The 72,089-nt window shown below is 36.3% G+C and overlaps 1 pseudogene; it reads left to right on the top strand.

Moving 5' to 3' along the window:
* Nucleotides 12,357-47,411, top strand: LOC102190155 (annotated as a pseudogene).

The raw sequence follows: 72,089 nt of genomic DNA, 5'->3' as shown, positions 1-72,089 counted from the left end.
ATTAGAAAGTACCCTTCTGATCAGGATTAGTAGTTCAACATCCATGGAGTACCTAACCTGATAGGAGAAGGGTTATGGGTCAATTGTTAAGAACTTGGCCTCAGGCATAACATAAATTGAGTTCAAATACTGAGCACTGAAGAACCTTTTGAAAGATACATATTTCTGTAAATGTTTTCCTATCTGTAAAAACACAATCCTTCTTAGTATTTTGAGTATTAACAATGGTGATTAATATTAATTGAGGACTAATTGAATCTCAATTTCATTTTAATCGTGCGAAGTTGTCACTATTAGAGTTCTGCCAACAGAACACACTGGTCATTGCAAACACCCTCTTCCAATAACACAAGAGAAGACTCTACACATGGATATCAACAGGTGGTCATACCAAAATCAGATTGATTATATTTTTGCAGCGAAAGATGGAGAAGCTCTATATAGTCAGCAAAGAAAAAAAGACAGGGAACTGACTGTGGCTCAGATCATGAACTCCTCAATGCCAAATTCAGACGTAACTAAAAGAAAGCAGGGAAAACCACTAGACCATTCATGTATGGCTAAATCAAACCCTTACAATTAAACAGTGGAGGTGACAAATAGATTCAAGGGATTAGATCTGATAGACAGAGTGCTGGAAGAACTATGGATGAAGGTTCGTGACATTGTAAAAGAGGTAGTGATCAAGACCACACCAAGAAAAGGAAATGCAAAAAGGCAAAATGGTTGTCTAGGAAACAAAATGAGGAGGTCTTACAAATAGCTATGAAAAGAAGAGAAGTGAAAGGCAAAGGAGAAAAGGAAAGATATACCCATTTGAATGCAGAGTTCCAAAGAATAGCAAGGATAGATAAGAAAACCTTCCTCAGTGATCAGTGCAAAGAAATAGCGGATAACAATAGAATGGGAATGACTAGAGATCTCTTCAAAAAAGCACTGGGATGACCCAGAGGGATGGGATGGACAGGGAGGTGGAAGGGAGGTTCAGGATGGGGAACATATGTAAACCCATGGCTGATTCATGTCAATGTATGGCAAAAACCACTACAATATTGTAAAGTTATTAGCCTCCAATTAAAATAAATAAATTTAAAAAGTTAGAGATACCAACGGAAATTTTCATGCAAAGATGAGCACAATAATGGACAGAAATGGCATGGACCTAATAGAAGCAGAAGCAATTAAGAAGAGGTGGCAAGAACACACAGAAGAACTATACAAAAAAGATCTTTATGACCCAGATAATCACAATGGTGTGATCACTCACCTAGAGCCAGACATCCTGGAATGTGAAGTCAAGTGGTCCTTAGAAAGCATCACTATGGACAAAGTTAGTGGAGGTGATGGAATTCCAGTTGACGTACTTCAAATCCTAAAAGATGATGCTGTTAAAGTGCTGCACTCAATATGTCAGCAAATTTGGAAAACTCAGCAGTGGCCACAGGACTGGAAAAGGTCAGTTTTCATTCCAATCCCAAAGAAAGACAATGACAAAGAAATATCAGTAACCTCAGATATGCAGATGGCATCACCCTTATGGTAGAAAGTGAAGAAGCACTAAAGAGCCTCTTGATGAAAGTGAAAGAGGAGAGTGAAGAAGTTGGCTTTAAGCTCATCATTCAAAAAACTAAGATCATGGCATCTATTCCCATCACTTCATGGCAATAGATGGAGAAACAGTGGCAGACATTATTTTGGGGGGGCTCCAAAATCAATGCAGGTGGTGACTACAGCCATGAAATTAAAAGACGCTTGCTCCTTAGAAAAATAGTTATGACCAACTTAGACAGCATATTAAAAAGCAGAGACATTACATTGCCAACAAAGTCCATCTACTCAAAGCTATGTTTTTCCAGTAATCATGTACAGATTTCAAAGTTGGACCATAAAGAAAGCTGAGTGTTGAAGAATTAATGCTTTTGAACTGTGGTGTTGGAGAAGACGCTTGAGAGTCCCTTGGACAACAAGGAGATCCAACCAGTCCTTCCTAAAGGAAATCAATCCTGAATATTCATTTGAAGGACTGATGCTGAAGCTGAAACTCCAATCCTTTGACCACCAGATGCAAAGAACTGACTCAATTGGAAAGACCTGGTGCTGTGAAAGATTGAAGGCGGGAGGAGAAGGAGATGTCAGAGGATGAGATGGTGGGATGTCATCACCGCCTCAATAGACATGAGTTTGAGTAAACTCCGGGAGTTGGTGATGGACAGGGAGGCCCGGCCTGCTGCCGTCCATGGTGTCGCAGAGTCGGACATGACTGAGCAACTGAACTGAACTGTCGGCATTATTATTATTCTCATTTAGAGATGAGTAAGCTGAGGAATTTATACATTTAAAGCCATCTGTTTAAAGCTATGTAACTGCTAACAAATGAATGGGATGAGAACCCAGAGCATTTGCACATAACCCATTTTAAAAATTGAAGACATTTGTCTAGTAAGCATTTAAAGTAATATATTTTTTACTTAGAATTTGGGTTCCATTATAGCTCAGATGGTAATGAATCTGCCTGAGATGCAAAAGACCCAGGTTCAGTCCCTAGGTCAGGAATATCTCCTGGAGAAGGGAATGGGAACCCACTTCAGTATTCTTGTCTGGAGAATCCCATGGACAAAGGAGCCAGGCAGACTACAGTTCATGGGGTTACACAGAGTTGCACACAATTGAACATGCATGCATAATGCATATCTATTGTTCTTGTGTTACTCCAGTAACTGGTCTGTTTAAATTGACTAAACTCAGTAAGACAAAATACCAAGTGATCTTTCTTTCCTACTACTGTTTTCTGCTGAAGACTCTCTGCCCTGTAATAGGATATTGGGATAGAGGCACTTGGCCACTTTATAGACACTCCCTGCTCTGGCATCTGTGTCTCAAGAAGGCTGCCTATGACCAGATACAGCACATGACACCGTGCTGTGGCCAGAACTCTTTTAAGCCTTGTCTGGCAGACAGGCTGCATGAGACACTTTGGACTCGAATTCCTCCTCCCAGCACACTGAGAGTCTTCAAATCTTGCAGACATATTGTCAACACCACTTGAGATGCTCTGAGCTCAAATGATGTTTGCATTCAGTTGTGTCTCCAACAGTTTTAAAAGTCTACCATGAAGGAGTAAAACTCTCACTGTTTGCAGATGACATGATCCTCTACATACAAAACCCTAAAGACTCCACCAGAAAATTACTAGAGCTAATCAATGAATACAATAAAGTTGCAGGATATAAAATCAACACACAGAAATCCCTTGCATTCCTATACACTAATAATGAAAAAATTGAGAAATTAAGGAAACGATTCCATTCACCATTGCAATGCAAAGAATAAAATACTCAGGAATATATCTACCTAAAGAAACAAAAGATGTATATATAGAAAACTATAAAACACTGGTGAAAGAAATCAAAGAGGACACTAATAGATGGAGAAATATGCTGTGTTCATGGATTGGAAGAATCAATATAGTGAAAATGAATATACTACTCAAAGCAATCTATAGAATCAATGCAATCCCTATCAAGCTACCAACAGTATTTTTCACAGAGTTAGAACAAATAATTTCACAATTTGTATGGAAATACAAAAAACCTCGAATAGCCAAAGCAACCTTGAGAAAGAAGAATGGAACTGGAGGAATCAATCTGCTTGACTTCAGGCTCTGCTATGAAGCCACAGTCATCAAGACAGTATGATACTGGCACAAAGACAGAAATATAGATCTATGGAACAAAATAGAAAGCCCATAGATAAATCCATGCAACTATGGACACCTTATCTTTAACAAAGGAGGGAAGAATATACAATGGAGAAAAGATAATCTCTTTAACAAGTGGTGCTGGGAAAAGTGGTTAACCACTTGTAAAAGAATGACACTAGAACACTTGCTAACACCATACACAAAAATAAACTCAAAAGGGATTAAAGATCTAAATGTAAGACCAGAGGAGAACATAGGCAAAACACTCTCCAACATAAATCACAGCAGTATCCTCTATGACTCACCTCCCAGAATATTGGAAATAAAAGCAAAAATAAACAAGTGGGACCTAATTAAACTTAAAAGCTTCTGCACAACAAAGGAAACTATAAGCAAGGTGAAAAGACAGCCTTCAGAATGGGTGAAAATAATAGCAAATGAAACAACTGACAAATAATTAACCTAAAAAATATACAAGCAACTCCTGCAGCCCAATTCCAGAAAAATAAACGACCCAATCAAAAAATGGGCCAAAGAACTAAATAGACATTTCTCCAAAGAAGACATACAGATGGCTAACAAACACATGAAAAGATGCTCAACGTCACTCATTTTCAGAGAAATGCAAATCAAAACCACAATGAGGTACCATTTCATGCCAGTCAGAATGGCTGTATCAAAAAGTCTTCAAGCAATAAATGCTGGAGAGGGTGTGGAGAAAAGGGAACCCTCTTACACTGTTGGTGGGAATGCAAACTAGTACAGCCACTATGGAGAACAGTGCGGAGATTCCTTAAAAAATTGCAAATAGAACTGTCTTATGACCCAGCAATCCCACTGCTGGGCATACACACTGAGGAAACCAGAATTGAAAGAGACACATGTACCCCAATGTTCATCGCAGCACTGTTTATAACAACCAGGACATGGAAGCAACCTAGATGTCCATCAGCAGACGAATGGATAAGAAAGCTGTGGTACATATACACAATGGAGTATTACTCAGCCGTTAAAAAGAATACATTTGAATCAGTTCTAATGAGGTGGATCAAACTGGAGACTATTATATAGAGTGAATTAAGCCAGAAAGAAAAACACCAATACTGTATACTAATGCATATGCATGGAATTTAGAAAGATGGTAATGATAACCTTGTATGCAAGACAGCCAAAGAGACACAGATGTATAGAACAGTCTTTTGGACTCTGAGGTAGAGGGTGAGGGTTGGATGATTTGGGAGAATGGCATTGAAACATGTATATTATCATATGTGAAATGAATTGCTGGTCCAGTTTCAATGCATGATACAGGGTACTCAGAGCTGGTGGGATGACCCAGAGGGATGGGGTGGGGAGGGAGGTGGGAGAGGGGTTCTGGATGGGGAACACATATACATGCATGGTGGAGTCATGTCAATGTATGGCAAAAACCACTAAAATATTGTAAAGTAATTAGCCTCCAGTTAAAATAAATAAATTTATATTTTTAAAAAAATGTCTACCATGCAGAGAAGCATCTTTACTGAAACCACAGATACCAAATGAAAGCAAGAACTGGTATAGGGAGGTAGAGATAGATGTAGAGATGAGAGAGACATAGAGACATGGAACTCTGTCAAAAAGAAGCAAATCAAAATGAAGTTCTACAGGAAGCCATGAAGATTTCTCTAGGACTGTGCAACTTATAGCTGATAGATTCCATTATTACCCATACTCGGTCTCCAAGTCATTGGGTTTCAAAATATTCCAGTGGAAGATGGTAATAAAAAGGTTGAGTATCTGTTATCTTGTTTCCATCAGTTACTCACTTGTTAGTAGTTACTGCTCACAATGAGTCAACTTGAGCTTGAAAGCAAGTCTCAAACACACATAGTTCTTTCTTCCAATGGACATTCTAGCCTTTGCCCTAGTGATTTTTTATTTCAAATCTTTGAAACAGATGTCACAGGGGTCCTTGTTCCTAAGGCTCAACAATCTGGTGTCTGACCAGGTTGAAGTGTTGGCACAACAGCTTTAGTGAGCTCTTTGCTTACATTTTCTGAGATGATTTTTAAAAAATTTGTGTTTGGGTTGATAGGATATATATCATCAAATCTACATATACACTTAAAAGTAATGACATTCCTGTGGCTTGAAAATAGAAACAACTGATTCAGTTTTATTGGGTCATTATAATTTGTCACATGATGCAAAATATTATATCAAAGTATTTAATATGAAGATAATAAAGAAAAGAACAAAGCACAGTTCTCTAGGAATATAGTTTGTTGTTGCTGTTAGGGTGGAAGGAGTGGACCAGAATTTTGAAGTGGGAAAACAGCTGAGTTCCATTGCCCAGTGAAACTTCTACCAGCTTGTTTGCCTACATAGTCATGTCACAGTATTTGCAGACTCACTGGTTATACTTCAAGAACCACTTTTGGGATCCACAAGAATTATATGATACTTCCCTGTGCTTTGCCATGGGGCTTCCCAGGTGGCACAGTGGTAAAGAATCTGCCTGATAATGCAGAAGACACAAAGGATGCAGGTTTAATCCCCAGGTCAGGAAGATTCCTTGAAGAAGGAAATGGATACCCAGTCCAGTATTCTTCCCTGGGAAATCTTATTGACATAGAAGCCTAGTAGGGTACAGTTCATGAGATTGTAAAGAGTCAGACACGACTGAGCCCACACATGCTATTCTTTGCCAGAGTAGAAATTACAGTAAATCATCAAGAAAGCCTCCTTCAGATATTTATCTCTATCCTTATGTAATTTTTCCATGAATGAAAAGATACAGGGCAAAAGAATCTTTATTTTATAACCTTATTTTTAATTGTGGATGTTTAATTGTGGATTCTGAGAAAAGCATATTATTATTTATTTATTTAAAATATTTGTCAAATTTTGTCAAGTTTTTCTGCATCTACTGAGATTATCATATGACTTATTCCTTGATTTGTTGGTATAGTGTATCACATTGATTGAGTTGAAGGTTTTGAAAAATCCTTGCCTCACTAAGATAAATCCCACTTGATCATGGTATATGACCCTATAATGTATTGTTGGATTCTGTTTGCTATAATTTTGTTGAGGACGTTTGCATCTATACTCATCAATGATATTTTCCTGTACTTTGCATATTTGTGCTACCTTTGCCTGATATTGTTATCAGTGTGATGGTGGCTTCATAGAATAGGCTAGGGAGTGTTTCTTACTCAGCAATTTTTGGAACAGTTTCAGAAATATAGGATTAATTTTCAAAATATATAATGACTCATTCAACTAAATATAAAAACAGACAGCCCAAACAAAAATGGGCAGATCTAAATAGACATTTCTCCCAAAAAGACATACAGATGGCCAACTGGCACATGAAAAGATGCTCAACATTGCTAATAATCAGAAAAATGAAAATCAAAACTGCCATGAGGTAGAGTTATATTTAATGTTATTTAGCTTATTATTACAAAAAAACTGTGTTCTAGTTTATTTTCTCTATATCTGATTCAAACAGTTGCTTAAATATTTAATGAATTACTGCTATGTACTCTGTAGCAAAAAAAAAATCTGTCAATTTACATAATGCAATTTGTAATTTGCATTTGCATCCCTGAAAATTCAATGGCTATTAAAATTGTGCCAAAATGTCTTGTAATTACACATAAAATAGCATTTTATTATACTGGCCTGGAAGGTTCCCTGAGTAGTTGCCAGTTATTTAAATATTATGTGGGAACTACAACAAATCTTTGATTTGAAGAGAGTATCCATAGCTTTGGAAATTTTCTAGCTTCCCTGTACACAGATGACTAAACAAAGCAATGTCTCCCAAAAAATATCTATACAAATTTCTGAAGTGTGTGTTATAAGGCAGTTTTCTGCTGAGGTCCATTGTGCTGTAGAATATCTACTCCTTCTCTTCTGATCATGATGGTTGCTTATGTTCTGCAAACACATTTTACTAGAAAATATTCCTAATCAGAGCCTCAAGTCTGTCAGTTCATTTCCAGGTTTCACGATCAAAAAAAAAAGGAACTGCTTCTGGCGATATTAGATACCCCAGATAATCAGTGGTTTCTGAAGATCCCACTGAGTATAGGTTTTCACGTGTAATCTTTCCTTCTGCATGTGTTCAATTTACTCTAAATTTGAAATTTGGGGTTATTTCAAAATTTTAGGTAAAGTCAAATATAGGTTACTTTCAGGAGAAACTTTATTTTTGTAAATAATGTATAAGCTTTATTTACTTTCCCTGCATGCTCCCTCCATACACACACCAAGATCCTTCACCCCAGAAGTAACCTTAAAGTGCCTCTAATTTTCTGACACAGTGTAGATAAACTTGGCTCTTGTCAGAAACCAGTAGTATTGTAGGGTGCTGGGGTAGATTGAATTTACTACTATGTATTCCGAAGGAGATCAGCCCTGGGATTTCTTTGGAAGGAATGATGCTAAAGCTGAAACTCCAGTACTTTGGCCACCTCATGCAAAGAGTTGACTCATTGGAAAAGACTCTGAGGCTGGGAGGGATTGAGGGCAGGAGGAAAAGGGGACGACAGAGGATGAGATGGCTGGATGGCATCACCGACTTGATGGATGTGAGTCTGAGTGAACTCCGGGAGTTGGTGATGGACAGAGAGGCCTGGTGTGCTGTGATTCATGGGGTCACAAAGAATCGGACACGACTGAGCAACTGAACTGAACTGAACTGATGTACGCATATATAACTAAAAATTTGACACAAGAAGAATCTAGGATTGTATCAAAATTTCTCCAACTACTTGGCAGAACATTAACAGTTCTGTGCAATGTCTTCATCTTTTCAAAAGAAAATCAGAGCACTATGATTTAGTTTTGCTCTAAAATTTAGAATACATTTACAATTACACATACAGTGAATTTTTACACCACTGGAGATTCATATTCATAATTTAAGGGTTCTTAATAGTAACAACACATTTGAAATAAAACTTATTTTCATAAACTAGAAGATCATAAAGTACAATTTAGGTCATACACTATTAATATTTTACTTAACCTATAGAGGAAGATGTTTAGAGGTCAAATATGATTTCTAAAGAGAATTGACTCATCCCCAGCATATAACTTGTTAATAATGGAAATTAAAGGTTGTGATTTCCTGGAAGGAAGATTTCTTTTTTTTATTGCACAATTGAAAAGCAGAATTGATTTAATGTATCTTGTTTCCTCTTTGTGATTCTACTGTGAAAATAATATAATATACTGGTTCACAGGTATATATTCATGTAAGTACTTTCATTAAACAAAGTAATCTTCTAAATAAATGAGGTAATTGTATAACTACTGTATTCTGTTGGTAAACTACTTTACTGATTGTTAGTATGCTTGGTAAGGCTTTATTAAGACTGAGTAGATACATGGAACCAAATTTATTTATGCTCAGAATAACTTTGTTTTTTTTTTAAATCATTTCATATCTTAGCAAGTATTTGACTTACTTGAATGAATGTAGTATGTTAGATTTACATTTAATGCGTTTAAGGTGAAATAGTCAAATTAGTGGTTAAACACAATAATACACCTTAATAATTTCCTCAATTCAAGTGTCTTTAATTGATTTGTATGTTAAACATCCAATGTAAATATAATAATACAAAATAGTAAAGCTATTTACATAATTGCTGATTAAACTAAAATCCAGTTAAAATAATACATAAATAAAAAATTATTCCAATAATCCTGTAAATATGATAATTCCTGAAGTTACTTATTTTCCTAAAAACAATGCATCACACCTAAAAGGAATTCATGTTGTGACAATAGATACATGAAGAATTGCAAAAAGATAAAACGTTTTTCTTTTCTAATTTTTGCTTCCATTCATTTTATTTAGAAAGAACAAAATAACTCATCACTTGAGAGGGTGGTGTCTTTCACCTCAGTTCATTCACTCAATCATGTCCGACTCTTTGTGATCCCATGGACTGCAACACGCCAGGCTTCCCTGTCCATTACCACTCCAGGAGCTTGCTCAAACTCAGGTCCATCGAGTTGGTGATGTCATCCAACCATCTCATCCTCTTTCGTCCCCTTTTCCTCTTGCCTTCAAACTTCCCAGTATCAGGGTTTTTTCCAAAGTGTCAGTTTTTTGCATCACATGGCCAAAATATTGAAGTTTCAGCTTCAGCATCAGTCCTTCCAATGAATACTCAGGACTAATTTCCTTTAGAACTAACTGGTTTGATCTCCTTGCAATCCAAGGGACTCTCAAGAGTTTTCTCCAACACCACAGTTCAAAAGCACCAGTTCTTTGGTGCTCAGTTCAGGTCCAATTCTCACATCCATTCACGTCTACTGGAAAAACCATAGCTTTGAGTAGATGGACTTAATTGGCAAAGTAATGTCTCTGTTTTTTAACATGCTGTCTAGGTTTGTCATAGCTTTTCTTCCAAGGAAAGAAGCTTTTCTTCCATCTTTTAATTTCATGGCTGTAGCAACCATCTACATTGATTTTGGAGCCCCCCAAAATAAAGTCTGTAATAGTTTCCATTGTTTCCCCATCTATTTGCCATGAAGTGATGGGGCCGGATGCCATGATCTTAGTTTTCTGAATGTTGAGTTTTAAGCCAACTTCTTCACTATCCTCTTTCACTTCTATCAAGAGACTCTTTAGTTCTTCTTTGCTTTCTTCCATAAGGGTGGTGTCACATGGTGCCACCATAATTGCAGTCTCTCTCCTAGAGGGGTTTATTAATATTTTTTATAACACAATGGCTGAAAGTTCAAGATAATTTATATCTCAGCTCCTGCTGTGGAACCTGAACAAGTTATTTAAACTCTATGGGGTTCCACCCTTTATCCACACTGTCATTGATGCGGATTTTATCAGTGAATATCAAAAATATATCCACTGACACAATAACAGGCTTCTTGTGCTGAAGACATGAGAGGAATTACCAAATTTTGTTGAAATTACCAACAGGAAAAAAAAAATAGAAAAAAGGTGAAACACTGGCACTAAGAAGTTTGAAAGAAAGAAAGTTTGCTTATAGTATAAGGGATAAAGGAGAAAGGGATCATTTTTAGCCTTGGCTGGGAAGGTGTACTTAGGGCAGCTCAGAGACTTTGCCCATCTGTGCATGTCCAAGAATAACCGTGGAGACACTCCAAGGGTTGATTTGGTTTTACAAATAAATTTTAACAAATTGATGAATTTGCAAATATGTTATCTGCAAATAATTAAGATCCATTTTTTTTTTTAGGAGCACGAGGCTTAATATTAATATATACATATGTCTAAGTAATCCTAATCTAAGAAATAGGAAAATAGAAAAATAACTAGAAAGATTGCCCCTGGTATTATTTCATCTGCTATCTACACTTATTAATTTTTTAGTTGATGGTAATAAATCCCAATTCTGAGTTTTAGTTCTGTATAGGCTCCACTGATCTGGAGGCAAAGTTCATTTAAAACAGTATTGCCTTCATGTCTTTTAACCAAAGATGCAACCAATAACATTGGAATCTTCACTAGATGCTGCTGCTGCTTAGTTACTTCAGTCCTGTCCGACTCTGTGTGGCGCTGTGGACTGTAGGCCACCAGGCTCCTCTATCTATGGGATTCTCTAGGCATGAGTTCTAGAGTGGGCTGTCATTCCCTCCTCTAGGAGATCTTCCCACCCAGGGATCAAACCTGGGTATCCTGCATTACAGTCAGATTATTCACTGCTGAGACATCAGGGAAGCCCCAGTCTTCACTAGAGGGCCCCTTACACCATTATAAATTGATCAAACTTCCTCTGAGCCTTTGGAAAAAGTTAATGTTGAGATTGCCTCCTTATAAGGATATTTTGCACTCCTTGCCAGTTGAGCAAAACCAGACCTGTGATAACACAGAACCTTTTTTACCTTCAAGTATGGGATGTTACTTCAACAACAACCACAACAAAAATTGTTTTCTTGGTTTCTTACTGAATAATGAATATGCCTGTTTTTTTGTTTTTGTTTTTGTTTTGTTTTCTATTTAATTTGATGGAAGAAAAACAGGCATTCCAAAATAAGACACCACTGAATATTTGTAGTTGGAGAAAAATAGTGGAAGCTTCAACAAAATAACAACTTTAATTTTGTACTTTAGGGCTTCCCACGTGGTAAAGAATCTGCCTGCAATGCAGGAGATCTGGGTTGATCCCTGGGTCGGGAAGAGCCCCTGTAGAAGGGTATGGCAACCCATTCCAGTATTCTTGCCTGGAGAATTCCATGGACAGAGGGGCCTAATGGGCTACAGTCCATGGGTTTGCAAAGAGTCAGACACAACTGAACAACTAACATTTTCACTTTCAATGAGATTTTAAGTGTGGCATAATCCATAGGGGGGAAAAATGATGTTGAAATTTTGAAAGACTATTAAGAGAAAGATACAGGTTACATGGGTTTGATCCCTAGGTTGGGAAGATCTCCTGGAAGAGGAAATGGTAAACCACTCCAGTGTTCTGGCTTTCTTGGAAATGCCATAGACAGAGGAGCCTATGGGCTCACAAAGAGTTGGATATGGTTGAGTGACTGAGAAGAGAACACATTAACAGAAAGCAAAGCTGCAACCTAGGTAAAAATTTTTGCAAGATGCCCATTTGGTAAAGAGGTAGTATTCAAAATATTCACCAACCCTGCGAGTGGCTGAGGCACTGAGATGATCGGTGTGGTGGAGTCGGGAATGTTGATAGCTGAAGATGAAGGTGGTGGCTGTTGGGATTTCAAGAGGCTTGCTGGGGCCAATCTTTCCTCTGGCACTGTCTGCCAGCCACAGGCCTGTGGAGCTCCAGGGGCTGCTACTGGCATGGGTAGGTAGCTGGGTCCAGGCTGTACTGCCTGAATGGTCATCTGGTTTCTGGATCTTTCCCTCACTGTACTTCTTCCAGTTGGCTATCTCTTCTTCACCAAAGATGCTCAGAAAACTGTCTCAAGCTGCTCTCAGTTTCTGGAGCTTGTTGTTACACCTCATCGTTCCTCTTGTCAAGGATGGAGCAATCTCACTGCTGCAGCCGGAGGGGATCTGGAGCCCAGAGATCATGAATTTCTGCACTTTGCTGCCGGGATCTTCTCCCTCATGATAGGGACACAGGTTGCTCATCCAGAGCAGAGGCTGGAGGCAGGGACTTGGAAGATTTTCATTTTTCAATATTAAAAAGGCTCTGTGTACATGGTGGGCTATTCTTTTTAGCGTATGCACTTTGTGTTATAGTATTTCTCTCAAGGCTGCTTTACCCTTGTTTCTTTGATATGCTTTCATTACCTTTTATTTCAAAGCATTTCATGTGTAATTAATTAGTTGGTCAGTCATGTCTGAATCTTTGCAACCCCATGGACTGTAGCCTCCCAGGCTCCTCTGTCCATAGGATTCTTCAGGCAAGAATACTGGAGTGGGTAGCCATTCCCTTCTCCAGGGGATCTTCCTGACCTGGGGATCAAACCCTAGTCTCCTGAATTACAGGTGGATTCTTTACCATCTAAGCCACAGGGAAGCCCCTAAGATACTTCCCTAAATATTTTCTCTTTGATACATGAATGGATTAAGCTTGTTGTTTAGTGTTTGATATTTTCTTATAATCCTTTGTTATTGATTAGTAACTAATTCGACTGTAGGTAGAGCACACATTTTGTATGATTTCAATTTTTGTACATGTTTTGAGGTTATATCCCAGGATACAGTGCATATCATGTTTTGAGTTTGTCAGCACTTGAATATATCTACTGCTCCTTTTCATGGAGGGTTGTATGAATTTTGACTGAATCCTGGAGATAAATGTTATCCTTGAGTTCTTCTGTACTTACTGAATCTCTCTTGAGTTGTCGTACTAATTTTTTGAAATGAGTATCAAAATCTTTCAGCTCAGTTCAGTTCAATCACTCAGTTCTGTCCTACTCTTTGAGACCCCATGAATTGCAGCACACCAGGCCTCGCTGTCCATCACCAACTCCTGGAGTCTACCCAAACCCATGTCCATTGTGTCGGTGATGCCATCCAACCATCTCATCCTCTGTTGTCCCCTTCTCCTCCTGCCCTCAATCTTTCCCAGCACCAGAGTATTTTCAAATGAGTCAACTCTCTGCCTCAGGTGGCCAAAGTATTGGAGTTCCAGCTTCAACATCAGTCCCTCCAATGAACACCCAAAACTAATCTCCTTTAGGATAGACTGGTTGGATCTCCTTGCAGTCCAAGGGACTCTCAAGAGTCTTCTCCAACACCACAGTTCAAAAGCATCAATTCTTTCACGCTCAGATTTCTATATAATTCTCACATCCATACATGACTGCTGGAAAGTCCATAGCCTTGACTAGATGGACCTTTGTTGGCAAAGTAATGTCTCTGTTTTCTAATATGCAGTCTAGGTTGGTCATAACTTTCCTTCCAGAAGCAAGCATCTTTTAATTTCATGGCTACAATCACCATCCACAGTGATTTTCGAGCCCATAAAAATAAAGTCAGCCACTGTTTCCACTGTTTCTCCATCTATTTGCTATGAAGTGATGGGACTGGATGCCATGATCTTAGTTTTTTTGATGTTGAGTTTTAAGCCAACATTTTCACTCTCCTCTTTCACTTTCATTAAGAGGCTATTTAGTGCTTCTTCACATTCTGCCATAAGGGTGGTGTCATCTGCGTATCTGAGGTTATTGATATTTCTCCCAGCAATCTTGATTCCAGCTTGGGCTTCTTCCAGCCCAGCATTTCTCATGATGCACTCTGCATAGAAGTTAAATAAGCAGGGTGACAATATACAGCCTTGATGTACTCCTTTTCCTATTTGGAACCAGTCTGTTGTTCCATGTCCAGTTCTAACTGTTGCTTCCTGACCTGTATACAAGTTTCTCAAGAGGCAGGTCAGGTGGTCTGGTATTTCCATCTCTTTCAGAATTTTCCACAGTTTATTGCGATCCACACAGTCAAAGGCTTTGGCATAGTCAATAAAGCACAAGTAGGTATTTTTCTGGAACTCTCTTTCCAGTGATCCAGCAGATGTTAGCAATTTGATCTCTGGTTTCTCTGCCTTTTCTAAAACCAGCTTGAACATCTGGAATTTCATGGTTCACATATTGCTGAAGCCTGGCTTGGAGAATTTTGACCATTACTTTACTAGCGTGTGAGATGAGTGCAATTGTGTGGTAGTTTGAGCATTCTTTGGCATTACCTTTCTTTGGGATTGGAATGAAAACTGACCTTTTCCAGTCCTGTGGCCACTCTGGAGTTTCCCAAATTTGCTGACATATTGAGTGCAGCAGTTTCAGAGCATCGTCTTTTAGAATTTGAAATAGCTCAACTGGAATCTCATCACCTCCACTAGCATTGTTTGTAGTGATGCTTCCTAAGGTCCACCTGACTTCACGTTCCACGATATCCTGCTCTAGGTGAGTGTGAGTGATCACACCTTCATGATTATCTGGGTCGTTAAGTTGTTGTTGTTTTGTTTTTTTTTTTTTTTTTTTTTGGTACCGTTCTTCTGTGTATTCTTGCCACCTCTTCTTAATATCTTCTGCTTCTGTTAGGTCCATACCATTTCTGTCCTTTATTGAGCCCATCTTTGCATGAAATGTTACCTTGGTATCTCTAATCTAACGTTAATCAAATCTAATATAAAGTTAATCAAAATCTTTAACCAATATGGATATCTGTATTTCTCCTTCAGTTTGATTGGATTTTACTTTGCATATTTTTCATCTCTGTGGCTAAGTGCATGCCCACATATGTGTATTCTGTTTTTAAGACAGATTGACAGTTTTATGATGCAATCTCTCTTCCTACCAAGTGACTTTCTTTACTCTGAAGTTGATTTATTTGATATTAATATAGTCACTTTGGCTTTCTTTTTATTAATATTTGCATAAGATGTTTTCATTATCTTCAACTGCCTATATAATTATATTTGAAGAGAGTTACTTGCCACTGGCATATTGTTGGGTCATATTTTTTGATCCACCTTATCAATAGCTGTCTTCTATCTGATATATTCAGATCATTTTCCATTTGATGTGATTATTGATTAATTAGAACTTAATTCTGCATTTTTTACATATATATATATATATATATATATATATATATATATATATATATATATATATATATATATATATAATTCCTTCTGTTATTCCTCTCTAGGCTTTCTTTTTCCTCACTTTGAACTACTTACTTGAACCAATTTTTAGAATTCTACTTTGATTTATCTATAGTGCTCCTGAGTGTTTTTCTTTGTACAGCTTTATTGATGAATTTTTATGTATTACACTATTTATATACTTCAATTTTCACAGTCTATTGCTGTCATTTCATCAGCTTGTTTGAAAAGTTGAAGGCTTTCTTCCATTTATGGGCTTTTACTCTCCTTTTTAAAAAATAATTTTCTTAAATGTATCCTGTGTATATACATAGAATCACACCAGTCAGTATTATAATTTTTACTTCAGTCACCAAAAGTAATTTAGAAGACTCATGAGAAAGTTTTCTATTGTATTCATTACTCTTTTGTTAACTGTCTTTCTCCTTTCCTGATATCACAGTTTCTTTTTTTATCATTCTTTTCCTGTTAGAAAACTTCTAGCCTTTCTTTTAGGGTAAGTCTGTTAGTTTTCTTTATCTGAGAATATCTTGATTTCCCCTTTAGCCCCAAAGGATATTTCACTATGCATGAGATTGTTGAAAGTTCTATTATTTCAACACTTAAATACTTTTCTTCTGGCCTCAATGTTTGGAGATGAGACATCTACTGTCTTCTAATTTAATTCTCAGTTAGGTAAAGTGTCATTTTTCTTTGACTACATTCAAGACTTTTTTTTCTCTTTAGTTGTTGGGAGCTTAATTATAAAGGATCTTGTTAAGTATTTTTTAGGTTTATTTTGTTTGGAATAACACAATTCACTCAACTTCTTAAACTTGTAGGTTTATAAGATTTTTTTCCCCAAATTGGAAAGTTTTCTTCCATTATTGTTTTCAACCTTTTATTATTGCCTTTTTTCTCCTTTTCATTTGGAATATATGAAGTAAAAAGAAAACTCAGAGAACTCATCATCATGTTATTCTGTAGATCCTCAAGTTCTTTCACCTTTTAGAGTTGTGTTATGCTTGATTTCTATATAACTGTTCAGGACTTTTCAATGTACTTATGAAGAAAGGTATGACATTTCATCTTTTCAGAAGTAGGAGTTCATCTCTTTACTTTTAATCTATTTTGGTCTTTATATTTTAAATAGTTTTTTATAGACCTCACACAGTTGTTTATATAAATTCCAACAATCTCATTGCATATATGATATTATACGTTTCAATGCCATTCTCCCAAATAATTAACATCCAATTAAAATAAATGAATTTATATTTAAAAAATTTCAACAATCTCTTTATTTTAATTATTATCTTTAGGCCATTCATATTTAAAGTTGGATAAACATCAACCATGTTCGTAATCGTTTTCTATTTATTGACAGAGGCATTTTTTGCTCTTTTATCTAGTTTTAATTGAGCATTTTATAGGATTCCATTTTATCTCCTTTCTAGCATATCAGTTGCCTAGAGTTTACAGTATTCATTTTCATTTTTTAACTAATGTAACAGATTATTTCCTGTGTAATTGAGATACTTTACAACAGAATGTTCCCATTCTTTCCCTCCCATTCTTTGAGTCATTGCTGTCATTCATTTTATTAATACTTTCCATGTGCTATAATCATCAATTGTTTCTATATATGATTTAGAATAATATTGTATTCACTGGAATACCTACTTAGAATTAACAGGATTTTTTTGTTTGTTTGTTTGTTTTTTTACTACCTAAGCTTTGGAAATGTTCCTCCAAATTACTTTTGAATTTTATTTTGATAAGTGTTTGGTGATATTATTGACCTGTGACAAATGCTATAATTTTTAATGATTTTGTTTTTATCATGCAAACTCTGAATTATTTGAGTAGTTTCTGTTGGTTTTCTTTCCTATCATTTATCCAGGAAGAATATCAGCTTTATTGTTTGATCATTGTGCATGAACACAAGGATGGCAATTTATTAGCAAGATGCTGTAGTTTTTAGTCTTCACTGTGTTCTCACAAATTATTTGTTAGTCAGTTAGCTGCATCGGACTCTCATGGACAGTAGCCTGACAGGGTCCTCTATCCCTGGGATTCCCCAGGCAAGAATATCGGAGTGGGTTGCCATTCCCTTCTTCAAATTATAATCCTTAACAAACATCTTCCTAAGGACTTCAAGCCTAAAGAGATGATTCCCCTGCAGAATCTAATGATCTGTCAATCATGGTCATTCTGCTGGCTGAGTAACATAGGAGAAAGGGAAGATGAGTGGACACTCTGAGTGCCATCTCCTCTATACCACTTTTAAAACATGTTTATTAGTAAAGATTTGTGTAAATCAAAATTATATTTGAAAGGTGAAAATTCTCTATAATTTGTAAAATTTCAGATACATAATTATATTCAATTATGTAATGTGTAAGTGGCATTGAAAATAATCCCCTAGTTTTATCTTCAAAGTGTTTATTTTCATGTTTAAAAAGAGCCAATTATTTGAGAGAAATTATTTAAAAAACTAATTTCATGACTGGAGAAACTATCCTAGATGTAGTATGTCCTCTAATTTTGCAAGAAATCAGCCTTCAGATTTTCATTCCCTTTAGGCAATCAGGATCTCATTATTGAGACCACCTATGGATGGTGTGATTGAAATTTTACATCTGTGCATAATCACCTCATCATGCTGATCTTTCGATGTAAATCTCTAGACCATCATGGACATTACACTAAAAAAGCTTAGGAAGTTCTATTTTAGCCCTGAATTGCTCATATTTCATTTTAGCCCCAAATAATTCTGAAACACTACTGAGATACCTATTTTCTCTCAAAGTTTAAAATATTGCACTCTGAAGCTTCCGTGATTGGCACATTTTACTTGACACATTCCATGAAGCTAGAGTATCATGTAATGTCATACTTGGAAAATTTTGGTTTTAATGTGTTATCTTGCTTATTGATTTTAAGGTCTTAACATTTTGCAGTTCATATCATCCTATGTTATTTTGTCAGTGTGTCATTAGTTTGCAAATTAGTGGGATTTTTCTTCACTACTCTCTGAGATGAGAATATTATTGAACATAAGAATTTAGTTTTATATCAAACAAAATTAGTTTTATATTAAAAGCATTGAGTTCCACAACTTTTCATGCCAAAATATTGTGTTAAATGAAGAAAATCATCTTTAAAGGGCACCATAACTACTCTTTCGTTTGTTGTAATTTCATTTAATTATTATAGATAGTATTGTAAAATTTTATATTTACATTTTTGAAAATTACTTTTAAAACAATCATCAAATGTTGGATTGTTAAGAAGCATTTTTTTAAATTGGCAAAAGATTATTTTGTTCATGGAAGTTACATTATAAGTTTAATTACATTTCAATTAAAACTCAAAATTGTTTACTATAATAAAGTCTATATTATAAATGCAACATAAGTGACAGAAGCTTTAAAAATTATTTTTAAGATAAAATAATTAACTTAATTTAATAAATACCTTTCCTGTTGGCTCAGTGGTATACAAACCTCCTCCCAGTTCAGGAGAGTTGGGTTCGACTTCTGGGTTGGGAAGATCTCAAATAGTAGTAATTGGCAACACACTCTAGAATTCTTCCCTAGGAAATCCCATGGACTGAGGAGCCTACAATGTACGTGAACTGAGAAATTCCAGATGTACAAGATGGATTTAGAAAAGGCAGGGGAAACAGAGATCAAATTCCAAACATCTGTCAGATAACAGAAAAAGCAAGAGAATTCCAGAAAAAAGCATGTACTCTGCTTCACTGACTACATTAAAGCCTTTGACTGTATGGATCACAACAAACTGTGGAAAATTCTTCAAGAAATGGAAATAACAGATCACCTTTCCTGCCTCCTGAGAAAACTGTATGCTGGTCAAGAAACAATAGTTAGTACCAGACAAGGAGCAAGAGATTGGTCCAAATTTGGGAAAGGAGTATGTCAAAGCTGTATATTGTCATCCTGCTTACTTAACTTCTATGTAGAGTTGCTGCTACTGCTAAGTCGCTTCAGTCGTGTCCGACCCTGTGCAACCCCAGAGATGGCAGCCCACTAGGCTCCGCCATCCCTGGGATTCTCCAGGCAAGAACACTAGAGTGAATGCATGAAAGTGAAAAGTGAAAGAAGTCGCTCAGTCGTGTCTGACTCTTTGCAACCCCATGGACTGCAGCCTACCAGGCTCTTCCATCACATGGGATTTTCCAGGCAGGAGTACTGGAGTGGGGTGCCATTGCCTTCTCCATGTAGAGTACATCATGCCAAATGCAGGGCTGGATGAAGCACAAGCTGGAATCAAAATTGCCAGGAGATATATCAGTAGGCTCAGATATGCAGAGGACACCACCCTTATGACAGAATGGTAAGAGGCAGTAAAGAACCCTTTTGATGAAGGTGAAAAAGGAGAGTGAAAAATATGGCTTAAAGCTCCACATTCAAAACAATAATATCATGACATCTAATCCCATCATTTCATTGCAATTAGATGAGGAAACAATGGAAACTGTGACAGACTTTATTTTCTTGGGCTCCAAAATCACTATAGACGGTGACAGCAGCCATGAAAATAAGACACTTGCTCTTTGGGAAAAAAAGTTGTAACAAACCTAGACAAGGCATTGCAAAGCAGAGATATCACTTTGCCAACAAAGATCCATCTAGTCAAAGCTATGGTTTTTCCAGTAGTCATTATGAATATTGGACCATAAAAAAGCCTGAGCACCGAAGAACGGATGCTTTGAAACTGTGGTACTGGTAAAGACTCTTGAGAGTCCCTTGAACAGCATGAAGATCAAACCAGTCAATGCTAAAGGAAATCAGTCCTGAGTGTTCATTGAAAGGACTAATGCTGAAACTGAAGATCCAATACTTTGGCTACCTGACTCATTGGAAAATACCCTGATGTTGCGAAAGATTGAGGGCAGGAGAAGAAGGGGGCAACAAAGTATAAAATGGTTGGATGGCATCAACAATTTAATGCACAGAAGTTTGAGCAAATTCTGGGAGCTAGTTAGTGAAGGACAGGGAAGCCTGATTTGCTGCAGCTCTTGGGGTCACAAAGTGTGGGACACAACTGAACAATAGCAACAACATGTGGGGACTTAGCTCCCTGACCAGGGATGATGGAATTTACACTACCTGCATTGGAAAGGGAAGTCTTAACCACTGGAACACCAGAGAAGCCCCCGTTTTGAGTTAATTTTTTGTGAAAGGTATAAGGTCTGTTTCTAAATTCGTTGCTTTTCATGTGGGTATCAAGTTGTCCCAATTTAAAGAAACTTTCTTTGCTCCATTTTATTGCCTTTGAAATAAAAGTGAGTTTTACTCGCTCAGTACTGACTCTTAGAGACCCTGTGGACTGTAGCTCACCAGGCTCCTTTGTCCATGGAATTCTCTAGGCAAGAATATTGGAGTGGGTAGCCACTTCCTTCTCCACAGGAGTTTCCTGACATAGGGATTGAACTCCAGTCTCCTCTATTACAGGCAGATTCTTTACCATCTGAGCCACCAGTAAAAGATCAGTAGTCTATATTTATCAGGGTTTATTTCTGTACTTCCTATTCTGTATCATTGATCTGTTCATCCTTTCTATTGCCAGTACCATACTGTCTTGATCACTGTAGCTTTATATTAATGCTGAAATTGGTTAGTGTCACACTTTCAACTTTATTCCTTTTTAATATTGTGTTGGCTAATCTTGGTCTTTTACCTCTCCATACACATATTGGTGGCACAGTGGTAAAGAACCCACCTGCCAATCCAGGAGACACAAGAGACAGTTCTATCCCTGGGCCAGAAAGATTCCCTGGAATAGGAAATGGCAACCCACTCCAGTATTCTTGCCCAGAAAATTCCATAGACAGAGGAGACTGCCAGGCTACAGTCCATGAGGTCTCAAAGAGTCAGACATGACTGAGCATGAGCACATATGTGCTATAAGTGGTATTGGACTTTTACTTAAAATTCCACTTGATGAAACATGGAAAACCATTGACTTTTGTATTAATCTTGATTCTTCCATGTTGCTATAACTGCTTATTAGTTTCTGAAATTTTCTATCATCCTTTCAGATATTCTAAATTGACAATTATGTCATCTGTGAACAAAGACAGTTTTACTTTCCCCTTCCCAATCACAAAAATATTTTTTCTTCTTGTCTTATTATATTATCTAGGACTTCCAATATGATGTTAAAAAGGAGTGGCGAGAAGGTAAATCCTTATCTTTATACTTGATCATATTAGAGAACTTCGAGTATCTCATGATTAAGCACGATATTAGCTATAGACTTTTTTTGCAAATAGTCTTTATCAAGTTGACAAAGTATTCCTGTATTCCTAGCTTGCTGAATGTTTTTATCGTAAGTGGTGTTGGACTTTTTTTTCAAATTCTTTTCTTCATCTATTATATAATAATTTATTTTTCTTTCTCAGCTTGTTGATATGAGGTTGTATTAATTAATATTTAAAAATGAAATTAATGTTTCATACCTGGGATGAATCCCACTTGGGCATGGTGTATAATTATTTTTATACATCATTAGACTCTATTTCACATAGGACATTTGACACAGAGCAATGACATGAAACCTCCCTTATGGCAGAAAGTGAAGAGGAACTAAAGAGCCTGTTGATGAAAGTGAAAGAGAAGAGTGAAGAAGCTGGCTTAAAACTCAACATTCAAAAAACTATGATCATGGCATCCAATTCCATCATGTCAAATCAATGGGGAAACAATGGAAACTGTGAAAGACTTTATTTTGGGGGGCCCCAAAATCACTGCAGATGGTGACTGCAGCCGTGAAATTAAAACACACTTGCTCCTTGGAAGAAAAGGCATGACAAACCTAAACAGCATATTAAAAAGCAGAGACTTTACCTTGCCATTAAAGGTCCATATAGTCAAAGCTATGGTTTTGCTAGTAGTCATGTATAGATGTGAGAGTTGGACTATAAAGAAAGCTGAGCACCAACAATTGACACTTTTGAACCGTGATGTTGAAGAAGACTCCTGAGAGTCCCTTGGACTGCAAGGAAAATAAAATAGTCAATCCAAAAGGAAATCAATCCTGAACATTCATTGGAAGGACTGATGCTGAAGCTGAAACTCCAATACTTTGGCCACCTGATATGAAGAGCAGATTTGTTTGAAAAGACCTTGATGCTGGAAACGACTGAAGGGAGGAGGAGAAGGGTAGGACAAAGGATGAGATGGTTGAAAGGCATCACCAACTCAGTGGACATGAGTTTGAGCAAGCTTCAGAAGACGGTGAAGGATAGGGAAGCCTGGTGTGCTCCAGTCCATGGGGTCACGAAGAGTTGGACACAACTGAGGAATGGAACAACAGTAACAACAGATTCTATTTGCTGACAGTTGTGTTTAGAATTTTACATATATGTTCATGAAAAAGACATTGGTCTGTATTTCTCCAGTAAAATTTGTAATTTCAGTGTAATGCTGACCTCATAGAGTGTGCTAAAAGTAGTTTTTATGTTTCTATCCTCTGAAAAAAGTGAGGTACAATTGCTATAATTTCTTCCTTAAATGTTTAATAGAATTCATCAATGAATCCGATTGTTTCTTGTGCTCTCTGTTTTGTAAGGTTGTTAATTACTGATTCATTTTAAATGGTTTAGGCCTAATTCAACACATCTATATATTCTTGGGTGTGTTATGGCATATTGTCTTTCTAGCAATTAGTCCATTTTATCCATATTATCAACGATGTGGGCATAGCTATTTCATTATTATCCTTTTCATTTCCATGGTATCTGCAGTAAATTTCCTTCTTTCACTTTTGATATTATCAATAGCAATTTGTGTCTGCTCTCTTTTTTCTTTGTTATCCTAGTTAAATGCTAAGTTGCTTCAGTTGTATCTGACTCTTTGAGACCATATGGACAGTAGCCTGCCAGGCCCCTCTGTCCATGGGATTTTCTAAGCAAAAATACTGAAGTGGGTTGCCATTTCCTTCTCCAGGTTAAAAGATTATTAATTTTATCAGTTTTTTTCAAAGTATCACCTTTTTGTTCTGATGATTTTCTGTACTGATTTTTTGTTTTCAACTTATGCTTATTTTGAATTTAATTTGCTCTTATTTTACCATTTTTTTATGGTGGAAAGTTCTTCTATTGTTGGAGTTTAGATCTTTCATCTTTTATACTATGTACATTTAATGCTATAAAAGTTCCTCTAGCACTTCTTTTGCTGTATTCCTCAAATTCTGATCAATTGCTTTCACTTTTTCATTCAAAAGTATTTTTTTTTAATTTTTCTTGAAATTTTATTTGACCCGTGTGTCATTTGGTAGTGTGTTGTTTAATCTACTTATGTTTTGGACTTTTCCAGTAATCTTCATATAACTATTTATTTTTGGTTTAATTTCTTGTAGTTTGAGAGCAGACATTGTATTATTTCTATTCTTTTAAATTTGCTGTGTTCTATGGCTCACGGTGTGAGACACAGCCACAGTGACTTCCCTGGTGGCTCAGACTGTAAAGCATTTGTCTACCATGTGGGAGACCCGGGTTCAAGCCCTAAGTTGTGAAGATTCCCTGGAGAAGGAAATGGCAATCCACTCCAGTACTATTGCCTGGAAAATCCCATGGACAGAGAAGCCTGGTAGGCTACAGTCTGTGGGGCCACAAAGAGTCGGACATGACTGAGCAACTACACACTTTCACGGCTCACAGTGTGGTCTATCTTTGTGAATGTCCCATGTGTCCTTGAGAAAAATGTGCATTCTGCTATAGTTGGATGAAGTGCTTTCTAGATGTCAATTTTATCCATTTAATTGAGAGCGTAGGTTTTTTTTTTTTAAATTTGCAATTGCCCTATAGTTGCTTTACAATGTTGTGTTAGTTTTTGCTGTACAAAAAAGTGTGTCAGCTATAGGTATATATATATCCCCTCTTTTTTTTTGCATTTCCATCCTATTCAGGTCACCACAGGGCATTGAATATAATTCCTTAGGCTATACAATAGGTTCTCATTAGTTATATATTTTATACTTAGTATCAATAGTGTATAGATAGCGTTTGGTGCTTTCAGCTGTATCTTACTGATTTTCTGGCTGCTAGATCTGTCCATCTGGCAAAGGGGTGTTAAAGTTTCTAACTATGATGTTGGGTTCATCTGTTTCTCTGTAAGTCTTACCAGGTTTTCGCTCACATTGTTTGATACTCTGTTGTTAGGCATATGCATGTTAAGAACTGTCATGTCTTAAAAATTAATCCCTTTATCATTATGTAAGTCCTGTGTCTCTGACTTTCCTTGGTGTCAGCTCTGTCTGAAATTAGGATAACTACTCTTGCTTTCTTTTCATTTGTGTTGTTCTTGTTCAATCGCTCGGTTGTGTCGGACTCTGTGACCACATGGACTGCATTACACCAGGCTTCCCTGCCCTTCACCGTCTCCCGGAGTTTGCTCAAACTCATGTCCATTGAGTCAGTGTTGCCATGCAACCATCTCATCCTTTGTCATCCCTTCTCCTTCTGCCTTCAGTCTTTCCCAGCATCAGGATCTTTTCTAATGAGTTGGCTCTTCACCTCAGATGATCAGAGTATTGGGCTTCAGCATCAGTCCTTCCAATGAATATTCAGAATTGATTTCCTTTAGGATTGACTGGTTTGATCTCCTTTCATTTGTGTTAGCATGATATATTTTTTTCCATCCATTTGCTCTTACTCTATGTATATCTGTATTTAAAGTGAGTTTCCTATAGATGACACATGGTTGAGTATGGTTTTGATCCTTTGTGGCAATATCTGTCTTAACTGGTACAGTTAGGCCGTTGACATTCAAAGTGATTATTAATAGAGCTGGACTAGTACCTGCTGTATTAGTTCTTGTTTCCTCTTTGTTCCCTTGTTCTTTGTAACTGCTTTTGTCTGTCACTCCTTTGGGGCCTTTTGTGGTTTTATATGATTCCATTTCTCTCCTAGGGCTTCCCTGATAGCCCAGTTGGTAAAGAACCTGCTTGAAATTAAACCACAATTTTCTCTCCTTAGTCACCTATATTTTTGAGCATGTAATGATTCTCTTTTCTCTTTTTAGTATTTCAGTTATGTTTCTTTTTTTCACTTTTTTAGTGGTTGTTTTAGAGTTTTCAGTATACATTTATGACGTGCCAATCTACTTTCAACTAGGACTGTACAACTTCCCAGGTAATGTGCACATCTTTTGAAACTAACCCTAATTTCCTTTCATTCCTTATACCATTGTTGCCATCATTTCACTTATAATAAGGATAAATTACCATATATATGACATATACATAAGCATACATAGATGAATATCACATTGCTGTTTTTATTTTCAACAGACTGTTATCTATAAAATCAATTAAAAATAAGAAAAATGAAAGTCTTTTTTTAAAAATTTTATCTTCATGTATTTCTCTTTCATGCTCTTCCTGTATGTAGATCTGGGGTTATAACTTATTTTCCTTCTTTCTTTTGAACTTATTTTAACTTTTTTCTCGAGGCAAGTCCACTAGGAACAAATTCTTTCAATTTTTGTTTGTCAGAAAAAGTCTATTTCTCCTTCACCTTTGAAAGATAATTGCCTAGCGTACAGAATCTAATTTGGTGATTGTTGTCTACCAACACTGTACATATTTTTGTTTATTCTCTTCTTGTTTTCATGTTTTCCAAAGAGAAGTTGTATGTTATTCCTTGTTCTTCTCTAGGGAAAATGCATTTTTCTCTGCCTTGTTTTAGAAGATATTTGTTTATTTTTGATTTTGTATACTTTGAAAAATATGTGCTGTGCTGAGGTGTAATTTCTTTTCTTTGCTTTTTTTTTTTTTTTAAATTTATCCTTCTTCATATTCTCTTGTTACTGAATTGAGTCTAATTATCTTACTCTCAGGTCTAGCCCAGCCTCTGAGTGGGAAGATTCTTTCCTCTTTCTAGTTTGACGAGGTAAATAACAAAACAAAAACTGAGATCAATACAGCACAGACTTTATTCAGTGGTCAAAGAATGGAGAAGTAGAAACTAAGTTCACAGATAAACTTCTCCCACCTGGAGAAATTTAATTATAAAGAGTAGAGACAAAGGGTGGAAGAGTAAGAGTGAAGCTGATGATGGGGAGACATGATAATTAGTTGGTGGATAAGGGGCGAGGCTTTTTCTAGGGACTAGGTGCCCCTCAATTTTTGCCTTTTTGTGATACTTAGTGTCTGGTCCTAACTACTGGTATGTGTGTCATTTAATACGCAAATATAGTAGCACCGTGTATAAAGAGACTCAGGGTCCGTTGCAGGTCTGATTTGTTGCCATCTTGGTCCCTGCAGGTCCCATATGGTATGGGCTTTTTATAGATTCCTTTCTTGTCTGTGAACCCCTTACTTAAAGATTTATGTTAAATGCTGGGGAAGGGTGGGAGTTAGACGGTTTTAAACAAATACTTGGAGAAGTTCTGGCAACACTGTGAGCTTCTTGGCTCTTTGGTCTTGTGTCAGATATTAATTTGGAGAAATTATCAATTTTTGTTTCAAATATTTCTTCAGTTTTTCTTTTCATTTTCTCTTTTCCTTCTCTTTCTGGAGTTTACATGCATATCTGTTGTAATTGTCCCACAATCCTTTGAGTCTCTCGTCAGTTTTGTCAGTCATTGTTCTCTTTGTTGTTCGATTTCTGAGGATTCTAGTGATACATTCTCAAGCTCAGAAAGTCTATCCTCACCCATGCGCAGTCACCTAACTAGCCCATCACAGACAGTCTTTATTTCTGTTCCCCTCTTGTTTTCTATCTCTGTCATTTATTTTGGGTCTGTTCTTATAATTTCCATTTCCCTGCTTATATTTTTATCTGTTTTTTTTTTTTAAGAGAGAGAGAAAATATCTTTTTATTTTATTTTATTTTTACTTTACAATACTGTATTAAACGCACAGCAAACATTATCCTCAATGGTGAAAAATTGAAAGTATTTCTATCTGTTTTTGAAGCATCTGCTCTATCCATTAGAATCTTTAGCATATTAATTGTATTCCTTTCCAATTCACAGTCTAATCATATCAGTACCCCTGCCATGCCTGGTTCTGATGCTTGCTCTGTCTCTTTAATTTTTTTTTTTTTTTTTTGCCTTTTAGTATGCATTTTATTTTTTTGATGATATCCAGATGTGATGTACTGGTAAAAAGAAACTTCTGTAAATAGTCCTTTAGTGAAGTGGTGATGAGGTATGAGAGGAGAGAAAGCATACTGTAGTCCTATGATTGTCTTTGTTGTTTAGTTAGTAAGTTGTGTCTGATTCTTTGTGACCCCATGGACTATAGCCTGCAAGGCTGCTTGATCCATGGGATTTCCCAGGCAAGAATACTGGACTGGGTTGCCATTTCCTTCTCTGGGGGGTCTTCCCCACCCAGGGATTGAACCTGTGTCTCTTGTATTGGCAGGCAGATTCTTTACTGCTGAATCACCAGGAAAGACCCTCCAAATCAGTTTAGTTCTGATCAAACCCCCAGAGGATTAGGCTCTGGTTAACAAGTTTCTCCTGCAAAAAGGCCTTATTAACCAGACAGAATGTTTTGGCATCTCTCAAAATGGTTCCTTTCCTCAGCCTCACGACAGAAACGGGAAAGGATTTTTCTCTGATATTTACAGTGAGAACTTGGCTAAGCTCCTAGAGGTAAATTTCACCATCTTGTGCAGTTTGTAGCTCTGAGACTTGTCTGCAGTGAGCCCCCAGCAATTCACCAATTACAGTACAGATTTTCCTATGTTGGCTCTGGTTCCTGCAGTGGTTCATCTCCCTAGATTCTGCTCTGGTAAGACGTGCCTGCCTCTGTGTGTTTGCCTGTCTGTCTCTCCTGTCCTGAAGGTAGTAGTTTTTCCTGTGTTTGTCTTTTTATCCAGGAAGAGCTGTTGATTCCAGTCTGTTCAGTATTTTACCTGTTAGGGTAGTGTGATAACTTCCAAGCTCTTTATAGGCAGAAATGGAAACTGAAAGTCCATCTGTTGTTCTTGGGGAAAAAAAAAAAAATCCGTGCAACAACTGAAAAGTTAATTCCATTAACAGTGTACTTCAAATGAGTTTGGGGAGAAATATTTTTTTTCTTAATTTATCATAGAAAATTGTCTGTAACAAAAAACAAAAAAGCTTTTATTTCTTAGATTGGAAACTAAAAGATGTATATACATTGACATAAAAATAGATATGGTGTTTCAAACAAGTTTACAAGAATAATAATAAATGAGAATTCATTTTCAGTAGAACAACTTATGAAAATTTTTGTAAACTTATAAATCAAGCATAGCCAAAATGGAATAGGGAAATGCATTGGGAATAATATTTTTGAAGCTTATTATCCTGTTGGATTATAAACCAGATCCTCTTTAGCTAATTTAGTATTCAAAACACCTTGAGAGTACATGTTTTTGTTTGAATTATAGGCTATTTAAAAAAGGCATGATAAATTCAGTTTATTGATATAATGTGATACAGCATTTTATCCCAGATGGTCCGATTTGAAGAGGGAAACTTTACAAAATATAAACATATTTATGAGACATGCTCCTAATAATTACTTTGAAAAACGAATATTTGTAAGTATTATTTCAGAAGATGTTAATCCTGAATAGAGGCAGGTAGCTAACAGTATTTCTATCACTGTGTGCAAAATGAAATATGTCTTTGACATCTTTGACAAATACATGCTTGACATCCAAGCATTTCTTAATATTTGTTGACTTTTTTGTCTTCTAGCAAGGCTTTGACATTCTATTCTATTATTTTGTTTTCTCGCTGTGGTATATGTATGCACTATTAGTTCCAAATCCTTGAGCAGATATGAGTGGACCAAAATTTCCTTCTGTTTTAATATTTAATCCAGTAGACCAATGTTTGAATTTTTGTAACAGTATATCACGTGCGAGCATGTCCAACTCTTTGCAACCCATGGACTGTAGCCCGCCAGGCTCCACTGCCCATGGGGATTCTCCAGGCAAAAACATCGGAGTGGGTGGCCATGTTCTCCTCCAAGGGGTCTTCCCAACCCAGGGATCAAACCCAGATCTCCTACATTTCAGGCAGATTCTTTACTGTCTGAGCCACCAGGGAAGCCCAAGAATAGTGAAGTGGGTAGTAGATCCCTTCACCATGGGAACTTCTCAACCCAGGGTTCAAACTGGGGTCTCCTGCATTGCAGGTGGATTCTTTACCAGCTAAGCCACCCAGGAAGCCCCAACAGTATATCATAAACCATACATGCCTCTCAGTTCAGTGTTTCTGACTAATGCTTACATGAAATCATTTATATTTTGTCTCATTGTATTAATAAAATATTAATATTAACTATATATGGACAAAAACTCTAGAATTGTATTCTAAATTCTATTGATAACAACTGATAATTGTATGGAGCCATTTGAAAAACTCATTGTGCATCCTCAAAGATTTGTCTGTCTTGGATGTTGCTGACTTTAAGAAAAGCATCACAGTATCATACTCTGTCATGATTTTTGCAACTGTGTGCATCAGAATGTATCTCCACCTTGCCTCCTATATTTAATCCATACTTTTGTCAGTGTGTATAGTATCACAAGACTCAAATGCGCTGAATAAACTTGTGGAGAAGAGAAAAATTAAGAGAGAAATGTAAAAAATACACAAAGCAATTGTTAAGAGCATATTGGTACTAGAGAAAGCAGAGTAGATTGCTTTTTGGATGTACATGTGTCTGTATGTCTGTTTGCTATTTTAGTTGTATTTTGGGGAAACAGATTGGAGATTTGGTGTTAGTGTTAAAATTACCTAATTTACAGAAAGTATTCTAATCAGTATTTTTGTATATAAGTCTGAATTTTCAGGAACAGTTTGCTGGTGTTCAGCAGGAAATGCCTGCTATGTTATTTTTAGAATCCCAGTGGGCCAGTATCTTTCTTTATGGTTTTTACATATTCCTCTCATTTTTTTCAGACTAATTCATGGAAAAAATACTGTTGTTCTCTAACATCCTGTGAAATCAAATTGGTAAGTGGATAGTTTGGCAATTCTATTATTTTCATTAATTCTATTTTCATTATTTCTATTACTTTTATTAATAGAATTATTAATAATTCTATTATTTTCTATTATTCTATATTTTTGGACCTATAATCTATCACATTGGCAGTGTTTACCAAAATGATTGATGCATCCCTTCGTTTTTATCTATACATGGATAGTAAAATACTGTTTTACTTTATCATGATAAGGATAACAAGAATTAAAAAGACCTTCCCAAAACTGATACATAAAGATATTAAATTTAATATTTGTAGGGGAATCACCTTCAAGTCTTGGAGTCTTCTATTACTATGTGTGTATATTTGTGTGTGGGATTTAGTATGGTATGGACATTATACTATAATCAACATTCTAGAAGATGACTTAGATTTTCTATTATAATGCCAAAAATATTAATAAAATGCATTGTCTTGAAATTATTATAATTTAAGTCTTTTCATGGGGCTGAAATAGGCTGAAATATACTCAGCTATATTTTTTAAAAATTCATTGAAAAATTATATATGTTTACTTTGACAAACATCTTCTGTATAATATTAAGAAAGTTTTCTATTACTAGTAGGAAAAATATGCAGAAACGTGCTAAGGAAAAAAAAATATATTATTGCAAACAAATGCACACACATATAGGTTTGCAGTCCTAAACGTAACTTCTGGTTTGGAAGTTTGTTGTGTTATATTTTGCTTTTATGAATTCTCATCACATTTGAGACTCAGTTCTGACTTCACATTTGTGTAATGGATGTTGACTGTTTAAACTATTATCTTTTTTCCCCTCATAATCTGTAATTATGGTACTTGAGAATAAAAAGTAACAGAGTCATCTTATTTTTCTTCTGTTAGTATTGTACTTGAAAGAGTTTCACGGTAAATGTATTATCATTTTGAGATGAAGTATTTCGTTATTTTTATTAGAGCATTTTAAAAGTTGTTTTTATATTATCTGCTATAATTCTTAATTTAATTTCTAATGATATTTCTTTATTTTGCATACCTTGTGATTTTTTTATTCAAATTTTGTCAAGGTGACAAAGTCAAAAAAGAAATGAAAAGAATTATTTGAAAATTATTTAGATCAAAATTTTAAAGAAGATGCCAAAGTCCAAAACTGCAATTAAAAAGGAAAGTAATTTAGACTCACCAGGTACCAAATAGAACAAGGCAACATCACATTAAAATTTTATGTAAAGGAAGGAAATGCAGGTGAATGTTTTACATAACTCTACATGAGTTTGACTTGCCAATGAAACAAGGAAAATGAGATAATATGGAGAAGAATGAAATTATGTGAAATATTAAATGGTTAATGTGTTGACATATTTAAGTATCTTTGATCACGGTTTTATTCCCTCATTCTGAAAATAGTGTTATGCCTTCTCAATTACTTTTTGTAATAACGCCTTTTGTAAAATACATCAATATTTTAACAGTATTGATAATCTTGCTATTGTATAAGTTCCTAACCATGTGGTGTCATGTAAAATGACTTTGGAAGCATTCTATCCCTTCTCTAGTTCCTACTGCTAATTTCAGGTGTTCATTTAAGTTTTCCTTGAACATTTATTATAAAATGCTGTAACATAGTAAAGAAAAAAAAATAGCCGAAGTTATCTTGGATGTAGTCTGGGTAAAAGAAAAGGTTGAAATGTGATTAACGTTCAAAGAGTAAGAAAACCTATCTAGTGGTTTAAGTAGGCAATCTTTCCTCGTTACAGTTAATCCATGATTATTAAAAGATACAGATGTAAGATTTTGGTTTACAACTTGAACTCTGTACAGCCCTTCTCAAAATTTGCTGCGAGACATATTGGAATGTACTCTACTTGTAGTAAAACTGGCACAATCTGGTCTCCTTGGTGTTGATAAACTTTGAAAAATGGTGGTTTAAAGACTTGGACTCTTTTCAAGGTGGTCTTAATTTTAGTTTGTTACCCATCATAAAGCATGCCTGGGACTTACTTAACCCTTTTCATTCTTTAACATGAAAATGTAACTGTGGTATAGTAATAAGTATCTTAAATAACATGAAAATATGTACTGTGGTACAGTAGTAAATATCTTAAATGGTATGACCCTAAGTTACTTTACGGTCTCATTTTGTCAGTGGTATTCAAAACTAAGCTTGCAAGTCTGGACTCTTCTGATTTAATAAAATGACTGATTCTGCATAGTTCAAACTGATTGATATTAGACTCAACTCTATAGGAAAATCTAAAAACTAGGAGATGATTAAAGTCTCATATAACCTTAATTCTTATAACTTATCATATGATTTTGAGCTGATTTAGGGGAGGCGAGTTGACATTTAAGGTCGAAAAACCTGTTTGTATACTAGATTGTTTCTAGAGGCACATTTTTTTTTTAATTTGCTATATTGATTGATACTTATTGTATTCTAGAAATTTTGTGGAAGTGTAAATGTACTTGGAGGAAGTCCAGGATATAGAAAATAAAGGCATTCTATTTTTTTTTTTTTTGGTGCCTGTATTTGGTACCAAGAGTCATAACATTAATGTAGAAAAAGAATCCTTTCTTTAATTTTTGGAAATAATATCTACAAACCAAGAGCTCTAGGTACCAGAACACCCTAAGATTGTTTCAACCTCTGTTACTGTGATGCCTTGAAACATGGTCTCCAGAAAATAAATGGGCCCCTGGCATCTATTTCCAACATTTAGCTACCAAAATAGCAAACAATACTAGACATAAAATACATGTGGGTGATATCAGTATCTATGAGTATGTTTAAATAATTTTATATTTTAGGTTAGTGAGAAAACTTGAAGAAAGCTCCTATAAAATATATTGTTCAAGTAATATCACTTGTCAGTTACATTAATGCATAGGAAATACACAAACATGCACAAATAAATAAAAACCTAACAATTTAATACTAGAAGTATAAAATATAAGACACAACAATAAGGTAATAAAAGAAATGTACAAAATATATAACAAATAATGTTTAAATCAAAGTTGAAACCTAAAGCTATGCTTAGTTAGAGATGAAGAGACCAAGTTTGTTAGTCAGCAAATTTTTTTGTTAACTAATAATTTGCTTCAAATAAATAAAAGAAATGTAGTTAAATTATAGATGGAAATTAATACACAAAAACAAAGAAATAAAATCTGTAAAATGGATTAAATAATTCAGGAACCGATAGCTTTAAAAAGGATGAAATGATTACTGATAAATCTATACAATGAAAAGAGAAAAACAAGGAATAACTAAAATGGAATAGCTAAAATATATGTTTGCAACTGCGGGTGTGCATGTGTTTGTATGTGTGACTAAATGTGTGATGGTGAGTCAATGAATTTGAAAGCCTTATAAGAAATTATACTCAAGCAGAGCCAGAATTTCACAAAATTAATCCAATGAAGTACAGATAACTTAATGACTCAATATTCAGAGTAAATAGTCATCAAATCAAAAATTAAAAAAAACAAAAGCACCAACTAATGGTTTCTAAAAGTTAGTAAGATTCAAATTAAATTTATGGACTCTTCCTTATTTCTATGATAAATAACAATTTTCATTTTATAAAGCAGACACATCATGGAAAACATAGGCTGCATTAAGTTTCAGTTCAGTGCAACCACTCAGCTGTGTCCAACCCTTTGGAACCCAATGGACTGCAACATGCCAGTCTTTCCTGTCCATCACCAACACTTGGAGCTTGCTCAACTTCATGTCCATAGAGTCAGTGATGTCATCTAACCATCTCATCCTCTGTCATCCCCTACTCCTCCTGCCTTCAATCTTTCCCAACTTCAGGGTCTTTTCCATACAGTCAGTTCTTTGCATCAGGTGGCCAAAGTATTGGAGTTTCACCTTCAGCATCAGTCCTTCTAGTGAATATTCTGGACTAATTTTCTTTAGGGTTGATTCGTTTGATCTCCTCGCAGTCCAAGGGACTCCCAAGAGTCTTCTCCAACATGACAGTTCAAAAGCATCAATTCTTTGATGCTCAGCTTTTTTATGGTCCAACTCTCACATCCATACCTGACTACTAGAAAAACCATAGCGTTGACTAGATGGACCTTTGTTGGCAAAGTAATGTCTCTGCTTTTTAATATGCTGTCTAGGCTGGTCACATTTTTTCTTCCAAGGAGCAAGCATCTTTTAATTTCATGGCTTTAGTCATCATCTGCAGTGACTTCAGAGCCCAAGAAAATAAAGTCTGTCACAGTTTCCAATGTTTCCCCATCTATTTCTCATGATGTGATAGGACCAGATGACATGATCTTCTTTTTATGAATGCTGAGTTTTAAACCAGCTTTTTTCATTCATTTTTCACTTTCATCAAGAGGTTCTTTAGTTCTTTGCTTTCTGCCATAAGGGTGATGCCATCTGCATATCTGAGGTTATTTATATTTCTCCAGACAATCTTGATTCTAGCTTGTGTTTCATCCAGCCATGCATTTCACATGATGTAATCTGCATATAAGTTAAATGAGCAGGGTGACAATATACATCTTTGATATACTCCTTTCCCAATTTGGAACCAGTCTGTTTTTCCATGTCTGGTTCTACCTGTTGCTTCTTGATGTGCATACAGATTTCTCAGGAGGCAGGTAAAGTGGTCTGATATTCCCATCTCTTGAAGAATTTTCCTCAGTTTGTTGTGATCCACGCAGTCAAAGGCTTCAGCATAGCAAATAAAGCAGAAGTTGATGTTTTTCTGGAACTCTATTGCTTTCTCTATGGTCCAGTGGATGTTAGCAATTTGATCTCTTGTTCTGCCTTTTCTAAGTCCAGCTGGAACACTTGGAAGATCTCGTTCATGAACTATTAAAGCCTGCTGCTGCTGCTGCTAAGTCGTTTCAGTCGTGTCCAATTCTGTGCGACCCCGTAGATGGCAGCCCATCAGGCTCCACCGTCCCTGGGATTCCCCAGGCAAGAACCCTGGGGTGGGTTGCCATTTCCTTCTCCAATGCATCAAGGTGGAACTTGAAAGTGAAGTCGCTCAGTCGCAACCCCATGGACTGCAGCCCACCAGGCTCCTCTGTCCATGGGATTTTCCAGGCGAGAGTACTGGAGTGGGTTGCCATTGCCCTCTCCATATTAAAGCCTAGCCTGGAGAATTTTGACATTACTTTGCTACCATGTGAGATTAGTGAAATTGTGCAGTAGTTTGAACATTCTTTGCCATTGCCTGTTTTGGGGACTGGAATGAAACCTCACCTTTTCCAGTCTTGTCACTGCTGAGTTTTTCAAATTTTCTAGCATATTGAGGGCAGCACTTTCACAGCATCATCTTTCAGGATTTGAAACAGTGTAGCTTGCATTCCATAACCTCCACTAGCTTTGTTCATAGTGATGTTTCCTAAGGCCCACTTGACTTTGCATTCCAGTATGTCTGGCTTTAGGTGAGTGATCACATCATCATGGTTATCTGGGTCATGAAGATTTTTTTTGTATAGTATTTCTATGCATTCTTGCCACCTCTTCTTAATATCTTCTGCTCCTGTTAGGTACATACTGTTTCTATCCTTTATTGTACCCATCTTTGCATGAAATGTTCCCTTCATAACTCTAATTTTCTTGAAGAGGTCTCTAGTCTTTCCCATTCTATTGTTTCCCTCTATTTCTTTCATTGATCACTGAGGAAGTCTTTCCTTTCTCTCCTCATTATTCTTTGGAACTCTTCATTCAGATGGGTATATCTTTCCTTTTCTCCTTTACCTTTAGATTCTCTGTTCTCAGCTATTTTTTAAGGCCTCCTCAGACAGCGATTTTGCCTTTTTGCATTTCTTTTTCTTGTGGATTGTCTTGATCACTGCCTCCTATACAATGTCCTGAACCTCCATCCATAGGTCTTCAGGTACTCTGTCTATCAGATCTAATCCCTTGAATCTGTTTGTCACTTCGACTGTGTGATCGCCAAGGGATTTGACTTAAGTCATACATGAATAATCTAGTATTTTTCCCTACTTTCTTTAAGTCTGAAATTTGCAGTAAGGAGTTCATGATTTGAATCAGAGTCAGCCCCTGGTCTTGTTTGTGTTGACAGTATAGAGCTTCTCCATCTTTGACTGCAAAGAATATAATAAATCTGATTTTGTTATTGACCATCTGGTGATGTCCATGTGTAGAGTTGTCTCTCGTGTTGTGGGAAGAGGGTGCTTATTGTGACCAGTGCATTCCCTTGGCAAAATTCTGTTAGTCTTTGACCTGCTTAATTCTGTACTCCAAGGCCAAACGTGCCTGTTACACTGGGTATGCCTTGAATTTCTACTTTTGCATTCCAGGCCCCAATGATGAAAAGGACATCTTATTTTTGGTTTCAGTTATAGAAGATCTTGTAGGTCATCATAGAACCATTCAACTTCAGCTTCTTTGGCATTCATGGTTTTGCCATAGACTTGGCTTACTGTGATACTCAATGGTTTGATTTGGAACTGAGCAGAGATCATTCTGTAATTTTTGTGTTTGCACCCAAGTTCCGCACTTTGAACTCTTTTGTTGACCATGAGGGCTAGTCCATTTCTTCTAAGGGATTCTTGCCCACTGTAATAGATATAATGGTTATCTCAACCAAATTTGTCCATTCCAGTCAATTTTGCATCACTGATTCCTAAAATGCTGGTGTTTACTCTCACCATTTCCTGTTTGACCACTTCCAATATATATTGATTCATGGACCTAACATTTCAGGTTCCTATGCCATATTGTTCTTTGCAGTATTAATTTTAAGCAATCTTAATTCTAAGCTGAATAACTCTAAAATATTTAAGCTAAGTCATATTTATGAACATAGATATTGTCTTAAAAAATATTAGCAAGCAAATTTCAGGTGGCCATAAGAGATATATGGCCTATATTCATGTTTTCTTTAAAATGGAATAAATTTTATGTTAATACTGTTCATAATTCCAATAAGTTAAAGCTATACACTTGGATTGAAACTTTCATCAAAAAAATTTACACAAAATTTCACTTGATTAAATCAACCAACCAACCTCTTAAAAATTTTTAATTATATTAATAAGAAATTTATGTATGGCATACATATTAACCATAAAGATATACATATTATCCATACCAGGACTAAGGAAACAATGCACACAAATACCACAGACTGACTTACACAAGAGAAATGTATTTTCTCATAATTCTGGAAGCTGGAAGTATAAGATCGAGGTGCTGGCAATATTGATTTCTGATACAACCTCTCCCCTTGGCTTAAAGACACTTTTACTGTATTGACATACAGCCTTTGCTCCGTGTGTGCTTGTGGTGTCTCCCTCCCTCTTCTTATATGACAGCAATACTACCATTAGGGGTGCCACCCTTTGACCTCTTTTCACTTTAATTACTACCTTCAAGGCATTATGTCCAAATACAATCATAATGGGGGACAGGGCTTAAGCATATAAATTTTTGTTTTGGGCACACTCTCTACAAAATGTTCAGCCACAGAACTTTTACTTGATTTGGTTTGCTCATATTTAAAATACTAAGAAATGTAACAGAAAAAATGTTTATTTTCATCACTCAAAAATATTTATATTTTCAAACAATTGATATGGATAAAATATAAAGTATTGACTGAAGGGAATATCAAAATTCAAAACTCAAAAGTTGCAATTCTTGAGTATCTCTTTATTTTTAGATACATATATACTTGTCATATCTTTTTGATAAATTGACACTTTTATCAATGTATGATGTCCTTCTTTGTCCCTTGTACTATTATTTGACTTAAATTCTATTTCTTATGATACTGGTATAGCCTGTCTGGCTCTCATTTAGTTACTATTTGTATGTAATATTGTATTTCAACCTTTCACTTTCCATTTATTTTGTGTCTTTAAATAAAATATGTGTCCTTTGAACACAGCAAATAGTCAGGCCATGCTTATTTTTTTAATCCCTTTCAATAATCTCTGTCTTATATTGGAGATTTTTATCCTTTACATTTAATCACTGATATGGAAATACTTCTGCCATTTTGCTATTGGTTTTCTATATATATCATATAATTTGTTGCTTTCCAATTCCTTAATTATTTTCTCCTTTTGTGTTTATTTTTTTAGTGTACAATTTTGTTTTTCAATTCCTTTCATATCTATATTAAAATTATTTTCTAGCAGCTATGTTAGAGATTACAATTAGCTTCTTACATTTATAGTAAATTGTTTGGTTTAATAGTACCCTAGCTTCAGTGGTATATGAAAACTGAACTCTTACATAGATGCATGATTCTTGACTTTTTTTTTGTCATCATGAATTACATGTTTATACATTATATACCCATTAAAATAAGTTTATATCTATTTTATCCATTGGTCCTTTAAATCATATAAGTACAAGTGGAGAGATTTTAAACAAGAAATATTATAATGATTGATTTTGGACTTAGTTATGTAATTTTCTCTGCCAGTATTCTTTATTTCTTTGTATGCCTTCAAGTTACTGTAAAGTGTGCTTGTTTTTATACCCTAAAGTCTCCCTTTTGCATTTTTATATGATAGGTCTACAAACAACTGATTCTTTGAACTTTTGTTATCTGGAATTTTTTTTTTTAACTGCAGTGATGTCTGAGGAAGGCTTACAAAAAGTGGAGAAAAGAAGAGAGGGTAAAGGTAAAGAATAAAAGGAAAGATATACCCATCTGAATGTAGAGTTTCAAAGAACAGCAAGGAGAGAAAAGAAAGATCAATTCCTCAGTGATCAAAGTAAAGAAATAGAGGAAAACAATAGAATGGGAAAGAGTAGAGATCTCTCAAGAAAGTTAGAGATACGAAGGGAACATTTCATGCAAAGATGGGCACAATAAAGGACAGAAATGGTATAGACCTAACAGAAGCAGAAAATGTTAAGAAGAGGTGTCAAGAACATAAAAGAACTATACAAAAAATCTTAATGACCTAGATAGCCATGATGGTGTGATCACTCATCTACAGCCAGAAATCCTGGAGTCAGAAGTCAGCTGGGTCTTAGGAAATAAGCTAGTGGAGATGATGGAATTTGAGCTGAGCTATTTCAAGTCTTAAAAGATGATGCTGTGAAGGGCTGCACTCAATATGCCAGCAAATTTGGAAAAATCAGCAGTGGCCACAGGAATAGAAAAGGTCAGTTTTCATTCCAACTCCAAAGACAGGCAATGCCGAAGAATATTCAAACTACCACACAATTGCATTCATCTCACAAGCTAGGAAACTAGTCTCAAAATTCTCCAAGCAAGGCTTCAACATTTCATGAACTTAGAAATTCCAGATGTTGAAGCTGGATTTAGAAAAGGCAGGGGAACCAGAAATCAAATCACCAACATCTGTTAGATCATAGACAAAGCAAGAGAGTTCCAGAAAAACATCTATTTCTGCTTTATTGACTATGCCAAAGCCTTTGACTGCATGGATCACGACAAACTGTGGAAAATTCTTCAAGAGATAGGAATACCAGATCACCTTGCCTGCCTCCTGAGAAATCTGTATGCATGTCAAGAAGCAACAGTTAGAACTGGGCATGGAACAATAGACTAGTTCAAAATTGAGAAAGAAGTATGTCACCCTGCTTATTTAACTATACACTGAGTACATTGTGCAAAATGCTGGGCTGGATGTAGCACAAGCTGGAATCAAGATTGCTGGGAGAAATATCAATAACCTCAGATAGGCAGATATGACACCACCCTTATGACAGAAAGTGAAGAAGAACTAAAGAGCCTCTTGATGAAAGTGAAAGAGGAGAGTGGAAAAGCTGGCTTAAAATTTGACAGTCAAAAAAAAAAAAAATCATGGCATCCGGTCCCATCACTTTATGGCAAATAGATGGGGAAACAGTGACAGACTTTATTTTCTTGGGCTCCAAAATCACTGCAGATGGTGACTAAAGCCATGAAATTAAAAGGTTCCTTCTTGCTCCTTGGAAGAAAAGCTATGACCAACCTAGACAGCCTATTAAATAATAGAGACATTACTTTGCCAACAAAGGTCCATCTAGTTCGGACCATAACAAAAGCTGAATACCGAAGAACTGTGATGTTGCAGAAGACTCTTGAGAGTCTCTTGGACTGCAAGGAGATCAAGCTAGTTAATTCTAAAGGAAAGCAGTCCTGAATATTCTTTGGAAGGATGGATGCTGAAGGTGAATCTACAATACTTTGGCTACCTGATGAGAAGAGCTGACCCTGGAAAAGACCCTGATGCTGGGAAAGACTGAAGGCAGGAGGAGAAGGGAGTGACAGAAGATGAGATGACTGGACAGCATCACCAACTATATGGGCATGAGTTTGAGCAAGCTCCGGGAGTTGGTATTGCACAGGGAATCCTGGCCTGCTGCAGTCCATGGAGTCACACAGAGTCAGACATTACTGAGTGACTGAATCAAACTGATATATGTATATAACATACATACATGCAAATATATATATATATATGTATATATATACACATATATATATAACTCTTGCCTGGAAAACCTCATGGATGGAGGAGCTTGGTGGGCTGCAGTCCATGGGGTCGCTAAGAGTCAGACACAACTGGGCGACTTCACTCTCACTTTTCACTTTCATGCATTGGAGAAGGAAATGGCAACCTACTCCAATGTTCTTGCCTGGAGAATCCCAGGGACGGGGGAGCCTGGTGGGCTGCCGTCTGTGGGGTCGCACAGAGTCGGACACGACTGAAGCAACTTAGCAGCAGAAGCTGCATGTATATATGTATATGTGTATATATATATATATGTATGTATATGTATATATATGTGTATATATATATATAAAGTGAAGTGAAGTTGCTCAGTCGTGCCCAAATCATTCGTGACCCCATGGATTGTAGCCCACCAGGCTCCTCAGTCCATGGGATTTTCCAGGCATGAATACTGGAATGGACTGCCGTTTCCTTCTCCAGAGGATCTTCCTGACCCAGGAATTGAACCTGGGTATCCTGCATTGTAGGCAGACGCTTTACTGTCTGAGCTACCAAGGAAGCCCATATGTATATATATTCTTTTTCAGATTATTTTTCATTACAAGTTATTGCAAGATATTGAGTATAGTTCCATATGCCATAAACCGTTGTAATTTCATGTTGATTTTTAAATTTTGTTCATCAGATGTGGAATTCAGTCAGTTATTTTGTTGTTATTGTTGTTTTTTCACAGTTTAGGAATGCCACCCTTCAACGTTCTTGGCTCCGTCATTTTTGCTAAGAATTTGCACTTAATATTGGCAACAAATTTTTTAATAATAAGTAGCTTCTCTTCTTTTGATTTCAGGGTGCTCTCTTTTTCTTTAGACAGTTCAAATTGTGTATCTCATTGTGGATACTGTTTTATTCATTTTTCTTGGAGTTCATCACGTATCCTCTTTGTGTAAAATCATGTCTTCCATCACATTTGGGAAGTTTTCATCTATTGTATCTTCACATACTCTGTCAGTTTCTCCTCTCTCACTGAGACTCCTACTCTGCATATATCAGTAAATTTGATGATGTCTTACAAGCCTTTTATTGCTCTGTGTGTGTGTGTGCGCGTGTGTGTGTGTGTGTGTGTTTTCTACATACATCTCAACTTTTTCTTTCTTTCTTTTTTTTAAGCTCTGTTAGTTTTTCTTTCTGCTCCTGTGACTGGATAGCTTCAATTGATCTCTCTTATATATACATTTTTGTGTTCCTTAAATCTCTTGTTGAAATTCTCTGGTGATTTTTATTTTACTAAACAATATTTCAAAGTGCTCCAACTATTTTTGAGTTTCCTTCTTGATTTTATATTTATTTTATTACTATAAGCCTTTTACTTTTTTCAAGAGTTAAACAAAAAATTCTGATACTTTTTGTGTACTATTATTTTGTAGAGAGAAAAACCTATGCCACAATTTTGTACATTTTATTCTTTACAGCTCCAGAATTTTGGTTCAGTTCGTTTTTTATAGTTTCTGTGTCTTTATTGATATCATGATTCCTGAGGCATTAATTGCATAATATCCGTTAGCTATGTGCATAGTTCCATTTACGTCTGTGACTGTAACACAGTAGAGTCTTAGAGTCTGTTTCTAGCAAGTCCAATGTCTATGCTTGCACAGAGACAATTTTGGTTAAATTTCCTATGTGTGGGGCATACTTTTTGTTGTTGTTGTTACATGCTTCATTATTTTTTGTTGGAACTTGAACATTTTAAATAGTATGACTTGTTAATTCTGGTGATTATATTCTTCTGCCACTTTAAAATTTTTTTTGTTCTTGCTTTTTCTGCTTTGTAATTGGTTGGATTTTCAGTGAGTTTTCTAGTCTACGATTGTAAAGAATGTATTCATTGATATGTGTGGACTGCAGTCTCTCTTCTTTTATCTTCTGATTTGACAGATGCCCTTGAATGTTTAGAGACAAAAATAAAATCCCCAGTTCTCTTAGTCTTTGCACATTGGCCCTGTGTTGCAACACTCCTTTAACACTAAGATGGCTAGTTACAGACCTTGCTTAGTCTTCACTTTCTGTTTGTGCAGAGCCTAAAATCAGCCTGAGGTAAAAATTTAGCGCCGTCCCAGATTCTTTTGTTTTTTTGTTTTTAACAAAAACCTTCCCCTGGGCATGCACATGGCTTCCTATATTCCCCAATACTCATATGAGATTTTCAATTCCATAATTCTTCAAAGACCCTTTCTCCACAAATTTTCCTCTCAGGCTTTTGGCAGTTTTTTATTGTCCCTCAAATTGCAATCATGTGCTCTAGGCAGCAGTGGGTTTTTTACTTGCCTTCCATGGTTTTTGAGAAATGCCCTCTGTCTAGCCACTTTTCTGCCCTGAGAAAGTTCTCGATCAGGTGAAGCAGAGGCACATGCTTTCATCAGTCCTACAAGTAAGTGTTAGAATAAAACAGATAAAAATAACTATTTGAGAACAAGATCAACTTTCCTTCCTCCAGAACAAGGGACCAGAATGCCAAACTGGAATATTGGTTGCCATTTCAAGACCATCTTGGAGACAGGAGTGAGGTAGGACAAAGGCAAGTACTTCAAAACTCCCCAACTATTTTTAAGTTGATTAGGTGTTTACTTGGCTGCTATAAGCCTTTGTGGCTTCCCTCGTGGCTCAGTGGTAAAGAATCTGCCTGCAATTGGAGAGGCAGGTTTGATCCTTCAGTCAGAAAGATCCCCTGGAGAAAGAAATGGCAATCCACTCCAGTATTCTTGCCTGGGAAATCTCATGGACAGAGGAGCCTGGTGGGATATACTCCACAGGGTTGCAAGAGTCAGACATGAATTAGTGACTAAACAACAAAAATAAGCTTTTGACTTTTTTTTTTTTTAATTAAGAGTTAAAAAAAAAAAGTAAGTCTGACAGTTTTCATTCACTTTAACTCTGTTTTTAGAGGAACAACCCCTTTGGAACTACCTACTCCACCATATTCATTGACATCAGACACAAACTGCTAGCATATTTTTACATTAAAAATAAATCTAATATTATTTGAGTGAAATTTTCATACATTCTCTCATATTTGTATAAGGTGTGTGTGTGTGTCTGTCAATGTGTGTCATCAGATTTCTTTCTTCAGTCTTCAGTTTCTAATGTATTCCTAGAGAATTATTTTACTTACACATTTTTCCTGAAGGCAACTATATCATTCAAAGACTAAACAGAAAGTCAGATTATATAATTTTCCTTATTAATTTTTATTAGAGTATAATTAATTTACAATGTTGTGTAAGTTTCTGCTGTACAGCAAAGTGAATCAACTCTCTCTCTCTCTCTCTCTCTCTCTATATATATATATATATACATATATATATATATATACACACACACACACACACATATATCCACTTTTTAAAGATAACTTTTCCCTTATAGGTCATTACAGAGTATTGAACAGAGTTCCCTGTACTATAGAGTAGGTTCTTATTAGTGTCAATTTTATATATAGTAGTGTGTGCAAATCAATCCCAATCTCCCAATTTATCCCTCCTTCTTCCTTTCCCCCTTGGTAACCATATTTGCTTTCTACACCTGTGAATCTATTTTATAAATAAATTCATTTGTACCATATTTTTAGATTCTACATATATGTGATATCATATGACATTTACTTTTCTCTGTCTGACTTATTTCACTCAGTATGACAATCTGTAGATCCCTCCATATCACTGCTACTGACAATATTTTTTTTTATGGCTTAGTAATATGCCACCATATATAACATGTACATTTTTATCCATTCATCTGTCAATAGCCATTTTTGCTGCTTTCATGTTCTGGTTATTGTAAATAGTGCTTCAGTGAACAATTAGGGTACATTTAAATTGTTTCTGGAACAATATATTTATAATCTCACATTTTCACTTGAGCATAGGTCTGTTCAACATAGAACTGAATTTTCATAAAGTTTACTTTGCTTCACATTTTATGCCAAAGTCTAGATAATTAAAATAAAGAAATAGGCATAAGAAAAGAGGATGTTATTTAACATCTGAGGAATTCCATAATTAGAAATTCTAAGTTTCAGTTTTATTTTCTTGTTTATCTTTTCAGGATTATTTTCAAATATACCAATTTATTGCTTGCAATTTTCCTAAGGTAGCCAGACTGTTGAGGACAAAATATGAAAAATATAGAATGTAATAATTTGCAATGTCTATTATTATGAAATTCAAATTCAAACACACAAAGGGATTTATTTCCATATAATATTGTGAGCAATACAGATAGATATATGTACAGGATTCTATGGAACCACAGATCAACACTTTACATAATGATATTTAAAGCAATACTGATTAATAGACTACTTGAAAGGTGATAACTTGGATTATTGAAACATCCTTATAGGAAATGGCATGAGAAAAGCCACAGAGATACAAATAAAATTAAGTTTATATAAAAAGAAACTATCATTAGAGAGAGAATTGAAAGTGGACCATTGATAGTGGTTATAAAAAGAATTAGAATTGTAAACATAGTAGAGCTTCCCAAGTAGTGCAGTGGTAAAGAATCTGCCTGCCAATACCAGAGACACAGGAGACTCAAGTTTGATCCCTGGATGGGGAAGATTCCCTGGAGGAGGAAATGGCAACCCACTCTAGTATTCTTGCCTGGGTAATCCCATGGACAGAGGTAGACTAGAGTCCCTGCATTTGCAAAGAGTCAGACACAACTGAGTGACTAAGCATGCGTGTTCGTCCTCTAGGTAGTTATCATCAGAAGAAAAAGAATACTTCAGAAAGATTCTTTATATCTTCCTAAATTAACCTTGTTTATCTGTTACTTGAAGTGCAGATGCAGAATGGTAATTATTGGAGGAATAAGAACTGAGACATAAAGGTCATTGTCTGCTTTAATTTTAACACGACATGCTCACTAGAGCTCTGGATAAAGATAACTTCCTCATCAGGATTTGCTAGAGAATAACTGCAATTATGTGTCTGAGGAGACACAATTGAGTGGCAGCTTTGGTCAATGACACAAACAGAGTGAGAGCTTGAGAGCTCATTACTGTGTGTTATCATATGTGTGATTCTGTCTTCCTTTCAATTTGTTTAAGAAAAAAAGTGATTCATTTTTACCTTTGGATTTTTATTTTAAGATCTTTGGTATAATTTCACTTAAATTTCCCCCTTAAATTACTGAAGATAACACAGGAGTAAAATACAATATTGAATGTGTATAAGAGGACAAAAAGACATATAATGAAAAATAAAACATTTTATCAACTACATTCTTACAATAACTTAAAAGTAAGAATAATACCTTTATCTTATAATTATTCCTGGTGATTTTTATTCTATTTCTTGTGGATATTCTACATTTTGAACCATATATATTTGAACCATAAAAAAGTACATGATTGGCCAGTGGGTAAGTATTTGCTGAGACAAGGTATGTAATCTGCAGCCATTCATTCAGGGCGTGTTGCCCAGTTCTGGTAGCCACAGAAGGGCCGGAACAGTCTTGGCCTTTCTCCTAGCACCACCAGCCAGAGGAAAGAGGGTTTTGACACTTGGAAATCTCAGCTGAGCTGAAGGGAAGGGAGTCTGTGGCGATGGAGTCTAGTCTGGGTAGGATAGTTTTTTAAAAAATGGTATTGGGGTACTTTCTTGGTAAAACTTTCAGGCCTCACTGGCCATTGGAAGATTTTTTGGACCCAAGTCCTGTGCATTTTCTAGTCTCTAGATATAAGGCCTAATTTCATTCATTTTGGAGGGGGTTTAGTCTATTCATGCTCCATTTCATAGATTCAAATGGTCAGAAGAGTTAAATCCCTTTGTGACTTCTGACCTAAGCAAGAACAAAAAACCACATTTCAATGCGCCTTCCCCTATTCACAGGAAAATTATGTCTTCTCCTCTTTCTAAAGAGCTGAGACAGAAGTAAAAGGTTCAATCCTTGCCCTTCTAAAAGGATAATGAAATTCAGAAAGTACAAGTTGTAGGAGGGCACTACAAAAGGCAGCAAATTGGCAAAGCAATCCAGGTTTACAGGAAGAAATGTGTCAACTACACTGAAGAAATGCAGTAGGAGAAGGCTAATGGTACAACTCTCTATGTGGGCATTCACTCCAGCAAGGAGGTTAACACTAGACTAAAACCAGACAAAGACTGCAAAAAGATCCTGGAAGGGAAAGCCAAATCTGGCCAAGTAGGAAAATAAAAGGGCAAATATGAGGAAGAAACAATTGAGAAGATGCAGGAATAAAGTCATATTGTCAACAGCTCTCATTAAAAACTGTTGAAATTATTTAAAAACATGCATGACTGTCCTTTTCATTAGAAATAATTAAATTTTAGTTCAGTTCAGTCACTCAGCCATGTCTGACTATTTGCATCATAATGGATGGCAGCACACAGGCTTCCTTGTCCATCACCATCTCCTGGAGCTTTCTCAGACTCATGTCCATCAAGTTGGTAATGCCATCAAACCATCTCATCCTCTGTTGTCCGCTTCTCCTCCTGCCTTCAATCTTTCCCATCAGTGTCTTTTCCAAAGAGTCAGTTCTTTGCATCAAGTGGCCAAACCATTGGAGCTTCAGCTTCAGCATCAGTCCTTCCAGTGAATATTTAGGACTGATTTCCTTTAGGATGGACTGATTGGATGTCCTTGCAGTCCAAGAGTCTTCAACAACACAGTTCAAAAGCATCATGGAGCCAAAACATCATGTTTCCATTGTTTCCTGCCGGAGTCCAGCCCTGGTGGATCCAGGGTAATTCGAAGCGGGGATGGAGTCAGCGAGGAGAGATTTATTTAGTTAGAGATATAAAGAGAGATTAGGAAAGAATAGTGTAGTAGGAAAATTAGTGGAGAAAAGAGGCTGAAAAACTTGGTTTACACAGGAGACCAATAAAGTTCCAAGACAAGGAACTTGCACTATCTACGTAGGCCACCGGCACCCAGTTGAATAGTGGAGGATGCCCCACCTTGGGCTCCCTCTCACGTGGGTCTTAGAAGCCAGGGCAAATAAGTAGACATGGAGATCCTCTGTGCTTCAGATGGGAATTCAGCCTGAAAGCAGAGAAAAGAACGACATGGGGGAGCCAAGCATTGGTGCAAGACCCACAACTTTATTTTCAAAAGCAGCTTATATACCCCAAGTTGTACATAAAGAAATAATGGAATATGCAGAGTTATGCAGGGGCAGCAGTCCTGACCCTTATTGAGACCAGGCTTTCTTTTTGCATACCTTCCCGTATACAAAAGGTCTCAGGTGGTTTTACATCATCTTCTGGCCTGGGGGCCTGTTAACATTTTTATGGCTCTTTTCCTAGATAAATGTCTATCAACCAGAAAACTCATTTTCCCTTGAAGTGTTTTTTCTTTAATCTGCATCACCCTCAAAGTACTAAATAAAGTTACATTCCTGTAGAACAAAGGTGCACTGAGTTATAACAAAGAAAGTACTTAACTCAAAGATCTAATGTTGCTAATACCAGGGCTACTACCTGTTTTTTCTACATACCAACTATATCAACAAATAAAAGAAATGAAAACTTGGCAGCAAGTATTGGCTCAACAATGAAACCCTTAATCAGTCCTATTCTAATGATTTTGACTCCTCAGAAGCCCCTATAGTCCTAGAATGTTTTACGCTTCAGGTGCCTCTCACTGTCGGGAGGCCAAAAACAATCACATATGCAGCTGTAAGAGTCTGGACAAACCTGTCAGCTTTGGTGGCTAGCAAGCCATCAGAGGGGTTTTTGGATTGAAATACTCTTATTATGCCCAGGAGACTTATTATCTACAAGCTCTAAATTTACTTTTTCTAGAAAAAGGTGGTGGGGGGACAGCCCCCTGTTAATGTCAGAGGAGTAGGTGGAAAGCATAACACAGTAAAGCAGGCAGATTCTGGTTTAGGGGGTAGATGCTCAAGAAAATTCAGGGGGACCCCTGAGGCCTGATCCCGCCTTTGCGTTTTGTCAGGCCTCTTTCCTCATGACCTTTGCCACGGGCGGGATTCCCCATGCTGGCTTCTGGCAGTTTCCCCATCTACTTGCTATGAAGTGATGGGACTAGATGCCATGATTTAGTTTTCTGAATGTTGAGTTTTAAGCTAACTTTTTCACTCTCTTCTTTCACTTTCATCAAGAGGCTCTTTAGTTCTTCTTCACTTTCTGTCATAAGGGTGGTGTCATCTGCATATTGCGGAAAGAAATGGCAACCCACTCCAGTGTTCTTGCCTGGAGAATCCCAGGGATGGGGGAGCCTGGTGGGCTGCCATCTATAGGGTCGCACAGAGTTAGACACGACTGAAGTGACTTAGCAGCAGCAGCATCTGCATATATGAGGTTATTGATATTTCACCTGGAAATTTTGATTCCAGCTTGTACTTCCTCCAGCCAAGCATTTCACATGATGTAATCTGCATATAAGTTAAATAAGCAGGGTGACAGTATACAGCCTTGATATACTCCTTTCCAAATTAGGAACCAGTCTGTTTTTCCATGATCAGTTCTATCTGTTGCTTCTTGATCTGCATACAGATTTCTCAGGAGGCAGGTAAGGTGGTCTGATATTCCCATTTCTTAGAGAATTTTCCACAGTTTGTTGTGATCCACCCAGTCAAAGGCTTTGGTATAGTCAATAAAGCAGAAATAGATTATTTCCTGGAACTCTCTTCCTTTGTCTATGGTCCAGCAGCTGTTGGCAATTTGACATCTGTTTCCTCTGCCTTTTCTAAATCCATCTGAACATGTGGAAGTACACAGTTCACATACTGTTGAAGCCTGGCTTGGAGAATTTTGGGCATTTCTTTGATAGTATGTGAGATGAGTGCAATCGTGCTGTAGTTTGAGCATTCTTTGGCATTTCCTTTCTTTGGGATTGAAATGAAAACTGACCATTTCCAGCTCTGTGGCCACTGCTGAGTTTTCCAAATTTGCTGAGTAAAGCACTTTCACAGCATCATCGTTTAGGATTTGAAATAGCTCAACTGGAATTCCATCACCTCCACTAGCTTTTTTTGTACTGATGCTTCCTAAGGCCCGCTTGACTTTGCATTCCAGGATATCTGACTGTAAATGAGTGATCACTCCATCATTGTTGTCTGGGTCATTAAGATCTTTTTTGTATAGTTCTTCTCTATTCTTGCCACCATTGCTCAATATCTTCTGCTTCTGTTATGTCCATACTCTTTCTGTCCTTTATTGTGCCCATCTTTGCATGAAATGTTCCCTTGCTATCTCTAATTTTCTTGAAGAGATCTTTATTCTTTCCCATTCTATTTCTTTTCTCTATTTATTTGCATTGATCACTGAGGAAGGCTTTTTTTTTTTTTTTAATCTCTCCTTGCTATTTTTTGGAACTCTGCTCTCAAATGGGTATGTCTTTCCTTTTCTCCTTTGCCTTCAATTCTCTTCTTTTCTCAGCTATTTGTAAGGCCTCCTCAGACAACCATTATGCCTTTTTACATTTTTCCCTCCCTTGGAGATGGTCTTGATCACTGCATCTGGTACAATATCATGAAATTCCATCCATAGTTCTTCAGGCACTCTGTCTATGAGATCTAATCCTTTGAATCTGTCACTTCCACTGTATAATCATAAGGGATTTGATGTAGGTTGTATCTTAATGATCTAGTGGTTTTCCTTACTTTCTTCAATTTCAGTCTGTATTTTGCAATAAGGAGTTCATCTGAGCCACAGTCAGCCCCTGTTTGTTTGTTTGTTTGTTTCTGACTGTATAGAGCTTCTCCACCTTTGGCTGCAAAGAATATAATCAATCTGATTTCAGTATTGACCCTCTGGTGATGTCCATGTGTAGTCTTCTCCTGTGATGTTGGAAGAGCATGTTTACTATGACCAGATCATTTTCTTGGCAATGCTCTGTTAGTATTTGCCCGGTTTCATTTTGTTCTCCAAGGCAAAATTTGTCTGTTTCTCCAGGTATCTCTTGACTTCCTACTTTTGCATTTGAGTCCCTTATAATGAACAAGACGTGTGTGTGTGTGTGTGTGTGTGTGTGTGTGTCTGTTAATTCTAGAAGGTCTTGTAGGTCTTCATAGAACCATTCAACTTCAGCTCTTTCAGCATTACTTGTTGGAGCATAGACTAGGATTACTGTTATATGAATGGTTTTCCTTGGAAACAGTGATCATTCTGTCATTTTTGAGAGTGCATCCAAGTATTTCAGACTCTTTTGTTGACTATGAGGGCTACTCCATTTCTTCTAAGGGGTTTTTGCCCACAGTAGTAGATTTAATGGTATCTGAGTTAAATTTACCCATCCCAGTCCATTTTAGTTCACTGGTTCCTTAAATGTTAACTCAATGTTTACTCTTGCTATCTCCTGTTTGATCACTTTCAACATACCTTGATTCATGGACCTAACATTCCAGGTTTCTATGCAATATTGTTTTTTACAGCACTGGAGTTTACTTCCATCACCAGTCACATCCACAAATGGGTGTTGTTTTGCTTTGGCTCTATCTCTTCATTCTTTTTGGAGTTATTTCTCCACTGATCTCTAGTAGCATATTGGGCACCTACTGACCTAGGGAGTTCGTCTTTCAGTATTCTATCTTTTTGCCATTTCATACTCTTCATGGGGTTCTCAAGGAAAGAATACTGAAGTGGTTTGCCATTCCCTTCTCCAGTGGATCACTTTCTTTTCAGAACTCTCCAAAGTGACCCGTCTGTCTTGGGTCACCCTACAGAGCATGTCTCATAGTTTCATTGAGTTAGATGAGGCTGAGATCCAGCCTTGTGATCAGTTTGATTAGTTTTCTGTGATTGTGGTTTTCAATCTGTCAGAATTAAATTTTAACAACCTCAACATTTTTTGTTTGAATCAGAGAGCACAAAATGGATAAATAGTTTAGATATATCAATGTAAGAACTGAGGACAATTCTATTAATATATTGCCTATAAACATGGAATACAAATAAAATATGATTGTAATATTTGGATTATATCCACATTATTTATGATTTGGGTAAAATATGCAATGTACTCTGAAGTATATAGTACATTCTATCCGTATCTATAATCTTGGTGTGAGGAGAAATTCCTCATGATTATTTTCTGTTTTTACATTTTGTTCTACTGTTCTTTCAATGCTTGATATGTTCTTCATCCACTCCTAAAATCTCATAGTCCTTAATTTCTCATACAAATCTTGTCTTCTGCTTTTCACCAAATCCTGTCATGTTCAAATTTCTAGGTACTCCTCAGCATGTGTAGCTTCCCTTTATTATTATTATTTTTTAAATCCAACAGACAGCATTTCACAAATAACAATACTATAAATTTGGTATTTCTAATCTGTCACATTTTTATGTACTGGCATGTGCTCTCAAGTTGTTCCATGCTGTATCTTTTCTAAATTTGTTAACTTCTGTATCTGTTAGAATTATGTTAACTAAATGGATCTGAAAACAACAAAAAATTATCTTAAAAAATAGGCTTACTTTGGCTCAGAAGAGGGACAGTCTAGAGCAATGACTAAAGCTGTGACTGGCCAGTGTTTCATCTTTAAGCTCTTCTCATAGTTTTACATTTTCATCTACAACACTGGATTTATGCTCTAATTCTACTCATAATTATGGGATGTTTATTAGGCTGAGACAGGCCCAGGTTTTCATTCATCGTTTTTAAGACTATTTGTCTTAGTGCATTTAGATTACTATAACAAAATATTGTAAACTGGGTGAATTATAAACAACAGAAAGTTATTTCTCATAGCTCTGAATGTTGGAAGTCCAAGAACAAAATGAGGAGATTTGATAAAGTTGACTTCTTGGTTCATACAGGTATGGTAGCTTCCTGCTGTGTCTTCACATAGAAGGAGGGGAAGTGGAGCTCTCCTGGACTTTCTTATAAGGACATCATCCAAATGTGTTAATCATTTTCCAAAGACTTTGCCTCCTAATTCTATGACCTTAAAGGGTAAGATTTTAGCCTGTGAATTTTGGGGGTACATAAATATTCAGACCCTAGCACTGTTAATTATTTTAATATGGAGGAAAGTTTCTTATATCTCATTTACTGTGTTGGACTACATCTATTCATGGACCAATCTCTGCTGACTGAAGAATATTACTGAAGAATAATATTAGGCCCACATTCTTCACAAAATACAAAATAGAACAGAAAACAAGAAAATAAAAAGAAAGACCTATCAAGGGATAAATGTCCCTAAGCATCAAAGACCAAACAGATACTTCAGACACCTGATGTGAAGAGCCAGCTCATTGAAAAAGACATTGAAAAAGGCAAAGACTAAAGGCAGGAGTAGAAGGGAATAACAGAGGATGAGATGGTTGGATGGCATTATCAACTCAATGGATGTGAATTTCAGCAAACTCTGGGAAATAATGAAGGACAGGGAAGCCTGGCTTGCTGCATTCCATGTGGTCACAAAGAGTTAGACATGTTTAGTGACAACAACAACAGGATCGTGCAAATTTACGTAATCATCTGCAATGTTCTCTTTGACTGCCTCAAATGCCAGAACTGGGCAAGGTGATATGTTGAGCTTTCTTCTAGCTTAATGTTTCCTAATCTTTGAGAAACAGTATATATTGCCCAGATAAAACTGCTGAGTTTTGCCAATTCAACATAATATCAATGACCAAAAATTTTTGTGAAAATTAAAAATATATAATTATTTAAATGGTGATGATATTTGCATTAAAAATACATTATTATAGTAGATTATATATTACAATAGATTGGAAGAGATGTAATTGCTGACCTTTGCCTAAAGCACTATAGAAACTGAATTTGGAAGGAAAACTGCTTTTCTGGAAAAATGATAGAATTAACTTCAGACTACTTCTTGGTAAAAATAAAGTGGATGTTTTCCATAGTGGCTGTACTAGTTTGCATTCCCACCAACAGTGTAGGAGGGTTCCCTTTTCTCCACACCCTCTCCAGCATTTATTGCTTACAAATTTTTGGATCACAGACATTCTGACTGGTGTGAAGTGGTACCTCATTGTGGTTTTGATTTGCATTTCTCTAATAATTAGTGATGTTGAACATCTTCTCATGTGTTTGTTAGCCATCCGTATGTCTTCTTTGGAGAAATGTCTATTTAGTTCTTTGGCCCATTTTTTGATTGGGTCATTCATTTTTCTGGAATTGAGTTGCATAAGTTGCTTGTATACTTTTGAGATTAGTTGTTTGTCAGTTGTTTTATTTACTATTATTTTCTCCCATTCAGAAGGCTGTCTTTTAACCTTGCTTATATTTTCCTTTGTTGTGCAGAAGCTTTTAAGTTTAATTAGATCCCATTTGTTTATTTTTGCTTTTATTTCCAGAATTCTGGGAGGTGGATCATAGAGGATCCTGCTGTGATTTATGTCAGAGAGTGTTTTGCCTATGTTCTCCTCTAGGAGTTTTCTAGTTTCTGATCTTACATTTAGATCTTTAATCCATTTTGAGTTTATTTTCGTGTGCAGTGTTAGAAAGTGATCTAGTTTCATTCTTTTACAAGTGGTTGACCAGTTTTCCCAGCACCACTTGTTCAAGAGATTGTCTTTAGTCCATTGTATATTCTTGCTTCCTTTGTCAAAGATAAGGTGTCCATATGTGTGTGGATTTATCTCTGGGCTTTCTATTTTTTTCCATTGATCTATATTTCTGTCTTTGTGCCAGTACCATACTGTCTTGATGACTGTGGCTTTGTAGTAGAGTCTGAAGTCAGGCAAGTTGATTCCTCCAGTTCCATTCTTCTTTCTCAAGATTGCTTTGGCTATTCGAAGTTTTTCGTATTTCCATACAAATCTTGAAATTATTTGTTCTAGTTCTGTGAAAAATACCATTGGTAGCTTGATAGGGATTGCATTGAATTTGTAAATTGCTTTGGGTAGTATACTCATTTTTACTATATTGATTCTTCCAATCCACGAACATGGTATATTTCTCCATCTATTGGTGTTCTCTTTGATTTCTTTCATCAGTGTCAATGTATAGCAAAACCAATACAGTATTGTAAAGTAAAATAAAGTTAAAATTAAAAAAAAAAAACTAAAAAATAAAATAAATAAATAAATAAAGTGGATGTGAATGAAGACCAGTAGAGAAGGAAATGGCTACCCATTCCAGGGTTCTTACCTGGAAAATTCCATAGACAGAGGAGCCTGGAGGGCTACAGTACATGGGATCTCAAAGAGTGAGCCATGACTTGGCGACTGAGCAAGCAGCACGAATGTACAGCAAAAACAAAAAGCCAAATGATTTGATGTTCTTACTTAAATATGCACTTCTTTAGAGCCTAGTTCCTCTATGGTTACCTTAATGATTATACACAAATTGAAGATTGTTCCTTACCTGGTCTTTATTTATCATTAGGGAATTGTGCTGTTTCAGCCTGTTTTATCAGGTGGATGATGGTGCTAATAGTTGAGGGATCAGCTTGAACATTCTGGATATATAGAGAAAAAAGAACTGAAAGAGAGCAGGAAGACAACATACTATGTTAAAATGAGAATTAAGAATTTTAGGAGGGTTGTGCAAAATTTCATTTAAAAACCAAAATTTGATAGTGTAACTATTATGGTACTATTTTGAGTAACCATGAAGATAATATTTAATATAGTCTCTTTAGTTTGATTCCTCTTCCTAAGTATGCATTGTTGTTCAATAACTCAGTCATATTTGACCCTGGGACCCCATTGACTGCAGCATTCTGGACTTCCCTGCCTTTCTCCATCTTCTGGAGCTTGTTCAAACTCACATCTATTGAATCAGTGATGCCGTATAACCATCTCATCCTCTGTCATCCCCTTCTCCTCCTGCCTTCAATCTTTCCTAGTATCAAGGTCTTTTCTAATGAGTCAGCTCTTTGCATCAGTTGGCCAAATTATTGGAGTTTCAGCTTCAGCATCAGTCCTTCCAAAGAATATTCCATATTGATTTCCTTTAAGACTGACTGGTTTGATCTCCTTGCAGTCCAAGGGACTCTGAATCATCTTCTCCAACAGCACAGTTCAAAAACAAATTCTTTAGCACTCAGCCTTTTTTATGATCCATTCCTTACATCTGTACATAACTACTGGAAAAACCATTGCTTTGACTATAGGGAATTTTGTCAGTAAAGTGATGTCTCTGGTTTTTAATACACTATCTAGGTTTGCCATAACTTTCCTTCCAAGAAGCAAACATCTTTTAACTTCATGGCTTCAGTCACCATCTGCAGTGATTTTAGAGCCCAAGAAAAGAAAATCTGTCACTGGTTCTACTTTTTCCCCTTCTATTTAATATGAATTGTATGACCCATTGTCAACATTTTAGTGTTTTGAATGCTGAGTTTCAAACAAACTTTTGCACTCTCCTCTTTCACCCTTATCCAGAGACTCCACTAGTTGCAGAAGACATAGTTATTTATGTAGAAAATACCAAGGAATCTAACATAAATAAATTCTAGAATCCTTGACAAATTAAGTTAGGCAAGGTTTCAGGACACATAGTCAATAACTAAAAGCAGTTTTTTTTTATATATACTGAAAAATACAAGGGAAAACCAAATTTGAAAACACAGCAACTTTAATTATCACTTACCCTAAATATTGAAGTATGCAGGGATAAGTATATCCAAACATGTATAGTAGCTGAATGTCAAAAAATATTAATATCTAATGAAAAAAATCCACGAAAATTTCAGTAAGTGGAGAGATAGAACATGTTTGTGAATTGGAATATTAAACTAGTAACTGTCAACTCTCCTCAATTTGATCTATATTGATTGATCTATATTTTTAAGCAATTCCTATTAATACAAAGTTACTTGCACACTATGAAACTAAATCATTTGTCATATGTGATTTGCAAATAATTTGCCACAGTTTGCATTGTCTTTAATTTACTTAACATATTCTTTATGAAGAACAAAATCTTTTAGTTTTAAGTAAGTTAGTTTATATATTTTAAAATTTTTATCGGTCATGCTTTTGGGGTCTTGAGTATGAGGTGTTTTGTTTGTTTGTTTGTTTTTGTTTTTTCACTTTGCCTTAGGTACCAATGTTTTTTTCTTACACTTCTAATTTTTTGTTTTGTTTTACATTTAAGTCTGCTATGCATTTGGTTAAGGTTTGTTTTCCTTTGCTGTTGTTGTTGTTTTTGCTTTTCTTTTAACTTATTTTTTATTAGACTTTTTATTTTGCATGGGCTTTCTGGATGACTCAGCGGTAAAGAATCACCTGCCAATGCAGGAGACATGGGTTTGATCCCTGGTTCAGGAAGATTCCCTAGAGAAGGAAATGGCAACCCACTTCAGTATACTCTTGTCTGGGAAACCCCACGGACAGAGGAGCCTGGTGGGCTGCAGACCGTCACAAAAACCTGGATATGATGTAGCAACTAAGCAACAACAACAACAAATAGCTGATTAGCAATGCTGTGACAGTTTTAGGTAGAAAGCAAATTCGCTCAGTCATACACATACATGTATGCATTCTCCCCCGAACTCGCCTCCCACCCAGGCTACCACATGATAATGAGCAGTGTTCCTTGTGCTATACATAGTTCCTTGTTGGTATCCATTTTAAACATAGCAGTGTGTACCTGTCCATCCCAAACTCCCTAACTATATCTTCTTCCCCCTTTTTTTTACTCCCTGACAATCAGAAGTCTTTTCTCTAAGTTTGTGAGTCTGTTTCTCTTTTGTAAATAAACTCATTTCTATTATGTCTTTTTAGATTCTATATATAAGGGATGTCATAAGATATTTCTCCTTCTCTGACTTACTTCACTCATTATGACAGTCTCTAGTTGCATCTATGTTGCTGCAAATTACATTATTGCATTCTTTTTTGATGACTGTGTAATGTTCCATTGAATATATGTACCACAACTTTTTTATCTATTCCTCTGTTGATCAATTTAGGTTTCTTCCATGTCTTGGCTATTGTAAACAGTGCTGCAATGAATATTGGGGTGCATGTTTACTTTTGGGCCATGTTTTCTTTTGGTTGTATGCCCAGGAGCAGGACTGATTGGTAATATGGTAGTTCTATTTTTAGTTTTTTAAAGAACCTCCATACTGTTCTCCAGAGTGGCTGTACCAATTCCCATTCTTATTAACAATGTAGGAAGGTTCTGTTCTCTTTCCAACCTCTCTAGCATTTATTGTTTTTGTATTTTTTGATTATAGCCATTTTGACTGCTATGAGGTGATATCTCACGGTAGTTTTGATTTGCATTTCTCTTATAATTAGTGATTAGTGATGTTGAACACCTTTTTTTTCATGTGCCTTTTGGCCATCTGTATGTCTTTGGAGAAATGTCTGTTTAGGTCTTCTGCTCATTTTTGGATAGGGCTTTTTGTTTTGATGATGTTGAGCTTCATGAGCTGTTTGTATATTTTGGAAACTAATCCCTTGTTTGTCACATCATTTGCAAATATTTTCTCCCAATATGGAGGTGTCTTTTGTTTTGTTTATTGTTTCCTTTGCTATGCACAAGATTTTAAGTTTAAGTAGGTCCCATTTGGGTGTTAGTCCTAAAAGGTCTTATAAGTTTTCATAGAACCATTGAAGTTCAGCTTCTTCAGCATTACTCGTTGGGGCATACACTTGGATTACTGTGATATCGAATGGTTTGCTTCAGAAACGAACAGAGATCATTCTGTCATTTTTGAGATTGCATCCAAGTACTGCATTTCAGACACTTTTGTTGACCATGATGACTACAAACTCTAAGGGAATTCTAAGGGATTCCTGCCCACAGTAGTAGATATAATGGCCATCTGAGTTAAATTCACCCATTCCAGTCCATTTTAGTTTGCTGATTCCTAGAATGTCGACGTTTACTCTTGCCATCTCCTGTTTGACTACTTAAAATTTGCCTTGATTCATGGACCTAACATTCCAGGTTCCTATGCGATATTGCTCTTTACACCATCGGACCTTGCTTCTATCACCAGTCCAATCCACAACTGGGTGTTGTTTTGCTTTGACTCCATCGCTTCATTCTTTCTGGAGTTATTTCTCCACTGATCTCCAGTAGCATATTGGGCACCTACAGACCTGGGGTGTTCCTCCTGTCATTTTGCATTTTCATACTGTTTATGGGGTTCTTAAGGCAAGAATACTGAAGTGGTTTACCCCTTCTCCAATGGACCACATTCTGTCAGCCATGAAATTAAAAAATGCTCACTCCTTGGAAGGAAAGTTATGACCAACCTAGATAGCATATTCAAAAGCAGAGACATTACTTTGTCAATAAAGGTCCATCTAGTCAAGGCTATGGTTTATCCAGTAGCCATGTATGGATGTGAGAGTTGGACTATGAAGAAAGCTGAGTGCTGAAGAATTGATGCTTTTGAACTGTGGTGTTGGAGAGGACTCTTGTGAGTCCCTTGGCCTGCAAGGAGATCCAACCAGTCCATTCTGAAGGAGATCAGCCCTGGGTATTCATTGGAAGGACTGATGCTAAAGCTGAAACTCCAGTACTTTGGCCACCTCGTGTGAAGGGTTGACTTATTGGAAAAGACTGATGCTTAGAGGGATTGGGGGCAGGAGGAGAAGGAGGTGACAGAGGATGAGATGGGTGGATGGCATCACTGATTCGATGAACGTGAGTTTGAGTGAACTCCGGGAGTTGGTGATTGACAGGGAAGCCTGGCGTACTGCAATTCTTGGGGTCGCAAAGAGTCAGACACGACTGAGTGACTGGACTGAACTGAACTGAGGTTCCATTTGTTTATTCTTGTTTTTATTTCCATTTTTCTGTGATATAAAAAAAGATCTTGGCATGATATATGTCAGAGAGTGGTCTGCCTATATTTTCTTCTAGGAGGTTTGCAATGTCTGGTCTCACACTTAGGTCTTCAATCTATTTTGAGCTTATTTTTGTGTATCATGTTAAACAATAATCTAATTTCATTTACACATAGCTATATAGTTTTCCCAGAGCCATTTGTTGAAGAGACTATCATTCTAACATTGTATAGTCTTGCAGTCTTTGTTGAGTAAGCTTTGAATAAAATGTGGAATTTAGGTTGAGTTTGTAATTATCCAATATCATTTGTTGATAAGATCATTCTATTCCACTTATTTGCTTTGACAGACTTGTCTAAAATTAGCTGACTGTTTCTGGGTGGGTCAGTTTCTGGCTTCTTGATTCTGTTCCTTTAATCGTTGTGTCCTTAACCATGCAAATGGTACATTTTCTTTTCTCTCTTTTTATTTTTATTTTTTTACTTAGCTATATGTTAAGTCTTACAATCAGACAGCATAATTCTTTCAATTTTTTTCTTTTTCATAATTGTTTTGGTTTCCTTGATTTTTCTTTTAAATAAGTAACTAAATTAGATACATCTACAAAGAATACTGTTGGGATTTTAGTAGGAATTGTGCTCTACTGCATACTGCAAGGAGCAGGAAGTAAGAAAAAAATCTACACTATTTTTTTTATTATTATTAATACAATCCAGACACTTCAATGTTAAAGTTCATTCATCCTGCTTATCTTTTATTCCCCTAAAAATTAGGTAATTTCCCCCTAAGAATTAGGAAAAACTTTCTCTTCCTTCATTTTCTTCTTTGAGATCATGTCTTGTCTTGACCTTGAATCTTTCATAAATTGAAATGCTCTAGTCCTTTTCCTGGAGCACTGATTCCTATCATTTGATCTCATATATTAGCACAACCACTAAATACTTGTTCTGCATCACAAGAAGCATTTAGAAATATTTGAGTAGTTATGAAATGTGCAGAGTCAAATATACAAAACAGTATCATTATTAAAGGGAGCTTGGCAGTGAGAATGAGTTCTGAGTTTAAGATGTCTGTTGTAATTCTTTCATCTTCCTAGATAGGCCCTGCAAATTGTGTGAGACTCCTATCTGGCTGCATAGAAGCATCTTCAGGTGGGAGCCTGACCTTGTCATCATCCTTCCCCAGAACCCATGACTTCTGAAGGAGGGAAGTCAGTACTCATGCACCTTTATACTAGAGAGGTCAGATTTACTGTGCAATTCAATCCTTCCTTATGTAGACAGTACATTCTGAGGGACCAGGTTAATATTTCCTTCCTTAGTAACCAAAGAGGGCAAACTCTACAAGGTAAACTCATCCACTTACTATTTGACCCTATAAATTTGTTTTCTTTCTTGATCTCAGTGGCATCACCTGTAAAAGCATTACTGTTGTTCTTGCTGCAGCAAAACCAAATACTATCCTCAGTAAATTGCAATTATTCCCTTGATCTTTTCTGGAATCTGCCCTGCAAATATATGATCTTCTTGACATGGACAAGTGATAACACTGAGTTATTTTTATGGTAACTCACATTCTTATACAAAAAATAATGTATTGAAAAGCTTATTTAATCTAAATTCCAAAGTTTGTCTGGATGACATTTATTAAAAGGGGAATCTGGACTATTTCTTTCCTCATGTGACTCACTGGCACCTGCATCACCTTTAATCATCATATTAAGCTTGTTCTTCCAGCATACATAGCCCCTTAAGCATGTGGTGCAATCACTAAGGGTAGATAAAATTAATTCTTCTTCTACTTTAAATTTCTTCTTCACTGAGGACAAACATTGTGGGAAAGGAGAGATGAGGGCTAGATGGCAGAATCATGTATTTTGCGTTGATTTTCCAGAAATATTTCTAATTAACCACTCCTGAATTGACTAGTTGTAGCTAGGCCAGTTTTGAAAATTGCTTGGATGACTGACATAGTGCCTCTGTGATCCATGGAATAAGTATGTTTTCATATTCCTGTTAACAAAAGTTCCTAAGATTAATAATACATTGGCTTCTATCTAAATTACCATATACCCACTTAGATGCTGTCACAAATTCTACCCTAATTTACTGATTTGAGATCATATATAATTCCTACCATACCATTAAGCTCATTCACTTCTCTTCTTCCAGTTCCTGGTTAGTTGGCAACATTTCAGCATTGTATAGTAACCACTACTCAAAATAGTTTCTCTAGTTCCCACAAATGTCTCTGGTTTCTTTGCTCTCAACATAAATTCAACTCCTGCTTGACAGGCTGCCACATATTAAGTCAAATCCATTCAAATGTGCACACCCTTAACCAAATAACAAATTTGGATAAATCCAGTATTCTGCCTAGCCCACAACTGTGTCCATGCAGCTGTGTGGCTAAAGAATAAATTTTTAAAAAATCAGAGTTCTTTCTATTTAAATAGGTCACTATTAACATATTGTTCATGGGGTTCTCAAGGCAAGACTACTGAAGTGGTTTGCCATTCCCTTCTCCAATGGACCATGTTTTGTCAGAACTCTCCACCATGAGCCATCTGTCTTGGGTGGCCCCACACAGCATGGCTCATAGTTCCATTGAGTTAGACAAGGCTGTGGTTCATGTGATCAGTTTGGTTAGTTTTCTGTGATTGTGGTTTTCATTCTTTCTGCCCTCTGATATATAAGGATAAGAGGCTTATGGAATCTTCCTGATGGGAGAGACTGACTGAGGGGGAAACTGGATCTTGTTCTGATGGGCAGAGCTGTGTTCTCTCCCTGTTGTTTGACTTAAGGCCAAAGTATGGTGGAGGTAATGAAGATAATGGTGACCTTCTTCAAAAGGTCCCATACAAGCAGTGCTGTACTCAGTGCCCATGACCCTGCAGCAGGCCACAACCAATCAACACCTTCATTGGAGACTCCTGGACACTCACAGGCAAGTTTGGGTCAGTCTCTTTGTGGGGTCACTGGTCTTTTCTTCTGCGTCCTAGTGCGCACAAAGTTGTTTTTTTTTTTTTTTTTTTTTTAGTGCCCTCCAAGAGTCTGTTTCCCAGTCCTGTGTAAGTTCTGGTGACTGTATAATAGGCTTAATCATTACCTCCTCTAAGAGGCCTTATGCCATATCCAGGTATGCTGCACCCAGAGCCCCTGCTCCTGCAGCAGGTCACTGCTGACTTGTACCTCCAGAGGGCACTGAAACACAGTTCTGGCTCAGTTTCTGTGGAGTCCCTGGGTCCTGGTGGACACAAGGTTTGTTTGAGCCTTCTAAACATCACTGGTGGATATGGGCTATGGTTCTAAATGCAATTTCACCCTTCCTACCATCTTGCTGGGGCTTCCTCTTTGCCTGTGGACATGGGTTATATTTTTTTGGTGGGATCCAACATTCTCCTGTTGATGGTTATTCAGCACCAAGTTGTAATTTTGGAGTTCTCGCAGGAGGAGATGAGCTCACATCCTTCTACTCTGCCATCCTGTAAGCCAGAGATCAAATTGCAAACATCCAATGGGTCATCAAAAAAGCAAGAGAGTTCCTGAAAAACATCAACTTCTGCTTTATTGACTCTGCCAAAGCCTTTGACTATGTGGATCATGACAAATTGTGGAAAATTCTTCAAGAGATAGGAATAACAGACCACCTTATCTGCCTCCTGAGAAATCTGTATGAAGGTCAAGAAGTAACAGTTAGAACTGGACATAGAACAAAAGACTGGTTCCAAATTGGAAAAGGAGTGCATCAAGGCTGTATATTGTTATCCTGCTTGTGTAACTTATAGCCAAGTACATCGTACAAACTGCTGTACTGGATGAAGCACAAGCTAGAATCAAGATTGCTTGGACAAATATCAATAACCTCAGATATGCAGATGGCACCACCCTTATGGCAGAAAGCAAAGAAGAACTAAAGAGCCTCTTGACAAAAGTGAAAGAGGAAAGTGAAAAAGTTGGCAGAGAACTCAACATTCAGAAAGCTAAGATCATGGCATCCGGACCCATCACTTCATGGCAAATGATGGGGAAACAATGGAAATAGTGAGAGACTTTTTATTTGGGGGGGATCCAAGATCACTGCAGATTGTGACTGTAGCCATGAAATTAAAATACACTTTCACCTTGTAAGAAAAGCTATGGCCAACCTAGACAGCATATTAAAAAGCAGAGACATTACTTTATGGTTTTTCCAGTAGTCATGTATGGATGTGACAGTTGGACTAGAAAGAAAGCTGAGCCCCAAAGAATTGATGCTTTTGAACTGTGGTGTTGGAAAAGACTCTTGAGAGTCCCATGGATTGCAAGGAGAGTCAACCAGTCCATCCTAAAGGAAATCAGTTCTAAATATTCATCTGAAGGCCTGATGCTGAAACTCCAATACTTGGCTGCCTGATGGGAAGAACTGACTCATTTGAAAAGACCCTGATGCTGGGAAAGATTGAAGGTGGGAGGAGAAGGGGATGACAGAGGATGAGATGGTTGGATGTCATCACTGACTCAATGGATATGAGTCAGAGTAAGTTCTGGGTGTTGGGGATGGACAGGGAAACCTGGCATGGTGCAGTCCATGGGTTCTGAAAAAGTCTGAAATGACTGAGCAACTGAACTGAAGGGAACATCACAAGATCACAGGTATGACAAGGCAATCAGGGTTTATTCCTCTAGTCCATTGCCTCTACCATTCTTCTAATGGATTATCATAGTGTTCCCTTCTCCTAAATTTTGTGACATCACTCCTCAATCATCTCTCTCAATAGATGACCTGACTTTCTACTTCAAGGAGATGATAGACACAACTAAAAGAGCATTTCCTTCAGCCATCTTTCCAAACCACCCACCTATCTTTCCTCTTACTACTATAGCTGAACTCTTCCTGCTCATGTGCATGACAATCCCTTTTACTTATAAATTAATATTATCCTGTGATACCAAGTCAAGGATATTTCTAAAGTAGGTCTCCCCTTTTCCTTTACCATTTTCCTTTCTCTATTTGACCAAATGAATCAGAATATAAATAATGTATTTTCTCTCTTATTGCAAGAATAATACTTTTTTTAACCCCCATTGACCCTCAAGCTTTTGATTTATTTATCTGCTCTCTTTTGCAGCAATACTCCCAAAGAGTTGCATAGTCTATCCATCACCCAACTTTTTTCTTATTTCTTAAGTCTTGAGGATTTTTTAAAAACTCCTCTGAAAATAGTCTTTTTGTGGTCACCATGACCACTGTGAATCTAACAATGGTGATATCACTCTTTTAATCTTACTTGAGCCACAGCATCATTTAACATGGTAGATGTTAGATGCTCTCCTTAGAAACATGTTAGATGTAAGATTCTCTTATTAGAAACCTAGATCACTCAGCTTCTAGGGTGTCTCTTTTTACTTGTTTCCTCCCATGTTAATATAAGGTCCATTAGACAGATAGGGATTTTTGCCAGTTTCATTCAGCAATGTATTCCTAGCACCTGGAAGAGTAGCTGGCACATACCAAGTGCTCAATAATGTATTTTGAATTAACTAACTCATTATATTATTACCTCTTTTCCCTTCCAGAAAGAACTACAATTTCTTAAAACTCTAGACTCAGTAATTTTGTCTACAATGCAATTCCAAGAGAAAATTTACTTTATAAAGACTTGCTCTCTCTCATTAAGACACATTACACTGTTTAAAATTGACTTTCTATCTGATCATCTGCTCCCAAGTTCTTAGGCTGTGGTTAGATTGAGTCTAGTGGTTTGGAAGTTCATGAAGAAATGCACTGTTGATATCACTTCAGTGATAACAACTTTATATGATAAGAAAAGGAAAGAAGGTGTTAGTTTCTCAGTCATGTCTAACTCTTTGCAACCTCATGGCCTATAGCCTGCCAGTCTGCTCTGTTCATGAAATTCTCCAACCAAGAATACTGGAGTGGGTTGCCGCTCCCTTCTTCAGGGGATATTCCTGACACAGGGATTGATTCTAGGTCTTTTGCATTGCAGGCAAATTTTTTTTTTACTGTCTGAGCCACCAGGAAGCCCATATGTCAAAGAAAGTAAATCAGTTTATAACATGTTATTTAGAAGTCTCATGCTGCTGTTAAGTCACTTCAGTCGTGTCCGACTCTGTGCGACTCCATAGACAGGAGCCCACTGTCCCTGAGATTCTCCAGGCAAGAACACTGGAGTGGGTTGCCATTTCCTTCTCCAATGCATGAAAGTGAAAAGCGAAAGTGAAGTTGCTGAGTCGTGCTGGACTCTTTGTGACCCCATGGACTGCAGTCTACCAGGCTCCTCCATCCATGGGATTTTCCAGGCAAGAGTACTGGAGTAGGGTGCCATTGCCTTCTCCGTAGAAGTCTCATGCTCCCTCAAAATTAGGTAAACTTGTGCCAAGCCAATGATTTCTCAGTATAAAGAGGGTTTTACTCTTTCCAAAGTTTCAGAAAAAATGTGCTTATCACATGGCTCTTTTTGAGTCTACCTTTCAACAGATCCAGATATGAAACTCTGTCCTCTGTTGGCTAGGAAATATAACCCCACTTTAGATAAGAATTTCCTAAAGATGTATGCTATAGTTTTTATTGAAGGGATTTGTTCAAGATGACCCACAGGTAATTCTTGTCACCTTTTTGACATATGGTCTTTCCTCCTATGCAGAGCCCCTTTGTTCTCTTACTATTTTCCAGAAGTTCTTGCCCCTGACAGGGTGTCACCACTGTGAATCCCAGGTTTTAGAAACATTTAATCCACTCCCAGAATCTGCACTCATGATCCATGAGTGACCATCTCCTGAATAAGCAAAAATGGAAATTCATAAACTCATTTATACTTTGAAAAACATATAAATTAATCAATTAGGAGAAAATATTGAATTATAATTAAAATGAACTGTTCAGCTGTATTTTAGTATCCAGTATAAATGTCATTTTCTTGGAAAAAAGATCTCTTATGTTCTCCTAGCAGAGAAGGAAATGGCAACCCACTCCACTGTTCTTGCCTGGAGAATCCCAGAGACGGGGGAGCCAGGTGGGTTGCCATCTATGGGGTCACACAGAGTCGGACATGACTGAAGTGACTTAGCAGCAGCAGCAGCAGCAGCATGTTTTCCTAGAAATTTGTGTCCCTCTTTCTTTCCCCTTCAACAACGTCAATGTTTACTAAAAAAAAAAAAAAAAAAAAAGTGAAATACCATTCTTATAGATTATTCACTCTGGACCATTAAACATTTTCAAGGGTTAGCAAGCCTTGTTTTTCTTACTTATTTGAAAAGGTGAAATTCTTAAGCCATTCACAGTATAAGGCTGGAATAAACTTCTGGCTTTCCAGTGATTTGTGAAATCCCATTTGGATTGCCGCTGGTAAATTACTGAAACACAGACCTGGTCCTACGAAAGCCACATCTTCAACTTTAGGAGGCTGAAATATCAATAGAGTCAGATGATCAAAAATCCTCTGAATACTTTATCAGTTATGCTAATATATAGTAAGAAAATTATTTCAATAACAGCCCCAGACCTACAGGCCCAGTCCTTTAAGGTATTTTAAATTGTCAATACCTCGAGTTGCATGCAAACAAACATGTTGATTTGATGCATTAATAAACAATAATGAGGTTTAAGACTAGACTAGAAATTGATCGTGCGTACTTCTTATCTACACTTCCATCAAACTTAACGATGTGACATTTTTATTACTTTAGGAGTTTCACTTCTTTATTTTATTATTCTCTGGAATGACAGCTTGCTGATGTTCAGTGATTTGGACTTTATATTTGTGCAATTAAACATACTGTCTCACATCTTTCCTTAATAACCACTTTTTTTTAAAGGTAAGGCACAGATTTAAAAATCTATTAAAACAATCTATGGAAGAGAAGTATCTCTTTATAAAGAGACTAATTCATAGAGAAAAAGGATGCAAATAATTTCATTTAAAGCTTAAGTAATAAATATAAAAATCTAATTAAAATTTAAAAACACACAGTCATGTCCAACTCTTTGTGACCCCATGGACTATACAGTTCAGGCCAGAATACTGGAATGGGTAGCCTTTCCCTTCTCCAGGGGATCTTCCCAACCCAGGGATTGAACCCAGGTCTCCTGCATGGCAGGCAGATTCTTTAGCCCCTGAGCCACAAGGGAAGGCCAATAAATATAAAAATCTAATTAAAAATAAAAGAATTTATGGATGCCATTTTGATAGTACTCAAATGTTATTGGCCAAATGCTTTGGAAAAATAACATCTTTTGAAAATGCTAATGAAAATTTTTACAATATACATTTGAAATAAAATGTTTCATTAATTCATTGAAGCCATGGTTACACAATAGTTAATTTTCATAGGCTATCAATGAAGTATAACACAAAATAATTATATTAATTAACATATAATCATATCTAATAAAAATTTCTCATTATATATATAAAATAAAAAATAAATTGGAGTTTTCTACTGGTCTACTGAGAAACTCTTGGTTGGGCCTACTCAAAATAAATTTCAGGGTAATTTTCTTTTAAATGATTTTCCCATAATCATACTTAGGAGTCAGTTAATTTGCTGAGTTCAGTTTTGGGTAGCTCCATGAAATTTTCAGTTTCACAATGCCCAGATGAAGCTTTGTTGAATTTAAAAGCATGCCACTGAATATTTGGCAAAACCAAGCTGTTACAGCAACTTTTAGACCTCTCAGGTCACACTACACATGCCTACATCCTTGTGATCAATACTGGAGTGTATTCCATAAGTCCACCAAAGTTGCTAGGTTTCATAAGTTGCCATTCTAGCCATCTGATCCATTTCATAACATTTACCTATATTCCTCAAAATAGGTATTTTCTTTGTCACATGAATTCACCTTTATTTTTTTGTTTGCTTGGTTTTTTAACTATCTTCTGAGAAATGTTCTACTAGGTCAGTTTTCAGTTGCACAAAGTTAAGAGTGTTTTTAGAATTTTTATTTTATATTAAAGGGCAGTTGATGAATAATGTGTTAAGTTTAGGTATTTAGCAAAGTGATTCATTTCTACATGTATATGTATCTATTCCTTTTCAAATTCTTTAAGGTTATGACAGAGTATCGAGCAGAGCTCCATGTGCTATTCAATAGGTTCTTGTTGGTTATCTGTTTTAAGTGTAGCATTGTGTACATGGGCTTTCCCTACAGTTCAGATCGTAAGGAAACTGTTTGCAATGCAGGAGACCCAGGTTCAATCCCTGGGTCAGGAAGATACCCTGGAGAAGGAAGTGGCAACCCACTCCAGTATTCTTGCCTGGAGAATTTCATAGACGGAGGAGCCTGGCAGGCTGCAGTCCATGGGGAAGCAGAGTTGGCCACGACTAAATGACTAACACACATTGTGTACATGTTAAGTCCAAACTCCCAATCTATCCCTCCTGGTAACAATAAGTTTGTTCTCAACGTCTGTGAGTCTGTTTATGTTTTGTAAACAAATTCATTTGTATAATTTTTTAGATTCTACATGTAAGTGATATATGATATTTGTCTTTCACTGTCTGACTTACTTCATTTAATATGACGATCTCCAGATACATCCATGTTGCTGAAAATGCATTATTTTACTGTTTTTAATGGCTAAGTAATGTTCCATTGTATGTATATAACATTTCTTCTTTATCCAGTCATCGGCTGATGGACATTAGGTTGTTCCCATGTCTTGGCTGTTGTAAATATTGCTACAGTGATCTTTGGGGTACATGTATCCTTTAAAACTGTGTTTTTCTACAGACATATGCCCAGGAGTGGGGCTGCTGAATCATATGGTAGTTCTACGTTTAGTTTTTTAAGGAATCTCCATGCTGTTGTCTATAGTGGCAGTGCCAGTTTATATTTCCAACAACCGTGTAGGACAGTTTCCTTTTCTCTACACCTTCCTCATTATTTACACTTGTAGCTTTTTGATGATGGGTACTCTTATTGCTGTGAGATGATACCTCATTGCAGTTTTGCCTTGCTTTCTTCTAACAACTAGCAATATTGAGCATCTTTTCATGTGCCTCTTGGCCATCTGTATGTCTTCTTTGGAGAAATGTGTTTTTAGATATTCTGTTTTTAATTTTTTAAAAATATTAAGCCACATAAGTTATTTGTAAAATTAAATTGTTTTTATCTTCACTGAAACTGGCACAGCTAGAATCTTCCTTTAGTTCTCTTTAACTCACTCTATGTTTTCAGCTAGAAAAGAGGCCATGAATTATTCTTGATTACTTTCCTTCTTGGACCTCCAAATTCTACTTTGTAAAGGCTCCACATTACTATCCTTTATGAATATTTCTTTTTTTAATTTTTTTTCACGTTCAATTTTGTTTTAATTGAAGGATAATTGCTTTACAGAATTTTGTTGTTTTCTGTCAAACATCAACATGAATCAGCCATCGGTGTAAATATGTCCCCTCCCTCCTGACCTTTAAGAATATTTCTAAATGTTTCCCAATTAAACTGCTGTGATTTCAAAAGTCTCTTCCTAACATCCTGGTTTCAATAACTTCCTCCTGAATCTATTTTCCCTACCACTGACAGTGGACTTCTAAAAATGGATTCTTCATTTGCTGCAGGAAATATTTCAAAGTTCTCTATCCCCATTCACCATGAAAACTCAACTGTTCTATGCAAAATGTCTTCAAGGTAATATTAAGTACTATAATATAGTTTAAAAGAGTTTGTGTGCTTCCTGAAAAAATATAGCATCATCATATGGAGGATTTGACTCACGGGATCTGTAGTATTGATAAACTCTTTAAGGAAAAAAAAGTTGATCATAAATCTTCAAATTTTATTCTTATCGAGTTAAAATGAAGATGAGGAGGAAAAAACCCAAAAACATTCAGGTAGACATAATGATACAAGGGAAGATTAAATCGTCAGGCTTGCTGGAAGGATAAACAAAGGTAATTAACATGATTAATCTTATAATTTACACTTCCAACAAATATTTTCAAGATGAAATATTGTATTTTACTAGGGATTTTGTTTCTGTTGTTAGTCTCTCTGTCATATTATTTCAAGCTAGGAGGAATTCAAAGATAACCTGTCAAAAAATATTATGACACTTTTTTTTTTTTTAAGAAAGAAAGAATGCAAATTTTGTTGATAAAAGTCTGTCAAATCCATCAGGTTTCATGCTACACTCAGGTCCCATTTTGTATTCTGGGTACAAACATCTCTCAGATTTATAAAAGGATTTTTTCCCTGCAGAAAAAAGAAACTAGATTTTAATATTTCAGTTGTTTCTGCAAAGGCAAATTTGGGCTTTACTTGTAAGTCTGTATCATGAAGAGTATGTGCATAGCTTGTGATTTATTATAGTAGAGCTCTGACTTACCGTTGAAAGATTCATTTATATAGTTTTTTTTATTACTTTTCTCTGAAGTTTACCTTTTGCTGGTCTTTTCTTTGTGTCTATAGATTATTACTAATGTTAATTATTGACAATACATTCTATTACATAATACATATGTAGAAAGAAATGGCATTTATGCCCATAGATGCCCATTTGGAGGATCTGAAGTATTTAAGTGAATTTAACAATCAAAAATTTGAATAAAATACATGATAGCTTTTTGTATATTTTATGTGCATTGCATCAATGATGAGAAACTGCATCCATGAGATAAATATATAATAAAATATAAAATATGTACATAATATATATTTAAAATAAAATATTTACAAAATATCTATTTTCATTGCTTTTATTTATATATGTAAATTTTATGACACTCAAAAAGAATGAATAAATTTTATATTCTCAGCTAAAGCAAATGGTTCTCTGAGTTAAGAAACACAAGTGGAGGAACTGATCTGTGATTTTGATGAAGAAATTTTAGTAAATAATTCTTTAGGAGGGGGTGGAGGTCACCTATAGCAAATGTGTAAAATAAAAAGAGAAAAATCTTAGAACAGAACATCCAGAGCTGGTGCCAAATTATGAGAAAACCAAACTAAAACAAAGAACTGATAAGAGAGATTGAGAAAAGGCAAAGAACATGTGAAATAAATAATATTTGTGAAACCAAGGAAAGTACATTCAAGAGAACAGTCCATATTTTGAAATGCTATATATGTAAGTTGACAGACTTGTTGTTGTTGTTATTTAGTTGCTAAGTTGTGTCTGACTCTTTGTGACCCCATGGACCGTAGCACACCATGCTTCCCTGTCCTTCGCTATTTCCTGCAATTTGCCCCAACTCATGTCCATTGAGTCAGTGATGCT

Source organism: Capra hircus, chromosome 16 (assembly GCF_001704415.2).
Source record: "Capra hircus breed San Clemente chromosome 16, ASM170441v1, whole genome shotgun sequence".
Classification (NCBI taxonomy): Eukaryota; Metazoa; Chordata; class Mammalia; order Artiodactyla; family Bovidae; genus Capra; species Capra hircus.
This window is presented reverse-complemented; position numbering and strand designations above follow the sequence as displayed.